The sequence below is a fragment of the Spermophilus citellus genome (genome assembly GCF_964194105.1).
Source record: "Spermophilus citellus genome assembly, chromosome: 17".
NCBI lineage: Eukaryota > Metazoa > Chordata > Mammalia > Rodentia > Sciuridae > Spermophilus > Spermophilus citellus.
Window position 1 is genome coordinate 40,251,369 of NC_138199.1, and position 71,170 is coordinate 40,322,538.

At 46.7% G+C, this 71,170-nt stretch overlaps 1 protein-coding gene across 3 annotated transcripts; it reads left to right on the plus strand.

Moving 5' to 3' along the window:
- Positions 1-22,346: 22,346 nt before the first annotated feature.
- On the plus strand, positions 22,347-52,143 carry TBX4 (T-box transcription factor 4). 3 transcript variants are annotated; one of them, XM_081271804.1, is made up of 9 exons: positions 22,347-22,516; positions 26,282-26,470; positions 27,248-27,342; positions 35,434-35,553; positions 37,376-37,523; positions 47,066-47,218; positions 48,219-48,307; positions 48,407-48,642; positions 50,916-52,138. In XM_081271804.1, exons 2-9 carry the CDS (start codon positions 26,285-26,287, stop codon positions 51,533-51,535), a joined length of 1,647 nt encoding a protein of 548 aa, XP_081127930.1. In that variant the 5' UTR covers positions 22,347-22,516; positions 26,282-26,284; the 3' UTR covers positions 51,536-52,138. The 3 variants fall into 3 exon arrangements, with proteins under 3 accessions (XP_081127930.1, XP_081127931.1, XP_081127929.1); XM_081271805.1 differs by having other exon boundaries at positions 50,919-52,138; XM_081271803.1 differs by lacking the exon at positions 22,347-22,516 and having other exon boundaries at positions 26,263-26,470; positions 27,191-27,342; positions 50,916-52,143.
- Positions 52,144-71,170: the final 19,027 nt, after the last annotated feature.

Sequence of the window (71,170 nt, forward strand, 5' to 3'; positions counted from 1 at the left end):
TAATTGGATGTAAAGTTGATCCAAAAGAGGAAAATTTCTGTAAAGCTGTGGACCCTAAATACTCCATCCTGTACTTCAAAAAAGATAAAGATATTGATGTAAGAAATGTACCGCTCTGGCAGAAGACACTGATGTTGGAGGAGGCTGTGGGTATGTGGTGTAGAGGGGGAAATGGGAAATTCTAGATCTTTCTCTCAATTTTGCTGCCAAACTAAAACTACTCTAAAAAAGTATTTTTTAATGATATGCATTTTTCATACTGAAAAGTCTATTTGACGACGTATTTGGTGAACACTTATGTATTGACTGTCAAATAGTTCAGGCATCTGGTTACTACTGGGGTAGCAGGGGACAAATTAGGTATGCCCTCAGGTGACCAGAGCTGTAGTAGAGATTGCCAAGTTCTCAAAGAAAGAGAGGAGCTGGGATTTAAAAAAAAAAAAAAAAGGATATGCCAAGGGCAAAGAATATGAATCTGCTCCCTCAGTGTTTCCAGACTTGCCTGAGGATTGCTTGTTAAAAGGATTTGAAACATGTGGGCTCCCTCTCCGACCTACTGAGTCAGAAAGTGCTTGGCTGGCTCTCCATCTCAGAGCTAGGTGAGAATCTCTGTCCAAAGCCAAACCGAGGACTTGGAACTAGATGGAGGTATGCAAGGTCATCCATCCACCCACCTGCCTCTGGCCAATAAGAATCTACCATCTTCTCCTTTCTCTCCATGACTCCAGCTTCATTCCCTGGCTTCCAGAGGAAGTTGCCCAGTCTAGTTAAATCTCTCCTCCTTCAGGAGAAGCTCCTGACCTTGAGTCCATCCTGGGAGAAACAGAAAACAGCTCTCCCTCTCCCCCACCCCCATCATCCCTCCTGAGGGTAAAGGTTTAGTAAGCAGTTTTGTGAGCTGGATGCACAAGAATCCTCTGAGTAGACCATGTTCTGCTCCTCTGGTCTAGGAAACCTAGTGAACACACACTCATGTTGAGGATGGTAGGCAGGAGGGTGGGTGGGGGAAATTCTGTCTTTTGCTCACTGGAGACCCTGAGAGAGGTGGTCACAGTGGCATGGCCACTCTGCCACAGCCAGTTTATTTTCATGGGCAAAGTCCCAATACCTGGAAGTTGTGCATTGGCAATGGGGTGACAACCTTGAGAGGACCGTGCCTCAGCCAGAGATCACCTGGCACCTCAGGGTCAGAATGGATCTCTTCCTAAGGCTGGCTGGGACATTCCCAGGATGCCAGACTTTGGTAGAGGGCAAGAATTCAGGTCTTTGCTGCTCTCCTTCTACCTGGAAGTGGACATGGGTCCTCTCTGTATGATTCATGGGATCCTCTCTTAAAATCCCTGATCAAAATATTGAGTCCAATAAAGAACTTTTGAATTGATAAATGTGAAAAGTCTTTTAAAGGTACAATCGACCCTTGACCCTTGTATCCATGATTCCTAGTCTTTGGGTTCAACGAATGGGGAATTGAAAATATTTGGGAAAAAAAATTTTTGCATCTGTAATGAATATGTGCAGACTTTCCCATCATCATTATTCCCTAAACAATACAAAATAGTAATTCACATCACCCTCACAATGTAATAGGTAGTATAAGTAATTTAGAGTGAGTTAAATTATATGAGAAGATGTTTATAGGTTATATGCAAACACTATGCTACTTTATTTAAGGGACTTAAGCATCTGTAGATTCTGGTATTGCGAGTCTTGGAATCAATCTCTGGTAAATGCCAAGGGATAAAGGAATACAAGTCAAATTACAGTTCATATTGAATACATTGTATTTCTGGAAAAGAATATAATTAAGGCAGAAAATGTCCAGGAAAATCTAAGTCAATGGTTCTAAACAGGTGATTTTGGTCCCTAAAGGATGTTTGGCGACATTTGGAGACATTTTTGGTTTTCAAATCCTGGGGATGCTGGTGAACATCCTACAATACACAGTATGGCCCCTCAACCACAGTATTGTCACGCACAAAACACAATAGTGTTGTTATGGTTTAGATGGTGTCCCCTTGCCCCCCAAAGCTCACGTGTGAGACAATGCAAGAGGGTTCAGAGGAGGAATGATTGGGTTGGTTGTGAGTGTCTTAACCCAATCAGTGATTAATCCATTGATAGGGATTAACTGAGGAGTTACTGAAGCCGTAAGGTGTGGCTGGGGGAGGTGGGAATTGGGGGCATGGTGATGGGGAATATATTTTTATCTGGCAAGAGGAGACCTCTCTTTCTTCCTGCTATTGATCATCATGTGAGCTGCTTCCCTCTGCCACACTCTTCCACCATGATGTTCAGCCTCACCTGGATCCCCTGCGGAATGGAGCTGGCTGTATGTGGACTGAGACCTCTGAAACCATGAGCTCTCAAACTTTTTCTCCTCTAGAATTGATTTGGATGGTTCTTTAAGTTACAGCAGTGAAAAAGCTGACTTAAACAAGAACTGAGTTTGAGAAACCCTACTCTTGGCTCTCTGGTACCATGCCTGTGGGCACCAGGTGTCAGTCGGGGCCTGGGTTTTTCCTCAGACCTGCTTTGGTCCTGGCCTTGACATTGTTGTCAGAGGGGAAAGGCTTGGATCCCCTCTAAGGCTCCCTTCTTTGTTGGCAGCTGCAAGGACACAATCACCTTCGGAGAGGTACCCCAGGTACCAACCCAAGCTCAGCAAGAGGCAGGTAAGGTCTTGAGTGAGCATCTCCCCAGAAGAGTTCTGAGCTAAGATCGGAGGCAGCCAGGGAAGGTGAAGGAAAGAGCGTTGGATTTAGAGGGCGAGTCTGACAGGACTTTCAACTTGGTCCTTTAACTTCTGTGCCTCAGTTTCCCCCTCACATTGTGCACAGGTTCCTTGCACCTGTCACAGGGTTGCTGTGAGGGTTGGGCAAGATGAAGGTTGTGATGGGCATGGGGGGCAGGAAGCACAAAGAACAGGCCACAGCAGCCCCTGGAGCACTCATGGTATGTGCCAACAGGAGTTTCCCAGGTTGGCCAGAGGGCAAAGGAAGGTAATTATGGACAGAGAGAATAGAATGTAACCCTTGGTTATGGGGACCAGCCAAAGCCTGGTGTGATTAAAGCATCAAGGAGTGGCAGGCAGCATGGCACTGGCAGTAGGTAGAGCCTTACACTAAAGGATGCAGCTTTCTTTTCTTTTCTTTTCTTCTCTCCCTCCCTCCCTTCATTCTTCCCTCCCTTCCTTCCTTCATTCTTTCTTTCTTATCTCTCTCTCTCTCTCTCTCTTTTTTTTCAGGATGCAGCTTTCTTTTGTGACTCCCAGACAGAGGGACCAGGATGCATCTGTGAGTCAGGACACAGGAACTGCAGAAGCAAGAGCTGGAAGAGGGGCTGGGGCAGGTGGACCCCATGTGTCTGGCCACAAGCAGGTTGGTCAACAGCATGGCCTTGTGAAATGATGAAGACTGAAATTTGCAGCTGCTGTTTTGAAAGTATTAGTCTTTTTAGTTCCCTGTGAAGTGCTTTAGCAACTTTCAGATGGCTTCAAGTATTTCTGTTCATATTTCCAAGGTATTTTAAATCTGCTTTTTAACTTTCAGTTCCTTTGTAGCTGATTATTTCTTCTCTGTATTGTATAAATTGGCAAAAAGTTGTAATAACCAAAATGTCCAACAATAAAGCATTTACTGGAACAAATAAAACATCTAACAACAAAGATTTGTGGGAACAAACTCAAACACACACATGCACTCACTCACATTTTTAGGACTTCAGGAATTTGGAACTTTTCTAATCTATTTTTTTTTAATATTTATTTTTTTTTACTTGCAGTTGGACACAATACCTTTGTTTTATTTATTTATTTTTATGTGGTGCTGAGGATTGAACCCAGGGCCTCGCACATGCAAGGTAAGTGCTCTACCACTGAGTCACAACCCCAGCCCTCTAATCTATTTTAATCCATAATTTTTGGCTATGGTTTCCATGCCTCTGTGTGTGTGTGTGTGTGATTTTTTTAAAGAGGTATTAGAGTACTGTGGTCACAGTTCCTCAAAAATTAGAAAGAAACCCCCATTTATTAGCAGTGTTACTTTTGGGTTGTTATTGGACTTCTTTCAACTTCAGTTTTTCACCCATAAAAGGAGAATAATAATATTGTTATATCAAAGGGACACAGGAACCAACTGAAAGAGCTCTTAATGGCCAAAGATGGAACAATCCAAACAACAAATAAATATCATAGTGTTGGATTATAACTCAACATATGTGATAAATACCCACGATGGTATGTTTTGTTAGAACAATGGTATTGACCTAAATGATCGAGCATGAGCATCGCTTAGTGCGGAGGATATACAAATCTGTGAGAATCCCAACTATTTATGCAGACACCATACTCAGGAGGTAGAGTATGACTCCCAGCTCCTGAAGAGAGGGCTGTACATGGTGATTTCCTTCCAACTCCTATGGTATTGAGTGGCTGGGAGGAGTAGCCTTAGTGGACATCTGGCAAACACTACCTCAGATAAGGAAGGTAACATGTGATGTGATGAGAATAGACCAGAAGGAGGGACTGGGCCACAGTCCTCAGGAGAGTCCAGGGCCAGCTGGTTGAAGATGAGGGTCTTGCCTGGTCTTGAGGATGTGGCTGAGGATCCAGCTGCTGGTGAGTCGTCATGCATGATGCCTCCTGCTCAGTCAGGTCTGCAGAGAGTAAAGGTTTATTCTAATAGTGGATAATAGTTGTGGCATTCAGTAAGGAAATCTGTATCAGGCTTTCCACATGCTGGCATATGGTAAGTGATTAATGTTAGTTAATATCTGTCATTATTGTTCCCATTCCATTTTCTTATTAAAACAGCAACATGTACTCATTATAAAAATATTTACAAGTAGGCCAAAGAAAAAAGAAGCAAAGAAGGACAAAATACAACACCCAAAAGCCTACCCTCTAAGAGACAGCCACTAGTCACAACTTGCTATGGATCCCCACAGAGGTAAAATTGATTTTTTAAAAATAAAATGTAGGGGCTGGGGATGTGGCTCAGGCGGTAGCGCGCTTGCCTGGCTTGCGTGCGGCCCGGGTTCGACCCTCAGCACCACATACCAACAAAGATGTTGTGTCCGCCGAGACTAAGAAATAAATATTAAAAATTCTCTCTCTCTCTCTCTCTCTCTCTCCTCTCTCACTCTCTCTTAAAAAAAATAAATAAAAATAAAATTTAGATCACATCCACACATATAGTTTGGTAAGTGGTCATAACTTATTTAAGTAAATCATAAATTATTTGACATTCAGGTTATTCCAACTCTTTGCTCTTATAAAGGACAAGAGCACAAGTCAAGAATTCAACATTAAAGAAAAAAAAAAACTGAAAAATTATAGAACCTGGATACAAATGCTTAAACATATATAAGGTATGCTCCGCAGTTTATCAAAATGACTGTCATCTAAAAATTCAGTGACTGACTTTTTTTTTCTGGGTCATTTTGTTTCATAATTTGGTTTGGTTCGGTACTGGGGATTGAACCTAGGGGTATTCTACCACTGAGATATATCCTCAGACTTTTTTTTTCAATTATTATTTTATATTTGAGACAGTATCTTACTAAGTTGCTGAGGCTGGCCTTGTGATCACAAGTTTCTGCTTTGGCCTCCCTAGTCACTGCGATTATAGGCGTGTGCCACCACACTCAGTTTTGTTTCGTAATTTTAAAAAAATGTTTTTTAAAAATAATGAAAAAAGGAGAATCTGTAATTTTTAAAAAATTTTATTTGTTGATGGACCTTTATTTTATTCATTTATTTATATGTGGTGCTGAGAATCAAACCCAGTGCCTCACACATGCTACTCAAGTGCTCTACCATTGAGCCACAACCTCAAGAGAATCTGTAATTTTTTAGAGCATAAAAACTTCTTTATTTATTACTTATATATTATGAAGATAATGATAGAAATTCTATTTGCTCAATGGAATGAGCATAAGATCTCTTTTTTCTCTACCAGTACATTCTTTTAAAATTAATTAACAGGGCTGGGGTTGTGGCTCAGAGGTATAGCGCTTGCCAAGCATGTGTGAGGCACTGGGTTCAATCCTCAGCACCACATGAAAATAAAATAAAGATATTAAGAAAAAAAATAAAATTAATTAACTAATTAATTTACTTTTGTGGTGTCGAGCAAGTGCTCTACCACTGAGCTACAGCTCAGCCATATTTATTTATTTTTAGAATGTCATTCTATCCTTTTTTATTCCTAGGTATTTTGCCATTCTACCATTTAAAATTGTATATATTGGATATATATGTATACATATATACACACACGTGTGGAATTATTTCACACATTGTGAAACAATTCCAATAAAATTAATAAACTTATCCATCACCTTACATGGTTACTGTGTGTGTGTATGTGTGTGTGTGTGTGTTCACACACATGCATGTGTGTTGAAAACACTTAGGATCTACCTTAGCATATTTCAAGTACATATAGTAGTGTTCCCAAAGTCACCACATAATACACTAGATCTCCAGAACTTACTCATCTTGCATAAGAGAAATTTTGTACCCCTTGACAAACATCTCCCCTTTTCTCCTTCCTTCCAGGTCCTAGTAACCACCTCCTCTCTGCTTTATGAGTTTGGCTATTTTAGATTTCCCTTATAAGATACCATGTAGGGCTGGGGATGTGGCTCAAGCGGTAGCGCGCTTGTCTGGCATGCGTGCGGCCCGGGTTCGATCCTCAGCACCACATACAAACGAAGATGTTGTGTCCGCCGAAAACTAAAAAATAAATATTAAAAAAATTCTCTCTCTCTCTCTCTATCTCTCTCTCTCTTTAAAAAAAAAAAAAAAGATACCATGTAGTGTTCGTCTTTCTGAGCCTTGCTTATGTCACTTAGCATAATGTCCTCCAGGTCTGTCTACATCATTGTAAATGACAATATGATATTTCATCATATGGCTACATACATATATACACACACATACAAACACCTTCCTTATCCACTTGTTTGTTGATGGATATTTAAGTTGTTTCCATATTTGTTTTTGTGAATGATGCTGCAGTAAACATAGGAATAGAGAGAGGTGTTTTAGCCTGTGCTCCTATACAAATTCCTGAAACTGAGTAGTTTATGGAGAAATGAAATTTATTTTTCTCATAATTTTTGAGGCTGAGAAGTCCAAGATCAGAGTGTCTGCAGGTTTGATGTCTGGTGAAGGCCATACCTTATAGATGGTACCACCTGGGTACCTTCACATGGTAGAAGGGACAGAAGGAACTAACCCATTCTGCAGAGGACTGATCCGTACATGAGAGCAGAACTCTCATAGGGTTCCCCAAGGCCCTGCCATCTAATACCACCACAATGGGGATTACGTTTCAACATATGAATTTGGAGAGGCAGTCAGACCATAACAGCATAGTGTCTCTTTAAAATCCTGACTTTGGGCTGGTAGCGTAGTTCAGTAGTAGAGCATAGAGCATTTGCCCAGCATGCATGAAGTCCTGGGTTCAATCTCTAGGAGGAAAAAAAAAAGAAAGAAATCCTTGGGCTGGGGTTGTGGCTCAGTGGTAGAGTGCTTGTGTAGCATGCGCGGGGCACAGGGTTCGAGTCTCAGATCCACATATAAACAAATAAAGGTCCATCAATAACTAATTAAAAAAAAAAAGAAATCCTGATTTCGATTCCTTTGAATAAATGCCTTCAAGTAGGAGTGACAGATTATACAGTAGTTATATTTTTATTTTTTATTTTTGAAGAAACTCCATATTATTTTTTGTTATGGCTATGTCAATTTTTATTGCCATCGTGTACCAAGTTTCCTTTTTCTCCATATCCTCACCAACATCTACCTTAAAAAAATAATAATAACAACCATCCTAACAGCTGTGAGTTGAAACTCTATTAGGGTTCAGATTAGCATTTCTTTGATGATTATTAATGTTGAGCACCTTTCCATGTATCTGTTGGCCATTTTTATACTTTTTTTGGAAAAATGTCTATTCAGGTCCTTTGCCAGTTTGAAAAATCAGGTTGTTTGAAAAATCATGTTTTTTGCTATTGAGTAAGGTTTGCAAATCTTTTCTCTCCTTTCATAGGTTGCTTTTTCATTTTGTTGATTATTTCCTTTGCTGTGTAGAAGCTAATTAGTTTGCTGCAGTCCCATTTGCTTATTTTTGCTTTTGTTGCCTGTGATTTTGGTGTCAGATATAAAAAAAATATATATGTTGCCAATACCAATGGTAACAATTTTTTTTCTCTGCTTTCTTATAGGATTTTTATGGTTTCAAGTCTTTATTCCACTTGAGTTAATTTTTATATATGGTATAAGATTAGGGTCCAGTTTCATTCTTTTGCATATGGATATCCAGTTTCTCCAGCAGGTTTTCTTAAGCCTCTCTGTTGAGGTTCCCAGTTTCTGAATGAACCTAAGACAAAGCTCCCTAGGCAGCCCCTCTGAGCAGGTGAGAACTCCAGAGGTCTGCAGGGATTTGCTGGTGTGTTATAGTCAATGCCCATGAGACCTAAGGATGTTACCAGAGGCGAGCATCATAATGAAAGATCCAGAGCTCTTTCCAGAAGCCCAGCGAAATCATGAGTATGAGCCTCTATGATTTGTGGTTCCTTCTAATTTTTGGTATCAAGCTCATTCTATTCTCCAACAGTCTGGAAAGAAGATTAATAACTCTTTATTTACCCACTCAGTCTGTTCTTCCTTATATTCCTAGTGACTGCTAACTGTCCCCTGCTCCTCCATCCTTACCAATATTTTACCCTGTTGTCCTCTTGCTTGCTCCTGAAAGGTTATCTTTTGTCTGCTGGAACCACATTCTCTCTTGGTCAATCTTTTCTTTTTTGCATGTGTGAGGTACTGTGGTTTGAATCCAGGGTTGCTTTACCACTGAAATACATCCCCAGCCCTTTTTTATGTTTTATTTTGAGACAGGGTCTCGCTTAGCTGCCATCCTCTTCCTTTAGCCTCTTGAATCGCTAGGATTACAGGCGTGTGCCACCACACTCAGCTCTTGGTCAGGCTTTTAACTGATTCTTCTTGGTTCACTTTGCTGGTTTCCTTTCTTTCTTCCAAGATCTGTTCTCGGTGTCCTTTTTCTCTTTCTATGAATTCTCCCTTAATGACCTCATTAACTATCAGTATAAACCCTACCAAGTACTATGTGTCCTCAATTGGGATTTCCAGTCCCTGTGTTTCCAATTTTAGTCTCATTATGTCTAAAACTTATCTCTGCTCACACTCACTGCCTCTTCTCTCAATGTCATCATGACCAGATAGGGCTCTAGTATCAAATCTGTGGAAATGTCCTTGGTTGGCTTCACAAGAGCAACTTGTGGAAGGACAGGGCAACTCACTGACTTGAAGGAAAGGACAAAAATCCAGGTTCAGATTTAATGGTGTCCAGAGCAGCTCCGAGGAGCTGAGCAGCAGATGCAGGTGAATGACTTCTCGAGGGCAAGAACAATGAAGAATGTAGTAGAACATCACCTACCATGTAGTGCTTATTGAATTAAAACCAAACTGTACAGTAAGGTAATTTCATTCTTTCCACCATTGTGCTCAAAATTAGAATTCTAGGAAAAGAGTGTTTGAATGGGTTAATTAGGGTCACATAGTCTTGGTTGGGGGTTGGCTGAACCCCTTCACTTATTGTCCCAACAAACTAAACCAAACGCAATGATTCTTTCCCCTACAATTCCTAGCTCATCTCAAATCTCATCCTTCTCTTTGTCAGAATATGGGACCTACAGAGAGAAAGTTCAGTACCCTTTGCTGGTGTATGGCACATGCCTGTAATCCCAGAGACTCAGGAGGCTGAGACAGGAGGATGGCAAGTTTGAGACCTCCTCAGCAACTTAGTATGGCACTGACTCAAAATAATAAATAAATAGGGGCTGGGGATGTGGGTCAAGCGGTAGCGCGCTTGCCTGGCATGCATGCGGCCTGGGTTCGATCCTCAGCACTACATACAAACAAAGATGTTGTGTCCACTGAAAAATAAAAAATAAATATTAAAAAATTATCTCTCTCTCTTAAAAATAATAATAAATAAATCAGTCTAGGGATGTAGCTTAGTGGTAAATTGCCCCTGGGCTATATCCCCAGTACCCCTCCAAATGGACTCAGGTCTTACCTCTCATAGAGCCTTCTTCAATAAGCCAGGTTGAGTTTGACAATTCCTCTTTTCTACTTTCATCACACTTAATATGGACTTAGTTTGCAGACCTGAATCTGAGTCGTTACTGCATTTGTTCACAAGTCTGTCTCCTTCACAACATTTGAAACTCCCCTAAGTAGGGCCTAATTTTCTTCAGCTTCACTCCCCTAGGGCTTAGTACTATGCCTAGCATGTAGTGCTTGGTGATTATTAAAATAATTGTACAGATAAGGAAACCAAAGCATAAAGAAGTTAAGCCACACGACTTAAGAACAAGTAACTTACAGTAAGGAGATGGATTTGGAAAGACTTGTAATAAATCAGATTGTGCTTGTAATAATCAACGTAGTTGCTTAAAGACCATTTGGGGGTAAAGGGAAGTATAGTAACCAGCTCTTTTCCTTTGCTCTTTGGGAAAATAAGGCTCAGTCAGCTCAAACTCAAATGGGCAGGAGGGATTTAAGTTAAATAAAAGGAAGATTTGGGCACACCTATAATCCCAGCTACTTGGGAGGCAGTGGCAAGAGGAATGCAAGTTCAAGGCCAGAGGGTGCAATTTGGTGAGAATTTGTCTCAAAAAAGGAGGAGGGGGTGGTGGCTAGAGATGTGGCTCAGTGGTAGAGGGCTTGCCTAGCGGGAAGATCTTTTTGTTTCTGGGTTTGGTAGACAAAAATGTGAGCTGATACATGCTTGTGGATTTGGACTGTGGAGGCTTTAATAAGATGGACTTGACTGGCATAGGGGGGCCACGCCTGTAATCCCAGCTATAGGAAAGGCCTAGGCAGGATGCTTGCCCAGTTCAAGGCCAGTCTCAACAACTTAGCAAGAATCTGTCTCAAAATAAAAAATAAAAAGGGCTGGGGGTGTAGCTCAGTGGCGAAGTACTTGTGGATTCAATCTAGAAAAACAAACAAAAAGAGGGACTTTATCAGGACCAAGTTACAAGTACTGCAAGAAGTAGGCAAGTGGCTGAGCTGCGGTCTGAAAAGGTTACCTATTGAGGAAGCCCATGAGAAGCAAGGAACCAGCCACTAGACTCCAGTGTCTCTAACCAGGTTCCCATGGAACTCAAGGATGCTTGGGGGAGGGGGAGAGGAATAAGGGAGCCCTCGCTAATTAAGTCTCTACCCATGAGCGAATGTGAGGCTAATAAGGCGGCCCCATTCCAGGGCACCTCCACACCAAGCCAGCCGGTCTGCCTGTTTATTGCCCGTATGGAGATCATTAATGCCTCCTGACACTGGGGTCACTCCTGGGGTCAATCCCAAAGCCCGTTCTGGAAAACAAGGGGAAATGAACTTCCCAGCACATGTGGCTCAGGCTTGGCAAGGAGGGGGACTCCGGTCACCCCACACCTCAGCTCTGGGGGAGACCAGCACCCCCAGGCATTCAGACCCCCCAAAACAATCCTCCTGTCCATGCTGATGGGGAGGGCAGATGGGGGTCCTGGGGAAGGGCAAAGTGGAGGCCCTTGTCTGGACCGGGACAACCCCCACTGAGGCTGTCCCAACCGACAGACGGACACTAATCCCCTGGCGACGGGCTGGGGTGGTGTCTGGGAGCTGCAGCTGCAACTCGACAGGGGCCAGGCTACCAGCCGCAGGTGGCTGCACAGGCCGGCAACCACGTGGTCCTGAGCCTAGACCTCAGTCCCACCCTCATCGGTTTTCCACTCAGTGATTGGGCCCCTTGCCCCTCCGTAATCCAAAATGGCGGAAAGGGGCGGAGTTGCAGGCCGATCAGAGCTGCGATTGGTGAAGTGTAGGCCCTTTGAATTGAAGGACAGCCTCAGTAGCCACTCAGGGAGCTCCTGGTGGTGCTGAGCGCTTAGCCACCCTACCTCACACTTAAGCAACTGAGCCCGCCTCGTAAGTCTGTCTCCGGTTGACTGGGAAGGGCAAAAGTGGGACCGAGGAGCGCCTAGACCACCCTCTGGGCAGATCCTTTACCAGTATGGGGTGTCATCTTCGGTCATGATCAGAGCTAGGAATCAGTCTTTACCCGCCCAGGAAGAAGGCAGAAAACCTCCAACTAGCTTGGAGGAAATCAATAGGATTATGAGGTTAATGCCCAAGCAGTCTAAGTGACAGTTACCAAATAAATGATCCCAGGAGGACATGGCGGGGGTTAAATGAAGCCCAATAAATACAGAAATGTGTTCAAAGAAGAAACTTAAGGCAATGCAAGAAGGTAGGGTTGGGGCTAGGGACCCTTCCTGCCCCCCCTCCCCCCCGCTTCTAGGGTCTGTTGAATCTCCTGGAGAAGCCACAGATCTGGGCCTGCTTCCCAGGAAGGCACAGACTTGGGTCTGCACCCTGTGCAGTGCCAAGAGTTGGCTTAGCTCCATAGCAAAGTGCTACTTGGACATCTTCATCCATCCAGCTTTGGGGACTGAATGAGGAAATGGAAATTCTTACTGTGTAGGTCTGAGCAGTTAACAGAGCCCTAGCACTTTCTTTAAAGAAAGGACCAACTGCAGCAAGAGGGGTTGAAGCTAGATGTTAGGAGGTACTTCCCAAATATTAGCCAAATGGAGAAAGCTTATGGATCTTGGAGGCAAGGAACAGCTTCCCATTTTGAAATCTGCAAGAGTTAAGTTTTGAGTTATTAGCGAACAAGATCCTTTCTCTAGTGTCTTCCAATTCTTCCCACTTTTTGCCACATCAAGCTTCCTTCCATTTCTTTTTCTATTGTGCCTGCGCCCTTAGAGTTGGGGATGGAAAAATCCATGACTGAAGCACAGAGAGTCACTCTAGGTGAGTGAGGCCCATGGCTGCTGGAGGATGTTTGAAGGAGACAGTGTTGGTAGTGGAGGGGTACCCAGAAGACTCCAGCACAGTTTTTTGGACCTGAAAAAGGAAAAGAGCTTGGTACACAGAGAGAGAAAGGCTCTGTGATGTGCAAAGGGCGTGGAAGTCCCAACTGTGCTTTTCGTTGGAGGTCCCTTTGGCAAACATGCAGCATTGTTAGGTGGGTTATTTGGTTTTTAGTTTGTATGGCATCTTCATAATGACAATCATAAACCAAGGAGGAAGAGAGAAATTGGTGTTCTGAGCACACTCTGCAAAGCTTACAATGGATTACCTCTGGGGCAGCGGGTTTGTGCCCAAGTATATGGGGTGTGAAGCAGGGGAGAACAGAAGGTTCCTTGCTCAGTGGTTTGTTAGAGAGAATTTAATTCTAGATGAAAGCACACTTTTCCTCATCCTCATGTGTGTTTGGTATAGTCAGGAATGTGCCATTTTTGGCCATGGCTGTGTTCCCAGCTAGAAAGGGCCATCAGCGGTGTCTCAGCACATGAAACACTTGCAGTGGAGTGTGTGTGTGTAATGTGCTGTCCCATCAACAATACTCCTGGTGAGTGAGCAGCCCATACTCATGGGTAGCTGGCTTGGGGGTGGTCAGTAGGGGATAGAGCCTGGTGTTGTCAGGACCATGAAGGAGGCCGGAAGTGGCTCTCTGTGGGGGAGTCTGAAGACGGGGATGATTAGTCTTTGTTCTCTGGGTGGATATTTTATTTTTTAGAAAATTTAGCCTGCGTAAGGCCCTAGATTTGACAACTATAATAATAGCTAATAGATCTTGGGTTCTATGTCAGATAACGTGAAAGAAGCCAAACTCAAAAAGTGAAGGGTTGTGTGTTTTCTCTCATATGTGAAAGCTAGAGACAAAAAAGGGAAACAGGGCTGGGGATGTGGCTCAAGCGGTAGCGCGCTCGCCTGGCATGCGTGCGGCCCGGGTTCGATCCTCAGCACCACATACCAACAAAGATATTGTGTCAGCCGAGAACTAAAAAATAAATATTAAAAAATTCTCTCTCTCTCTCCTCTCTCACTCTCTCTTTAAAAAAAAAAAAAAAAAAGGGAAACAAATGTTGTGTGTTGGGGGGAGTCTCATGAAAATGGAAGGGAGAAATCAGATGAGTAGAGAAAAGGGAGAGGGGAAGGGAGGAGGGGAGGGTAAGAGGAAATATTGAGGAATTATATTGGTCAAATTATATTCATACATCGTGTGCATATGTGAATATGTAAATACAAATCCCACCATTATGTATAACTCTAATGTACCAATAAAAAATATGGGAGGGGCTGGGGCTGGGGCTCATTGGTTGAGCGCTTGCCTAGCATGTGCGAGGCACTGAGTTCAAATCTCAGCACCACATATAAATAAGTAAGTAAATAAATAAAATTGAGGTCCATCAGCAATTAAAAATTTTGAAAAAAAAAATGGGGAAAAAATACCTTGGGTTCCAGAATTCTATGGGTCCAATGACCTTTTAATTGTGAAACTTGGACAAGTCCTGTTTTTTAAAATATATTTTTTAGTTGTAATTGGACACATATCTTTATTTTATTTATTTTTATGTGGTGCTGAGGATGGAACCCAGGGCCTCACACATGCAGGGCAAGCTTTGGGGACTGAATGAGGAAATGGAAATTCCCTGAGCCACAACCCAAACCCCAACAAGTCCTATTATTGATAATGATACTAGGATTTGAGTGTGACTATGTGTCAAGCACTATGTTACTTCTTTTTTCTTTTCCTTTTTAAGAGATGGGGTCTTTTTGTGCTTCCCAGTGGGTCCCCAAATCCTAGGCTCAAGCCATCCTCCTACTTCAGCCTCTCAAGTAGCTGAGACTACATGTCCAGCTAGACACTATGTTACTTGCAGCAACACTATGAGGGAAGTACTATTATCTCTGCTTAATATGTAAAACCCACTTAGGTGAAGTGATCATAGAGCATTGTATTTAAAAGTATGGGTGCTCAAGGTCCAGACTAATTGGCTTCAAATCCTGAATTGATTTCCTGGTTATATGTCCCTGGGCAATTATCTGACCTCAATTTCTCTATCTGTAAAATTGGGTTTATGATAGTACATAAGATAGGATAGAGAGATTGAACTGCAATAATGCATATAAGGTTCTTAGAATCCTGCCAGGCACATTGTAGGTGTGCAATAAATGTGAACTATTTGTGAGCCCTCAAATGTGGTGCTGAGGATCAAACCCAGTGCCTCATGAATGCTATGCCAGCCCTCTTCCTCTGAGCCACAACCCAGCCCTCAAATTACTTTTATCTATGAGCTATCACTTCTTTCTTCCTGCTATTCTATGAAGTGGCTCTTTTGATTAAATTAATTTGATGGATGAGGAAACAGTCTTAAAATTGATAGTGCTTCCAGGGAAGGAGATGCACACCTGTAATCCCAGAGGCTCTGGAGGCTGAGACAGGAGGATCAAAAGTTCAAAGCCAGCCTCAGCAATTTAGCAAGGCCCTGAGCAACTCAGTGAGACCTTGTCTCTAATTAAAATACAAAAAGGGGATGGGGATGTGGGTTAGTGGTTAAATGCCCCTGGGTTTAATCCCTGGCACCAAAAATAAAACCAATCAAACAAAAAACTGATAATGCTCCTATGTCTCTGCAAATAGCCTGTTGAAGACCTGAATTCAGGGTTTTTTTGTTTTTCTTAATTTTGTTAGACCAGGTCTTGCTATGTTGCCCGGGCTGACCTCCAACTCCAGAGCTCACGTGATCTTTCTGCCCTCCCACCTTGGGCTTCCTAGGCTGGGACTATAGCCACACATCACCATGCCTGGCTCTAAATTCAGGTTTTTAAATTTGAATCCCAAAGTTTTCTGATAGCCCACATACTTTCTCTCCCTCCCTCCCTCTCTCTCTCTTTGTCTTTTTCCCACATACTTTCTCATTCTTGAATTCTAATTTGTTTCAGCTCCTCATTCAGAAATATTCCCGAGGAGCCAAATTAAAAGCCAATTTTGGATTATCCACGCTTAGGAAGAATAAAAGCAGAAGAAAAAAGAGTCAGTTAATCAAATAATTTCTCTGATTTAGGAAATTCTTTCACCTAGCAGGTGTACCTTCTCTTCAGGCAGAGACTAAAATAAATGTGTTTTTCAGAGAAGTCTTCCTGGAGGAAATGGAAGAAAGTGGCAGTTCAGGAGAGTATAGTGTAATTGTTGGGGGGCAGGAGCAGGCTGATCCATTTACAGAGGAGAACTCTGGAACAGGAGGTCTAGATTGCTAGCCCAGGCTATGTACAACCCAGGTTTGAGAATCCATTTCTTACCTCTGCAGGGTCTCAATGAGAGTTGCAGGAGGGACCTACCTGTACTGGTGGAGAATCACTGTCCTCAGTTCTATAGTCAGCTCAGCCCAGACTGCCTCATCCAGTTCAAGTATCAGGGAAACCCCATCCTCAGTTCCTTTTTTTGGTATAGGGGATTGAACCCAGGAGAGCTTTCTCATTGAGCTGTATCTCCAGCCCTTTATTTATTTATTTAAATTCTTTATGGACACAATATCTTTATTTATTTATTTTTATGTGGTGCTGAGGATTGAACCCAGTGCCTCACATGTGCAAGACAAGCTCTCTATCACTGAGCTATAGCCCCAGCCCTTTTAATTAAAATATATATATATATATATATATATATATACATATATATATATGTATATATATATATATATATATATATATATTTTAGTTGTAGATGGACACAATAACTTTATTTATTTCTTTGTTTTTTATGTGGTGCTGAGGATCGAACCCAGTGCCTTGCAAGGGCTAGGAAAGGGCTCTTCCATTGAGCCCCAACCCCAGCCCACTTTTTATTTTTTGAGACAGGGTCTTGCTAAATTTATGAGACTGGCCTAGAACTTGCAATTCTTCTGCCACAGCCTCCTAAATCCTGGGATTACAGGCATGTGTCACTATGCCTGGCCCTCAGTTCCTTCTAACTGGAAGTTTCCTAATTCTCTTTGGTGGAAGAAGGCCCAGGAGGCTATGGTGAGAGGTCAGGTGAGCAACCTCCATCTGTGGAATGAGGGGAAGCACCTGTGGCAGCAGCTGCTGCCATCTACCTCCCAATCCACCTTGCTCCAGCCTCCAGCCTCCAGCCTCCAGAGTGGGCTCAAATTCCTATTCCCACCCTGGCCTCCTGAGCTTGCTAGTCCCAGAGGGATGTAGGCTGGGGGATCTGGAACCAAGATTTGGAGCTACTGGATTATAGTAAATCCACAGGGGACAGATAAATTCCCTGTGGCTTCATTCATCCTTTCCCTTTTAGAGGATTCATAAGGATCCCAGGCCTTAAACCTTAGCACACACAGAATTAAATAGCTGGGAAGGAAGTGGAGGGTTTTGTTTCCTGGATTTGGGTGGGAAGGCATGCACATGCCAGGAGCACACAGACTCTTAGATATGTTTCTTTCTGCATGGAGTACTTAGTAGATGTTTTTTTTTTTATGTGGTGCTGAGGATCGAACCCAGTGCCTTGCAAGGGCTAGGAAAGTGCTCTTCCACTGAGCCCCAGCCCCAGCCCACTTTTTATTTTTTGAGACAGGGTCTTGCTAAATTTATGAGACTTGCCTAGAACACTGGCTGGGACCTGTACATGTCTCAGGCATATATTTGGCTGTAGGAAACAGAGATCCAGACTAACAGTGATATAAAGGAAAAGAGCTTATTTTTGTCACATTACAAGAAGCAGCTGGAACTGGCTTACTTGCTCAGTGATGCCACAAGTAATCCAGGCTTCTTTGATCTTTTTGCTCTGATATCTTATTGCTCTTCATCTTTCTTGCCTTAAGGTCCCTAGACAGTGAGAACTCCAAGGATTTTACTCATGAGAGAAAGGAAAACTGTTTTCCCCTTTATCAAGAAAGCAAAACGTTTCCCATAACCTTCCTCCCCTCATCTTCTGCTTAGGTATCATTGGTCAATGCTGGATCATGTGATGATCCCTAGCTGAAGAGAGAGAAGAGAATTTCCATGCTTGGAATAGAACAGTGGTTCTCAACCTTGGTTCTACTCTCAGAGATTCTGACTCATTTGGTCTGGGTTGGGGCTTGGCATTGGTATTCATATAAATGCTCTAAAGACCTAGGTTTTAAAATTTCTTTTTAATTAATTATTTTTTTGTGGTACTGGGAATTGAACTCAGGGGCACTTTATTGCTGAGCTACATCCCCAGCCCTTTTTATTTTTTAGTTTGATACAGGGTTTCACTTAAGTTATCCAGGTTGGCTTCAACTTAGAATTCTGTTTCAGCCTCCTGAGTGAGTAGGATTACCAAGTATAGCACCATGACCAACGACTTAGGGTTTTTTGTTTGTTTTTAAATTATAAATTGCTTTTCACTCTAGTGCTCAGTCATCTTCAACCAAATCTGACTTATGTTCTGGGCAGCCACTTTACTGTACTGACTGGGCTTCTCTAGCTTATCCTGTAGCTTCTGCTCCCTCTAGGAGTTATTATTGAGGTGATTAAGTAATAAGCTTGCAGGTCATTTGTTAGTGAATTTGCAAGCAACACTGGTTAGCCAATCAGTTGGCTAACTAATAGGATTTGTTAATTGGCTTTTCCTCTTGTTTATGTGTCTGGCACATAGTAAGTACTTGATAAGTATTTTTTTGGATGAATAAATTCATAGAATAGAGACAAAATGAAGTTAATACATTGTCAAATGAGATAGAAGTTGCAAAACCATTTTGTAAATGGTAAAACCCTGTACAGATATAAAAACTAAAATTTACATGGGAAGCTACTTTCAAATTTTAGGGCCAGGAAAGTTTGTTCTTCTACCCTTCACCAAAGAATTACTGCTTCCACATTTCCAAAATGGAGAAATGCCATTTTGCCCTGATGCTGGTAGGCTAGATTTGCTCTCAATTTTAGCAACATTGTCAGCACTTAGTGATAGCATGTAGGTTTTCTTCTTTGCTTTGAACTTAATTGTTTATTTGTTTGTTTTATTTTATGGTACTGGGGATTGAACCCAGGGCATTCTACCAGTGAGCCACATCCCCAGCCATTTGTTATTTTTTATTTTGAGACAGGGTCTCACTAAGTAGCTGAGGCTGACCTCAAACTTGCAATTCTCCTGCCTTAGCCTACTGAGATATTGGGATTATAGGCATGCTCTACCTGGCAGTCTATTTGGGTTTTCGTATAGTAAATATATATAAATATAGTTGTTTATTACCAACTCTTATATACTGTACATAATCTTATGTACTATATTTTTATACACCTGGCAGCAGAGTAGGTTTGTTATATCAGCATCACCACAAACATGTATATTTGTATTTTTACTAGATTATTTTGATTATAAATCATGTTGAGCCTTTTTTTTCTGTTTTTTTCTCCTCTCTATTCTTTTCTCTTTCTTTCTTTCTTTCTTTTCTTTTTTATTTAGTGAGGGTTAGAAATAAATTTTTAAAATACTTAGGACACTTAATACCTTTGTTAACCACCTGTCACATGTTAGGGCATTTACATGCATTCATTTAGCCAATCCTTACAATAAGCTAATAAGTTGGTGTGATTATCCCCACTCGATGTGGGTATTAAAGGACTTGCTTAAGGTCACACAGCTCCTAATTGGTGATGCAGGATTCAAAGCTGGTTTCAAAAACCAAAGTCAAGCTGGGCATAAGGTCACAGGCCCATAATCTCACAATTATAACATGGGAGGCTGAGGCAGGAGGATGGCAAGTTCAAGGCCAGCCTCAGCAACTTAATAAGACTCTATCTAAAAATAAAAAGTAAAAGGGGCTGGGGATATAGCTCAGTGGTAAAGCAAACCTGGATTCAATCCCCAGTACAACAACAACAACAACAACAACAAAACCCCAAATAAAACAAAAACCAAGGTCAGCCTGACATCAGATCTGAGAATATTCCCCTAAACTAACCTAAATCAGCATGATAAATGCTTAGCATAATGTTATTTGTTTAGCTAGTTGGGGTGGTGTGTGGGTATGAATTTCTCAAAGCAATTTTGTAGGACAAAAAAGAAGTTTTCTCCTTTTTTTCCCTATAGGCTATTTATCAGAAAATACTACACTTTATTAGTCATTTGTAAGCTATTCTATTACTTTATGTACCACTAAGGAGAAAAAACACTGCTATGGTGCTATAACACACTATTGATTATAAGTTGTACCCCAATTTCAGAGATGTCAAAATATGTCTTAGAACTAACAAAATAAGCTATCCCATTCTTGCAATGGGGAGTGCACGTAGGTCACCTTACTCACTTTCTGGCTGGTTTGCTGCTTCCTTTTCACTGCCAAAACCTTGCCTGTCCCTTTCATATCTCATTTCTCCATGTCATCATGAACCAGTCAGTGTTGATTTAGACTGTGTCTTGTGAGTCTTCAGAAAGACTTGCACTCATTGAAAGCTCCAGTCTAGTTTTTCCTTTTGTTTAGAAGAGCTATGCTATATGGTCTCATTATGAACTTCCTCCCATGACTGTCAAATTCTTTTAGAGCCCGGCCTAACTCTAGTCTTTCCATATTACCTGGTGATTCACTGCTCTCCCTGTTCACCATTTCACATAGTAATTGGCTGGTTAGGTTGCCACTATTTATTTGCAAAGAACTTTCCTACAAGTTGTTGAAGAGGGCATGGGAGGGGGGGCTTGAGAGCAGAAGCTGAGGCTTGTCATCCAGTTCTCCCTGACACAGGAAACATGACTCCCTAGGCATCTTCGAAACACCAGGGCCTTCCCTTTCTCCACTCCAGAAGGAGGCAGGATTGGGAAAGGATTAAGTTTCTCCACCTCTCTTAGATCTTACTTCCCTTCTGTGGTCTGGAACTTCAAGAGAGGAGTTATGGAGGAAAGATGAGGTAGAGGAATCTGGTACCCCTCGCTGATAGGGATTCTTGAGCAGTGGGCTGACTGTTGAGCGGACACAGGCTCCTGACAGCAGCAGCTGGCTTTATGAGTTGATGTTTTGCTTCCTCCTTTGAGTGCAGGGAGGTGAAGGAAGTATTGATTCTGGCTTTCCATTTCTTAGATGCATCTAGGAGAGGAATTTCCCTGAGCTGTTCCCTTCCCATCTAATTCTGGGGTCAGAATCTGGAAAGGAACAGTGGTTGATTGAAAAGGTTGGGGACCCCAGTGGAGGGGAGGATGCAGCCCTTGCTGAGAACTGAGGAACCAATCTAGGAATCCTTATTGGTGGAGAATTCTGGGGCCTTTGAGGATGGGTGGGCAAGTTTGTCCTTGCCCAGGTATTATGGACATGTGACAGGCTGTGAGGCTGGGGCATGGGCTGAGGTCCACATGGGTCTCTCTGCCTGTGGAACCTCAGGGGCCTGTGGAAAGGTACAGAGAAGAATAGAGGTAAGTGGACCCAGAAGGGGGCAGGCTGGATAGGGAGGTCTAGGCGGCTGAGCGGGCCTCACTTTCTGAGGCACGGAGACTGGGCTGATACCCACCAGAGTGTCTGTTAATAAACTGAAGCAGCAGGCACTGGGCTTCATCTTCAACTTTGCAGCATCTAGGGGACCTGCTGGTGGAGTTCTGGCGCTCGGCGACAGTTTCCCCAAAAGGCTCTGCCAAGCCTGGCACCCTCAAGCCTGGCCTGAGCTTCAACTCAGAGACGGGCCCAGCACCTCTCCTGCGCCGCTACTCCAGACCCGGCCACCACCAGGCCTCCTCCTTGCCCGAACGCAAGGCCTGCCCTCACCGGTGACCTCCGCTGCCGACTCCAAGGCGCTCCAGACCAGGTCCTGTGCTCGCGGCCTCCAGGCTGGGAAGAGCAGGGCTTGGGGAGCAGAGACCCAGTGCCCGGAGCCTGCAGGTGTGAGGATTGGGGTGGGCATGGTGGGTAAAGGGCGCGAGGGGCTATAGAGCGCGTGTGCTCCCACGGCCCTGGGAAATGGGCTTCCAAATAAACTGCGTGTATGACGGGGAGCGGGTCGGAGAGAGGGTGGGGGGTTCGTGGAAGTGGCTGTCTGGAAGTGGGCCCGGCAAGAGCCAGGCCCAGCGGTAGAGCATCCCAGTCTGCTGGCCCCGCGGCGCCGGGCGAGCGGTCCTAGTTGACAATCCTCGGGTGGGAGCCGGGCGGCACGACAGGGCCGCTCGCCCTCTCTTCCCGCCTCTCTAATCTAAACCATGCGGGGCTCGCGGCCCCTACCCGGTCGGTCGGCGGGGCCGAGGGCCGCGGGGAGGGCACCAGGCCGCGCGGTGGAGGAGTTGGAGGCCAGCTCCGGGATTGGGGTCCGAGAGGGCGGTGGAGCCGGAGGACCCCAGAGCCCCCCTCCCCGGGGGGGCGGCGGGTGCCGACTGATTGACAGCGACGACGTCAGCGCGGGCGGAGGGGGGGGCGTGCGGCCTCGGAGGGCGGGAGGGAGGGAGGGAGGAGGGAGCTAAGGCCCCAAAGTGCAGCCTCGGAGATCAAGGGCCCGCTCCACAGCCGGGATGTGTCCGACCCCGAGGGTGCGACCGGCAGCGCTACCCTGAACCGGCGCCCAGAGTCGGAGCCCGGGTTGTCCTGCGTTCCCCAGACCCAAGCCTGCAGTGGACCTCGGGCAGCAGGCACCTCCGCATGCGGCAGTGCAGTTAGGGTGAGTGTCGTTTTCAGCGGGATGGGGGGGTGAGCCGGGCTTGCGGGGCTGAGGACACCAACAGCCCAGAATTTGGCTACGGGGCCGAGGAGGATGAGCTGGGGCAAGTAACACAACCAGGATAAGAACCTAAGGAAGGTCAAGGCTACAAGGAGGGCGACGATAGCGCTTCAGGTCTAGCAGCTGCCTCGGCCCGATACCCAGCAGTTGGGGCGCAAGCCCTCTTTTCCGAGTAACAGTACTAAATGGGTTTAGGGTATGGACAAGAGTATGGACATGATAGAGCCAGCACTCTAGGAACAATGTTAAGCTGTGACAGGAGGAATAGTGGCCTTGAAATTGGTGTTTACAGAGAAAAAAGCCAAGGAAGATATCCCGGATACTGGCGGCAAAAATCGTTGCAAAAAATATAAGTGATCAGAATACTGGACTTAAGAGTCTTTCATACAACAGACCCTTCAAAATTAAACCAAGGGACACTGAATATAAGTAACAATCGATGATCAAAAATTATCAAGATGTAAGCAATAACCAAAGAAACAGGGCTAAGTAGCATAACTGATAAAACACTTGAATTTTACAATAATAAAATAAGTCACTTTCAAAATCAAGTAAGAATTGTAATCACAACATTAAAAGAATTAAAGACAAAATAACACCAAATACAGGAACTACGTAGGAACTATTTTATTAAAATCAATTGCAAAAACAACAAATAGTAATGCTATAACAAATTACTAAACTATAGGCAACTGTAGGAAATAAACTAGGCAAAAGGTGAACAATGAAAAATATTATGAAAGGAAATACTATTAGTACTGATAGAATGCTATCATATACTATAATATTGTATAATGTATTGATTTATTAAATATTAACAAAAGTCTTAAGGGTAATAGTAGTATAAGATGCAGTAATGAGAACTGCTGGAGTAATATGACAATTTATGACCAAGGCATTAATAATCACAACATTATAAATAATGGTTGAGTAATAAGAAGTATTGTATAGATGTGATGAAAAATAATCAGAGTATTGAGCTACAGCAATATTGCAAATTATGACAAAGTAACAAGAAGTAATGATGTGATGAAAAATAACTAGCGAGTTAAGATCTGTAACATTACAAATAATGACAAAGTAACAAGATATTGTAATGATGTGATGAAGAATAGTACCTGGAGCATTATGAACAATCCTAACAAAACAAATTATGGTAAAATAACAAGAAATATAGAAAATTAATTTGAATATCGAAAACAATAATATTACAAGTTATAGCAGATAACCTACTATTGAGACAGAGTGACAAAATCTAAACAGAATAGAGAGATAGAAACGGAAACATTTGAGAGATATGGAGTAAAAATAAAATAAGGATAGATTATTAGTGACCTTTTGGAATATCGAGTCTTCCTAGATATTGGCAACAGTGTTACTGATCCGCCAGGGGCTCTGGAATGCTGAAGCTGAGATAGAAAATCAATAACATATTAAAAAATGATAAATCAACGAATCAAATCAGTGATTTGACCATACAGTATTAAAGATAAGAGTACAAATAATTTGTGTGGTAGGATAAATATTCTTAATGTTACTGAACTGACCACAGCATTATTCTACTGATAATGGGCACAATTAAAATATTAAAAATAGTACAAAATATCAATTTACTCAGTGCAAGAGAAACATCTTTACTGATCTAAAAGTGAAAAGAAAAATGCTGCCCTCGAAAACGAGGCTGCCGAAAGCGAGAGCCCAAGCGCTGAGGGAGCAGAACCCGCGGACGGTCGACGTGAAGGACCCGCTCAGAGGCTGCGGCGGGCGAGCGCTGGCCGCCGACCCTGGCTGATGGCGAGAGCCGGCGGTCTAGCATCCAAGAGCATTGGGGCTCAGAGTCCGAGGGGGACAGCGGGGACTGCCCCTTCGGGTCAGCTGGGCTGGGGAAAAAAAGGGAATTGTCCGGGTGTTCGGAGAGGGCAAGCTGTCTAAAGATGAGGATGGGGCTCCGGGACCGAGAAAAGGAGGAAGCGAACCCCGAAGAGGGAAAGAACGCAGTGCAATTCGTAGCCAGTCCAAGCGACTAGACCCGCGTCAGTGGGCACGCTCAGCGGATGTGCTCTGTGTGGAGCTGGATTAAGAGTGCTAGACTCCAGTCGAACAGCGTCTCTGTAGGGCTCCGGGGTGACAGAAGCCCCTCAGAGGACCTAGTGGCTAGGTCCGCAACGCTGGAGGCAGCCCCTCCTCCTGGTCTCGCAAGCCGTGGCGCTTGGGACCCACCGTTCGCGGGCGCCTATCCTGGCTCGGGCCCAGATATAGTGGGAAACAGTGCCTTGACTCCAGCGCGCAACTACTATCGTCGTCGTGCAGCGTCCCCCTGTTTAGGGGCTCCTAGGTTTCCAAGGCTCAGCCCAGCGGAACCCGCACGTGGTTCAAAGAGCCCGGGATGGGGCCGACCACGTCCTGCGACTCTTGTTCCAGGCTGTGGCCAAGGACCCGCTAGGCTGTCAGCCTTATCTTTATGGGCTTTTCCCAGCCCTGGCCCCTTTTTATCTCCTCAGTTGCACTTGGCTTGTTTACTTTGCCAGGCCCTGGGAGCTGAAATCTCAAGTCCGGGATGGGGAGTTTACTGAACAGGGTGGGCGAGGGATCAGAGCTTGGGGATACCAAGGGAGATTCAGGAGAAAACAGAAAGAAGATAGGAGGAAAAAAGGAAGAGGCACCCAGCCACAAGATAGGCAGTCAGACATACTGAAAGCCCACCAGAACTTAACCAGAGCCGGGAGGTAAGAAGTGGAGCAGAGATAGCGTAGGATTGCACTCCTGAGGGATGTAGGACCCAACTGGTTGGTCCTTGCAAACTGGGGGCTCCTTCTGGTAGTCCAGGACCAGCTGCAGACTGGGAGAAGACACATGGGTAGGAGCGTGCATAGGCCCAGGAACTTAGGGAAATAGCACTGTGCCCTGAGGCAAGACTGGACTGTGCCTATGAACTGGACCTAACCTACTGGCCTGGGATCCTTGGCTAGGAAGGGTTTGGCTCCTTTGGACCAATGCACCAGTGAGAATGAGAGTCCTGACAAAGATCAGGGCCTGAATCAAAGGAGCCCTAACAAAGTGTAGCTGTTTGAGTGGGATGGATGCAGTGTAAGGGTCCTGTGCCCTTGTGTGAGGATGCTTGTGCCCGGTGGGAATGTGTAAGAGTGAAAGTCTTTGGTTCAGAAGTCTCTACCTGAGTGCCATCTGAATGGGTGGGTGAGGGCAGATGAATGAATAGAGGCCTAAAGGGCCACCCAGCTCTAGTTCTCTGCAGGTGTGGAGCTGCTGGAGCTTTGGTCCCTACCTTCAGGCCTGGCTGTCTTCTCTTGCCAGTCCAGGGAGTGTTCTGGTTGCCCTGGACCAAGAATGGGACCTGTACTCCACTTAGAAGACCCAGGCCTCGGGTTCCATGTTGCCCAGCAGGAAGGAGGGACAGGAGTTGCAAATGGGGCTATGCGGAGAGGGCGGGTCTTACCCCGGACCTACTCATCACACGTCTCCACACTGGCAGATCTCAACTGAACACAGACCCTACTAGGTCCAGAACCCTGAGGGTTCTGCCCTCTCCACACGCTCCCTCCCCCAGCTCAGAAGGGGGCGGGGTCCACGTGCGCCAGTGCTGCCTCCACGCCTGCATGAGGACCCCAGCTCTGCTGGAGAGGGCTGCTTGCGGGCCTGGGCCACTGTGGATCTGGTAGAGTGACTTGGTGCGTGCTGTGCCCGCAGGAGATGCTGCAGGATAAAGGCCTGTCCGAGAGCGAGGAGGCCTTCCGGGCCCCGGGTCCAGCGCTCGGGGAGGGCAGCTCGGCCAACACCGCCAACGCCCCGGAGCCCGCGCTGGCAGCGCCCAGCCTCAGCGGAGCCGCGCTCGGCAGTCCCCCAGGCCCCGGCACAGACGTTGCCGCTGCAGAGCAGGTAGGGCAGCGCCAGCCGTCGGGTAGACTTCGGGCGTCGGTTTGTCTGCCTGTGCGGGTCATTCAGTCTGATCACGGGCAGAACTCTTTCAGGGCAACCAAGCAGCCTGACTGTCTGCTTTTTGGTTCTCCCTGGGCAAGCCTCATACTCTTGGTTTTTTGGATCCTTATCCACTTTGAACCCTCAGGGCTACTGTGGGGCAGGCTGGGGAGGGAGATTCCTGCACTAGCCAAGAGAGCCCGAGCCAAATGTTTAGTCCTGAAAACTTGAGAGGGCAGGGGTGAACGCCTGGAAGCGGGTGGGACAAGCCGACCCCTTATGGTTGTGCACTGGAGTCGCTTTGCCACTTCGAGGCCCAGTGTACGTTGCTGAGGCTTCCCTGTGATAACCCGGTAATCCTCATGCACAGAATCCGAGCTGTGTGTGCCTCTCCCGGTATCCTTGTGTCTGCCCACAGCCAGCCACCTGAAGTGATTGGGTTGAAGAGTATCATCTACCTCTGAGGACCCTAAAGGGGTCTGATTAAATTGTTTAAATTCACCAATTTAAATTAAATTGTTTAAATTCACCAATTTAAATTAAATTGTTTAAATTCACCAATTAAATTGTTTAAATTCACCAATGTCTCAAAATAATTTTGTAGAAGGAAGTCTTGAGACGTGGGCTTCTGGGCTGGTGTGTTCTGCACACTTCCTTCGATCTGCGTTCTCCTTTCCACAGGCTCCTCTTGGAGCCCTGGGACAAACAGACATGAGTCCCCTTCCTTCACCTCCCCAGACCATCGAGAACATCAAGGTGGGGCTGCATGAGAAGGAGCTCTGGAAGAAGTTTCACGAGGCGGGCACTGAGATGATCATCACCAAGGCGGGCAGGTCAGCCGCGGAGATCTACTTGGAGGGTGGTTGGCAAGCCGGAGCAATGGGAATCATCTCAGAAAGTTCAGTTAGCAATCGTTCCCAGCCTGAGGTCCCATGGGAGTCCTGTCGAACACTCAGATCTCAGGGTCACACCCCACAGCAGCTTGGGACCTGCAGCCAAGGCTCAGGGAATTACTCCTTGGAGGGAGCTGCTGCAAAGTTTGAGAGGGGGGCAATACTGTGCAAATGATATGCAAATGAGGATGGCTATTCCCAGTCCTTTTGCCCTCCTGCAGGGTTGCTTTGTCCTCCTCTCTCTGGGGACTAGCAGGGTTTCTCTGATTGTTTGAATTGGGAGATGCTCCCTGGCAGATGGTAGAAGAGGATGAGGATGGGACTGTTTTTCAATTTATGTAACTTTTCAGGAGCAGAATGACCCACAAGTCTCTCATGCCTCTGTTTCCAAGCTGCTCCTGGGCTGAGGGGAAGGCACCCGTTGGGCTCTGTATGTGCTGTTTGGGGCAGCTCTCAGTGGCTGCCAGAGAGGGATGATTTATAAAGTGGAAACATCTTTAAAATGCGCTGGTGTCTGTGGGAGAGAACAGGGAGGAGAGAGTGAGAGGAGGAAGACTCAGATGGCAGATGACAGAGAGTCGTTGGGATGGGGTGTCTGGGGTGGGGCAGGAATGACTCAGGAGAATGGTTGACAGGTGAGGGGAGATTGCTGAAGACACTGGAAAGTTCAGGTTCAGGAACACTCTCCCCACCCTTTGCTCTTTCCACATGTACACACTTGATTTTGGTCCCCAGGGATAGGTTAGGTATAAAAGTGTCCCTTTGCCTGGTTGTGGGCCCCAAATTGGGATTTTAAAGAAATTTGATGGTAAACCATCAAAAGCCAGGGATCTGGAGTTAGATCGTGAGATGGGGGAGTGCGCCTGTTCAGCTATTTCTTTCTCTGCGACCTCAGATAAGAGACTTAAGGGTCTCTGCCTGCCCCTGTCCTTAAAAGAAAAGGTCCTTATAATTGTTTGTAAAGTACCTAGCACAGCGATATTCAAAAGAAACAAGAAGTATTCAAAAGAAACAAAAAGCATCTGGTTTGTTGTGTGTGGTGTAGGGGTGCTGTGGTCATTCTTTGTTTGCTGGCAGGCTCTTGCAATGCTTTATTTTGTTGAGGGAAGAGGTCTGGATACTTGGCCACACTCGTGCCTTAGTCAGGGAGGTGGCATGGCTACCGAGGGCCTCTATTAGGGAATGAGGCAGGTTGGTTTCAGGACTGAGTTTGCTGCATTTGAGGATGAGGAAGAGGATGCATGAGAGAGTTTGGTAGAGGGTGCTGTGTGGAGTAGCCATTGAGGAGAGAAGGTCCGGTTGTTGGTTGTTGCAAGTTCAGCCTCTTTCTGAGTGCACTTGGTCACTCCTGTAAGCTTTGTGGTGTCAGGTAAATGGTAGTTATAGACGTACCTGCTGCCCTTCTTTTTTTTTTTTAATTATTGATAGACTCCAACCAAGGGATCATGTGAATGTTGCTGGGGAAATTGTCAAGTGGATTACAGGTGTTGAGAGGGGGATTTATTTCTTGTGCTGATGAAGTAGAGGGAAGGAAAAAAAAAAGATCCAGAAGTTCCAATTTTTTAGGCAGCAGAAATAATCTTGTCTCTTCAAACTAAATGGCCCACATGTTCTCTGTATGTGTCTGGCCTCTGCCATTTTAAACAAAAGTCATTTGTGGTTCTCCTCAGAGGGTTTCCTGCACCTGTGTGTGTCCTCTTACCTCCTTGCTCTGAGAGAGCAGCACGCACGTGCACACACACACACACACACACACACACACACACACACATTCCAGAGGTGACCAGCTTTAGGCAGATGTTTGTGCCTGATCCTCATGATGGCTTAGAGAGGAGCCTCAGGGAATGATGATAATAGTTTCAAAATGATGGTGATGCATTGGGTGTGGTGGCGCACCCTTGTAATCCCAGTTCCTCCAGAGGCTGAGGCAGGAGGTCGCAAATTCCAAATGAGCCTGGGCAACTTTGAGAAAATAAAATGGACAGGGCTAGGGATATAGCTCAGTGGTAGTGTGTTTGCCTAGCATCTGTGAAACTCCTGGGTTCAATCCTCAGTACAGGGGGGTGGGAGGCTGGGATGATTACAGATTCATCACAGCCTTTAATTTCTGTGGCAGAAAGTTATCTTTGGATCTGGTCTAGTTCTTAAGAAAGTCACTAAGTCACTAGCCTCATTCCTCCCTACGCCCACCCCACGATTCTCATAGACCCCATGTCCTCCTGCATGGCTGCACACTTTTTTTTTTTTAATGCTGGGGATCCTACTCAGGGTTTTGCACATCCAACTCGGGGTTTTGCACATGTTGCTCTACCACTGAGCTGCACCCCAGCTCCCAGCACCCCAATGTCTTCAGAAACCACTTTTATCACTCTGATGATTGTGCAAGGGCAGGCTCTGGATGCAGCTTGCTTTGTAGGCAACATTCTTTCCTGTGCCTCTCCCTGTTCCCCTAAACTCTGTGTTTCCACCAGAACCCTTCCTGGGACAGTTTCATTTCTTAGCAGATGGCCTGAACCTCTCTCCTAAACCTTGGATCACAGATTCCTAGACTGCGAGAACTGGAAGAGAACTGGGAAGACATAAACTAAACCCAGAGCAGGGAAGTTAGGCAATCGATAGGACTACACGAGCCAAGCAGATGATGCACCCCACACCCACCCAGAACAAGACCCTAGCTTTGAGAAATCCCCTTGATTGCATTTTTTTTGCAGAGCCCTGTTTAATGTGGGGCTGTTCTGCCCTAGAGACCATGACTGGTTGGGGACATGATAACACACTGCCTGGTTGGGGAAGAGGGGTTCCTGGAAAAGGGGATGCAGAATGTTCTCAAGCCAGTTTGAGTTCTTGGCTCATAAGCCTCCTATCTGAGCCTGTCTGAGTCCTTGAAAGTGATTAGAGAATGAATTGTCAATTTTCATTTGGTGAATAAAATGCCAACCACAAGATAACATACCAATTTCTGGATGCTCAGGAACCCCTGATGTCAGGTATAAAACGGGGGCCAAACGGCTCCCCAGCCAGTTTCTGTCCATCTCAGGCCCCTGCACCCACAGGGCTCATGCTGGTCACTGCAGAAAGCAGACTCCACATTGCTGCCAAGCTTGATACATGTGAGAAACTGCATTTTCTCCCAAATACAGATAAAAGTGAGCTCCACAAAAATTTAAATATAAACTCCCCAAAATGAAAATTCCCTAACCGTCGGACTGCCCTACTCCTAGGTCATGTTTTGCCACCAGATAAATCTCCACTATCAGCCTTCATAGCCTGTTGAGTTCAATGTTGCTTGTGTTAGTGACAGTGAATTTGCGTTTGAAAAATGAACTACCGATGAGAACTCCTGTTGAACCTGTATTGTTTGTTATTCTGAGGCAAGGATTTGGCCAGGCTTAATCCGGGGCTTCAAAGCCAATTGCCCTCGCTCTGTATACAGAGCGTCAGAGCCCAGTGGCGTGGATGATAAGAGAAGTAAGGGTTGAAGACACTGGGAAAGTGGGTTGGGGAGAGAGTGCTTTGATCTCTTCTTAAAGTATTTTCTGAAAGCAAAAGTCTATCAAAAGGAAGTGCCTTTTAAAAAAAAAAAATCTAAGAGAAGCAACTGACCTTCCCAAACAGCATCCATTCCACACACCCTCACCCTGCTCCTCCCCTCAGGGAAAATATTTCTTAAAAATACTTTGGGCGAATTAGAAAACTGTGTGTGTGTGTGTGTGTGTGTGTGTGTGTGTGTGTATGTGTGTGTGTGTGTGTAGTGCAAATCAATTGAGTAGCTTGGGCATGTTCTCAGAAATCTTTTGGCTACAAAATGTTTGGCTTCAGTATAAGCAGCACCCATCCCTACCCCACCCTAACCTCAGCCTTGGTGTCTGAGCCCTGGCCTCTTCCCATCCTATCTAGTATTCTTCCTGAGGACCCTGGACATTAGGGGTAGAAGTCACTGAAGTTTCCAGTGTACCCCTGTCTTTTCCCTGCAGCTTTTTTTTTTCTTCTTTTTCCAGACTCTGGCTCTAAGGCATGTGTGTATATGTGTGTGTGAGCATATATAATTTTAATGTTGATTTTACTGCAGTATTTCTGCAGAAAAATGTACGAATTTTAGGGATACAGCTCTATAACTTTTCACAAAAGGGACAGAGCTGAAACTACAATCTAGAGAAAGGAAGAGAACACCCAGAGTCCCTCCTGAGCGCCCTCCAGTCACCACCACTCCCACCCTGGAAACCACTTTCCAGACTTCTCACCCCTTAGATTTATTTTTGTGCCGAATTTAAGAAAAGGCGCAGGTAGTTGCTTCTGGAGCCCCCCGGAGTCCCAGGGAAGTCCAGGCTGAAGTGGGTTTGAAGCCAGGCCAGGCGGAGAGAATCGGATGAGACCCTAGGTCCTCTATTCTCAGCCCCACGCTCCGTGGTTGGGGGTGGGCAGGAAGGTCAGCGCCTTGAATTTGACAACCGCTTTGACCTGGGAGCCGCGTGGCTCCCTCGGCACAGCGATCACTTGGGCGTCCCTTCTCTCTATAGTGAGTTCGCGTTTACAGATTTGTTGCCAAAATTAAAATGCCCCCAAGCCCCTGCCCGGGCCCCGCAAGCCTCCGACACCCAAAAACGTCGGAGAACGCTTATCTTAGCAGCTCATTCTAAAACCATTTCCGAGTATGAAGCAGATAAAGGCTCCAGGCCCGCACCCTTTCAGAGCCCGTCTCATGATCAGAGAAGAAACCCGGGCTTTCATCTCCTCGCGGGCGGCGAGGAGGCAGCTTGTTTATTCCCCTGGCGGAGCCATTTCCGCGCGTGCTGTGCCGGGGGAGTGCCCATGTGTCTGGTGGTACTGAGTCCAAGGGGTGCGGGGAACTGGGACAGCACCGAGAGGGCGCACGGCGCCCGGGGAGAAGGCGCGAGGGTCCTGCGTGAAGGCTGCAGGCGGGTCGCGGGGAAAGTGGGCGGGGCAAGAGGCCTGGAGGGAACTGGGAGCGTGCGGGCACAGGGACAGAGCAGGCAGCCTGGGGCCAGCAGCTGGTGGGCACTAGTGACAAGGGCCTGAGAGGGAGATGGAGATGGCGCAGTCAGTGCCTCTCTTCTTGATCCTCCCCCTCCCCGCAAGCCCACAGAGGTTTCCTTTCCCCAGAAGGTGTTGGTTTTCAGGTACATTTTATGTCATAAATCAGAGGAGTAACTTACATCTTACTCCGTGGTTTCGTATGTTTCATTAGGGAGGACCTTTACTTCACCAGTAGAGCTCAGAGGAAGTCACAGCTCCCAAATCTAGCCTGGCCTCTGCTGCCTGTGTCATGCTGATCTGATGAAAACCCTCAAGCCAGGTCTTTGGGTTCCCTTAACAACCAAGGACAGATAGATGCCACAGGTGGAGGTGTGCCTCACTTTCTCCTGCAGCCCTTCCTCCACCGGGGCTGGGCCATTCATCTTCCTGGAGCCACCTAGGTGGGAGAATGATATGGGTCGGTAGTGTGTTCTTCATGGTCCCAGAAGCTGTACCCTGTGCTGAAACTGTACCCTGCCAGAGACCTGGCCATCTGTTTCTCTGAAGGCAGTGGAGCTTCCTGAGCCTCAGCCACCTCAGCCTGCAGCCAAAGACTTTCAAACACCCCAGCTAGACCAGATATCTGCCCTCCCTGATTCTGAAGATTGCTTCCACAGGAAGAGGGGAAACTGTGGGCAGAAGAGGCAGAGGCTAGGAGGTATTCTCCTTCCTTGCACCAGTGCCCTAACACCTCCCTGAGACTACTATCTGTCTGGAGTCTGATCTCTGGTCAGCTTCCCAGAGGCGCCAGCTCACAAGATACCAGTTCCAAGCCCTGCGGGGCAGAGTACAGGCTCCTAAAAGGGCTTCTAATAAGCACTCAGTCAACCCCTGGCCTCCTGAGCTGCTGAGGTTAAGTGTACTAGGGAGGAGGAGCGGAAGGAAAGGATCCCTCATCCTGTTCTCCATCTGGGTTATGAAGACTGGTGAAGTGGCAGTCAGCCATTTCCTCCTGCCTGGCCCCCTGTGTGGACACTGGCCTGGGCAAGAAGCTGTGGCTGCCCTCTGCTGTTGCCACCTGGAGTGATTACAGGAGAAACAGTCTAAGTGCAGGCCACAGGTGCCAGGCCAGCAGAAGCACCGCCAGGGTTGCCCCATTTTGTGGCTGTTTCTATAGCAGTTACAAAATGGTGGACTGGAGGGGACAGGATTCTTGGCCTTCCTTCCTCCCTGAAGGGAAGGCCAGGCAGCTGCTGCCCTCCCCCTCCAGCTTCAGGCCCACCTCGAGAAAGGCAGAGCCAGGAAAGTGGGTAGTGCAGGCTCCAGCTGTGCCCCCAGGCCGGGCAGAGGGCTGGTGAACAGGAGGCAGGATTGGGTTCCTGAGCCTTTTCACTTCCCATAGAGGGGGTGGGGTGGACATTTGAAAATGCTTTCAATTGACATCTGAGACAAATTCTTCCACACAGTTTATAAGTCCCTAGACTAGCAGCTAGAACTACCCCCGCCCTCCAGGCACGGCACACATGCGCACTTGCACATGCGCGTGTGTGCACAGGCCCAGCACAGCCCCTCTTCCCCGCTGCAGGGCGCTCATAGGCCTCTCCCGAAGCAGGAGAGGAGGCACAGGCTGGGCCTGGACAGGGCAGGGATTGAGCCCTTCCTCTGCCTCAGGGTCCTGGAGGGGCTTGCTGTAGGGTCTGCCTGCTTGATTCTTTCTGGAAGCCCTGTCATACCCAGGTAAGCTGGTACCTCTGTGAACAAAATGGGGACTCTGATCTGTTTGAGGTGTCTAGGGCAGCATTTTGTGAAGGTACCCATACTCTCTTGGGTTATGAGAGGCAGACAGCTTGCTGATGGTTTTCTTGGAGTGGACTGTCTAGGTAGTGACACAGCTCAGGGTGGGATGGTACCCATTTCCCTAGTGTCTTTCAGTTCTTAGGTTTGGATCCTGCTTCACTCCCTGCTAGCAAGAGTACTTTTGTGGAAGATGGAGTGCGGGGCAGGGGACTACTGGGAGATAGTGTGAGGAAGATCCGTCTGCTCCTCTGGGGAAGTTCAGGGGCCTGGTGGCCAGGGGAGGGAGCTATGCCCCTGAAGATATGTGTGTATGTGCTCAGGGGTCTGGGAACCCTTTCTCTAGAATGTTCTCTGAGCCTTAGGATCCTGGACAGCCTCAGCATGGGCTGTAGGAACTGGAAAACTGTTCTTTGGTGAATCCATTTTCATGAAAATAGGTCATACCACAGACTTAGGGGTGCGGTGAAGCAGAGAGGGGGCAGTAATAATAGTCACAAGTAGACTCATTTAATCCACGTGGCAGTCTATGATCTAGCTAGTGATGTTATCCTCAATTTAGAGGTAGGGAAACCACAGCACAGGAAACTCAAGTTGCCCAACACCTTATCAGTGGTGGAATCGGGCTGTGGAGTATGGCATGGTGGTTTCAGAATCTGTGTTCCTGGATCCAGTTTTCCTGATTTCAGTTAGGTGCACTGGCCCAGGTGAGGCATTCACAGTGAGAAATACCCTTGCTGAACACAAAGGAGGAATCCAAACTTAGCAGGGTTTTCAGCAGCACTCTCCTGTTTTCCTGCAAGTTGTGTTAAAAAGCTCACAAGATTTCCACAGGATGGGACACAAAGGAGGCATCTCATTGTGCATAGAAGCAGCTGACAGGGACTTCCAGGTCATATGCTGTGGCAGTCTGTGGTGGTGCCCCAGAACTTTAGCTATGTACAGACTAGCATACCAGTTTGATGTTAAAATCCTCTCTCAGAATCCTGACCAGGATTTCTGTGCTTCAGTGGCTCACAGACACTGGGCCCCAATCTTTGGAGACCTGGGGGGAGAGGGAAATTTGGGATATCATGTAAACTGTTTTCCCGGACACAGACTGAATGCTGTGGGGTTCAAGAGCAGCTAGGGCAAACGGAGGTGCCATGTAACTGCTATAGGGCCACGATCTCTTGCTAAAAGGGCACTCTCTGCCCTCGCTCACTCTGTTCCATCTCTCCTGGTTCTCTGTCCACACTCTGTCTCACCCCTTGATTCCTCCAGGAGGATGTTCCCCAGCTACAAGGTTAAAGTCACAGGCATGAACCCCAAGACCAAGTACATCCTGCTGATTGACATCGTCCCTGCAGATGACCACCGCTACAAGTTCTGTGACAACAAATGGTAAGAGGCCTGGGGCCATCTTCCCTCAACTGCCCTTCCCACTTATGCCCACAAAATTGGTCCAGGGATCCCCCAACTATTCTTTAAGTTACTTCCCAGAACCACAGCCTCCAGTCTACTTCCTGCTGCAGAGGCTGGGGAGGGCTTCAGGTGTTTGCACACCTGCCCAGGTGGGGCTCAAGCTGAAATAGCTGCAGTGTTTGGTGTTTGTGGACTTCTGGGGTTCATGCTGTCCTGGCGGGCACAGAAAATTAGGATTTGATGACAGTGCTTTTGGGTATTGGGAAACACTAACATGGAAGATTCAAGCTCTGTCAGTGTTTCACTCAGGAGGAGAATGGGAACCGTTTTTCTTGGGGGTCTTTAATAGTTGACACCTGGCTGGCAGTGGCTCTCTCCTGTTTGTCCACTCATGTCTTCTTTGTCTGGCTATAGAATATGTCCACCTTCAGACTGAATGAGGCTGTTGCTGGGGGTCAGATGGTAGGACCCTTTAGCAAGGGCCTGGGCAGATAGGCAGGTTGAGGAGCCAGACAACACTGGGGCCAGATAGGTAAGTCAGTGCTGGTTACTTTTCATGAACTAACTATTTAATACTCTCTGCCTTTGGAGCTCAGCAGGGCCCACTGAAAGAGGGATGCTGGCCAGGGGCCTGGGCTCCATGATGGGATAGGAGAGCTGGCAGAGATTGAGTTGAGGAGGCAGGATTTGGTGGCCAAGTCCACATTTCTCTTTTTTCTCTCTTTGGCCTAGATCAGAATTCAAAGCAGGCTCTGGCTGAGAGCCAGCTGCTAATTAATTTCTTGGCATGATTTTTTGGGCAAGCAATTTAAAAGATGTCTAGGCCCTTTGAGAAGTTACCTCCAGCTAGTACAACTTATAACATTTAAAAATTATAAATATAAGGGTCTGGGGTTGTGGCTCAGTGGTAGAGTGCTCACCTAGCATGCATGAGGCACTGGGTTTGATCTTCAGCACCACATAAAAATAAAATAAAGATATTGTGTCCACCTAAAACTAAAAAATAAATATATTTTTAAAAATTACAAATATAAGCTGGGCATAGTGGTGCACCTAAAATCCCAGTGACTTGGAAGGCTGAGTGAGGCAGGGGGATTGTAAGTTTGAGATGAGCCTCAGCAACTTAGTGAGACCCTGTCTCAAAATAAGATATAAAAAGCCAGGCACAGTGACGCATGCCTATAATCCCAGTGGCTCAGGAGGCTGAGGCAGGAGGATTGTGAGTTCAAAGCCAGCCTTAGCAAAAGTGAGGGGCTAAGCAACTCAGTGACACCCTGTCTCTAAATAAAATACAAAGTAGGGCTGGGGATGTGGCTCAGTGGTTAAGTGCCCCTGAGTTCAATCCCCAGTACCAAAAATAAATAAATAAAATAAGCTATAAAAAGGGCTGTGGATGTAGCTCAGTGGTAAAGCACTTGCCTAGCATGTGTGAGGCCCTGGGTTCAATCCCTAGCATTGCATAAAGGAAAATAAACAAATATAAATTATAAATATGGCACACAAAAGTGCCTAAATTTTCCCACAGTTATCTTTGTGATTACCTGAATCCTTCATCTAAATTCTCATATTTCCTCCCCATCTCTCTCTCTACTGCAGTGAAGTAAAAGAGTTTCAGAACTGTGCTTCCTTCCTCTTCATTAGCACTCTCTCCCCTGCCCTTGCTCCTACCTGAAAATCCTTGATTGACACTGGGATGGGAGCAGTAGCTGTTTTGGGGGTTTACTCTGAGAGGGGACAGGGCATCTGGACTTCACTAGACCCCATGTAATCAGCTGCTGCCACTCGTCTGCTCTGTTGGCAGGATGGTGGCAGGAAAGGCTGAGCCGGCCATGCCAGGAAGGCTTTATGTCCACCCAGATTCTCCAGCCACTGGGGCTCACTGGATGCGGCAGTTGGTCTCTTTCCAGAAGCTGAAGTTGACAAACAACCACCTGGACCCCTTTGGCCACGTAAGGAGCAGGATTACCTGACCTTGGGAGGCCAGTTCTGGGGCAGTGTTGGGGGAGGGTCAGATGGGGACAGGGATGTGGAAAATTGACTCTCGGGACCCAGCCACAGGCCTTGTTGTTATAGGCCAGTTTGTGGATGGAGCCCAGACCTGCTGATACCTATACAGGCCCCCTTCCGCTGACTGCCTGGTGACTCTGGAAAAGATCTCAGTCCTTTTGAGCCTCTTTTTCCTTGTTTATAGAGTAGACATGGAAGCCAGGTGTGGTGGCACATGCCTGTAATTCCAGTGACTGGAGGCTAAGGCAGGAGGATTGCAAGTTCATGACCAGCCTTAGCAACTTACCCTGTCTTGAGATGTAGGTCAATCGTAGAGTGTTTCTGGGGTCAGTCCCCAGTATGGGATGGGGTTGGGGGAAGAGAGGAAGGATGGAAGGAAGGGAGAAGGAAGGAAATATGGAGATTGCCATAGGAGTGAGAATTAAATGAGAGAACACTCAGGAATCATTTTGCAGATGTGAGGCTCTAAATAAATAGCAAATATGATAATGATGATGATGATCTTGATGTGATGGGTCAAATCTCTCAGCTTCAGTATTCCCAGATCTGTTCTTGCTGGAATGTGACATAAGGCAAGTAAACGTTTTAAGAATGAATTCTGAAGCTCCTCTGTGATGTGTGATGTGCCTGGCCTGAGAGCCGCCTGGCCTTGGGAAGGAAGGCTTGCTCTGGCTCCTGGGTCTACTCCTGCCTGGCTTGCCTAGGGTCTGGCTCTTGTGAAAGGATTCTGAAGCCCCTGGGATGCTGCTTTGACGTCCCGTCCAGGCTGCCCAAGCTCATTCTTTCCCCTTCTGGCTCTGGCAGACCCACAAAAAAGAACATTTTATGTGGAATTTTTTAGCTCAAGTGTGTGGCAAACAGAAGCCTGAGAGCTGATATTTTCTGCCAGGACGCAGGCCTGCCTCTCTGGACTCCTGAGGTTACTCTGGACGGGCAGGGCAGGGGCGTAGTGGGGCACAGGGCAGGGGTGTAGTGGGGTGCAGGGCAGTGGAGGCTGCGGGGGGTGCTGTGCACTAACACTCAGGGTGAGGATGGTGGGTGGGACATGTACAGCTATGTCCCTCTTTGGTGCCTCAGTTTTGTCTCTGGGGATCTGTGTACAAATCAGAATTCTGTGATCCATAGTTCCTCTTGTAAAATGCCAGCTGTGCTTCATTTCAGATTAATAAGTAGATAACTGGTAAATGGTTCCTAGTTTTAATTTCTTGGAGTGTTCAGTTCTCTGTCATTGGTGATGTGTAAATAATCAACTAAGAGAAAGCTTACGTAACCGAACTAACTCCTGACTTGCCTGTTTCATGACTCTTTGTGGTGCTAGGGCAGATGTCCAATGAAGGGTCAGCCAAATCCCAACCTCCCAGAGTAGCAGGGCCTTTAAAATGAGAGGAGAGGGGCCTCCTGGGTTTTCTTGGGTACCATCATGGCCAAGAATTCACTCCCACTTGACTCTTGACTCGCCTCCTCTGCTTGGCCAGGTTGTGGCACCAGGCTCAAAAGGTTAGGGAGGGTCTCTGTGGTGGCAGCAGGGAACCTAGATGTGGGCACATGCAACTCAATGGGACAGACTATGGGTAAGTCCAGAGCTTGGCAGAAACTGACTTTTTGGGTGACTGGAAGTACCTAGGGATCAAGCTTCTTGATCTTTTGGAAGCACAGCTTTCTTTTAGGGTTCCTAGCTTCAGGGATGCCTTGGAGGACCTTCTACCTCCCTGGCCCCCTGCAGAAAGTTGGAGGAAAAAGAGTCCAGGGTTGAAAAACCAGACTTTTTTAGGAAAGTAGGAGAGAGATCTGGCCTTCACAGTCCAGCAGTAGGTTTTCCAAGCCTGTCTTACCTCCTTGGTGGCTCTTTCTGGTTCTCTGAGGGTTTTTTTGATAATCCTGCATGTGCTGTTAAGTCTGGGCCAATGAGGCTGCTTGACAGGCTCATAAGGCCCAGGTGCCCCCTGGCCTCAGTTGCCTTGCCTGCCCCAGGCTCACTTCTTTGGCAATAGAGGTTGTACACATTTTAACTTAGCTTTCTCTTCTGATGGACGGGATATGGAACTTCTCTCTTCTCTCTTCCTCCCGACCCAGGACTTGCAGTTTATTGGCTATAGTACCCCCTGTGCTATAGGGCTTGAGGATTGAAGAAATTGTCTCAGAAGCTGAGAGTAAGGGAGAAGCACTCTGTCCTGAGCCTTTTGCTACCTAGTCTCACACCTTTTTGGACCCAGGGCTCTGGCTGTCTTATCTTCAGCTATTTGGAGCATCATGAAGAGGGAGCCATCTGTGGCCAGCAAGACAAGGGCTATGGAGGTGATTAACTTCCTAAGGACCTTGGCTTTCTGTTCCTTGGCCTGTGCTAGTAGAAGCAGTGAGCTCACATGGAAGGGGGAAGAAGTCATCCTGGGGTTGGGGTTGTGGCTCAGCGGTAGAGCACTCGCCTCGCACGTGCGAGATCCTGGGTTCGATCCTCAGCACCACATAAAAATAAATAAGTGAAATAAAGGTATTGTGTCCAACTACAACTAAAAAATAAAGATTAAAAAAAAGAAGTAGTAGTCATCCTTCTTGGTTTCTCAGTGCAAGAGCTTGGGAGAGAGCCATCTTGTACTGTGAACTTGCCTCAAACACACCTCTCCTTTTTACAGCTCACCTCCGCATTTTTAGTTTTCCCTAAAAGCTTCTAGACATCAAGGAACTTTCTCCAGAAAAGTCTCTTTGGACTTTTCCCTGGGATCCTTGTAGTATCCCAGGAGCTTTAGCAGCTGCCATCCATTGACAGCTTACCTTGGTTCCCACAAAGGATCGGGAACTCTTCCTGAGAAGGGGGCCAGACCCTGTATGAGCTGGGACTGTCACCATTGTAGTGAAGTTGCAAACCAGTTCTGGTGGTAGTGGTGGTATCATCCCAGGGTCCACCAGGTGGACTCAGTGTCTTTCTAGCTTAGAGTTCCAACTCAGCAAATTTCCTTTACCTGGGGGTGTCTGAGAGACCATGTGTCTACCCACCCTTAATAAAAACCAGGATAAGAGAGTCTGGTTGTGGGAGGTGTGAAGCAGCCATGTTTTACTAGTTTCTGAATCTTCCAAGACTCCCTTCTGCTATTTTTCTTAATTCTCTGAGGAAGGGCCCAGGGTCCAGATGAGGGCTTGGGCTTGGAGCTGGTCCTAAGTGGCAGGTGGGGCCTAGAATAGGAATCCCTTGAACCACACAGCCAGATGCTCCTAAAAGACAAAGCAGGGTTCTGACTGGCTGACCTGCCTCCCACGGGCCTGGGATGATCTTCCCACCCTCCTCACCTAGCTACTGCCTCCTGAACCTTGGGATCCAAGTTCAAATACAACTTCTTCAGGGAGGAGACTTAGGGTTCCCATTCCACACTCTCTGAGCATTAAGCACCTTTTCATCATACTTAACAGATATGTAATTTAATATTTAGTTGCATCTTTAAAATTGCTTTTTGAAGAGGAAATACACAGTTTAAAAATAAATCACAATTTTAAAAATGTTATCCATGTGACGTCTCCCTCTACTTGTTCCTCATCCATCTGGGTTTTTTGCAGTCCCTCTCACCTGCACCCCCCATAGCTAAGCACTGTTTTTAATTTGTATTGAGCATTTTCTGTGTACCTATAGGCAGAATATATAACCTCAAATCCCCTCATTTATGCACAAAAGGTGCTGAACTATATAAATGCTTTTGCTCCTTGCTTTGTAAACATGTCTTGAAGATCATTCCATCCAAAAAGAGCTGCCTGCTTCCTTTAGTATAGCCACTTACAGCTTTATTCACGGTTGTTCCATGAAGCTTTAATTCATGGTTGTTCCAGTCCTTATGGAAGAAGTTAGGTGATTTTTTCTCCCTCTCTTTTGATTAAACTTGGACATACATCATTTCACACTCTGGAGAGTATATTTGTGCAATAAATTGTCTGTTCAAAGGGTATTTGGATTTGAAATTTTGAAAATGTCACCAAATTGCCCTCCATAACATTTTTCCTGATAGGTATTCCTACTATTGCTGTGGTCTAACCAACAGGGTGGGAGGGCTTTTTTATTTTTGCCATTTTGGTAAGGAACCATAGATATCAATTTCAGTTATATTTTCTTTGTTGTGAGAGGTCTGCCTTTGGGCAAGTCATTTACTTTGGGAGGGTTGATAGGAATGCCCTTCTCTCTGCTGAAGTTGTCTTTTTGTCCTTCAGAGTGTAGTGTATTCAGCTGTCCTTCCTGAGGCCCTTCACGTTTTTTGTTAGGTATGTCGTCTTGCAGTTTCTCTTTTACTACACTTTTTCACCATTTATTTTTGCTTGATTTTTGGATGACTGTGTGACTTTCTCCCTAGACAGTCAACCACAGGTTATTCTCACCATTGGGTCCGAGTGCCTAGCCCTGGGTCTGGCAAGCCAGTGGGTGCCATTAGACAGTGAGTAAGTGGGCTGCCTCAGGGGGTGGTGTTTAGACAGAGGAGCACTTCCTTTATCAGGGGCTGCTGTCTCCCCAAGCTATGCTGTTAACTTGTCAATGGGGACCCACAGCTATAGCTATGTATTGCTCTCCTTTCTTTCTTTCTTTCTTTTTTTTTTCCTGCATTTGCTGAGCCCTGACACTGTGCCAAACCCTTGCCTGGGCTCTGGGAGATCAGGCCCACCTTCCCCAGCCAGGTGAAGGGAAGAGTGCAGGCTTGGTAATTAGTGCTGCTTCTGGCCCTGCCTTGGATCTGCTGACTGATGTTGGGCAAATGCCTTCTCTTCCCTGGTGCTCAGTCCCTTGTCTATTAAAATGATGATGCCCAGAATCCACATGTAAGGAGGTTGTGAAGATTAATTTGTTGATGCATATAAAATCCTGAGCACCAGGCCTGGCACATGGGATATGCTCTCCAGTTAATGCTGTGGCTGCCAGAGAAGTCAGGAAGGTTGTGAGGGCTCTGGAGGACCCCAGGGTTGCTATCCTGGGAGTAAAGCCCACGGCCTATCTGACCAAGGCCTCTGAGTGGACTCAAGGGCTCCCTAAACTTGGTTCTAGTTTAGATTTTCCTTAGACCAGCCACTTACCTTTCTGGGTCTTCTCAGTTTTTTTTTTTTTTTTTTTTTTTTGGTTTGGTTTTTCTTTTTAAGCTATGGATCCTGTTTCTGTCCTGACCTCTTTGCTGCAAGGCTGGGGAGGGTAAGGAGATGATGAAAAAGGTAATCACAGAAAATAAAGTATGATGCAGAATGAATATGGTTTTTTATTTTGGGGGGGGCACGGGTACTGGGATTAAACCCGGGGTGCTTTACCACTGAACCACAAATCCTCCCTTCCCTTTTTCTTTTCTTTTTTTTTTTTTTTTTTAATTTTGAGACAGAGGCTCACTAAGTTGCTAAGGCTGACTTCAAACTTACTAGCCTCTGCCTCAGCCTCCCAAGTCGCTGGGATTACAGGTGTGCATCACTACGTGCAGCTGAATCTGGTTTTAATATGTACCAAAATGCACATTTGCCCCACTGTTATGTGGCTGGCATTTAGATACGTTGTGTTCCGTGGTGGACCATAGGGCTTGGTGGGTATGTCTTTTATAGTGTTTGATTAGCACTTATCACTAGTTACTGAGCTTGTTGAGAGCAGCATGTGCCCTCTCAAAGGCCATTTGGAAGCTGCTCAGTCTCCAACCAGCTGTGTGTCCTTGGGCAAGTCATGCTCCCACCCCAGGCCTTCTGTTCCTCATCTGTAAAAATAGGGAGCTGGACTAGAATTATCTCTATGGTCTGCCTGTCCATGCTCTAATGTTCTGTAATTCTAATGGTGATAAATATGGATCTCGGTGGCAAAGCACGCTATGCTGAGCTCTGGAGGAGACGAATGTTTGGCGCTATTGCAATTGTTAAAATAGAACAGGCTCCTGAATGAGGGCCAGCACGTAATGAATCCCATTTCTGTAAAGCAATGATGATGACGGGCCCAGCCGTGTAGTGGGTTTGTTGACGTGGCTGGCCCATTTGGCCCGATACCCTCTGCAACAAATATAAATGTGAGACTCTGGCAAAGCAGTTTAATGTGGAGCCTGAGGAACTCCCAAGCAAAGCCAGGTATGTGAGTCATCCAGTTGGTTTCACATTCTCCCAGGCTGATGGGACTAGGGTTCAAGTTTACATTTGCATTGGTTCAGTGGGTAGGACTTTCCTCTAGACACCTGTCTTGGATTCCAGACCATCAGAGTTGGGAGGGCTATTGGGGGCCACTTAGCCCAAGCCTCCACTTTATAGATGGGGACCTCAGAGGCTGGAGGGGAAGAGCCTACTCTCAGGACTTGCAGCTGCTGAATAGAGATCCATAGAAGCTTCTGGATCTTCATGACTTCTCTGGGCTGATTGTTCTCCCCTAGTTCCCAGCTGGTTGTGGGAGGATTGGCAGTTTCTTTTTTCTCAGGTTTCCCTGCCAGCCAGTGTGATTCCCTCTGAAGAGGTGTGTTTAGCAGCCTCTCTTTTCCCTCATCAAGGTCTTCGTCTCATGGGCCTGTATTCCAAGGGCAAGAGGGACCCATCAAAGCTGGCATTCCGAATATAAGGCATTTACTGAACCCTGAGTACTGGCTGTAGGGCAAGGGGAGGGAATATCCAGGGCCTGCTCTCAAGCAATGTCTGGTTTCCCTGGGATCTCCAGAAGGTTCTAAGTGGGAGGTGTAGCAGGTGAAGATGAAGAGGCAGTAGATGGTGGTGGGGAGGAGGCTGTCACAGCAGCTCAGCCAGAGATAGGCCTGGACCAGAGTGCACAGAGGGAATGGAGGCTTTGTTTCATAGGCTCCCAGGACTTTGTCACTAAGTGGACCTGGAGGAGGGTGACAGTGAGGAGAAGGGGAGTTGACGGAGATGCCTAGTACTTTGATTAGACTTGTGATTGCTCAGCTGTCACAGGAGCAAGGTGGCTTCTGCCATTGGTCCTAAGAGTCCCGCACAACTTCACCGAAGGATAGTGCCCGCTGTTTGGGATTCTGTCAGCCCACTGTCCTTATTCTCCCTTTGGCCACCCTCCTAGGAGAGTTCGAATGTCCAGGCACTGGTCCTGCACTTGGGAAGCTGTGGCCTGGGAGTGCTTACAGGATTTTCTGTGCATGTGTTCAATCTCAATTTTTGACCTGAAGGATGCTTTAGAGATTATCTTGTCTCTAGTGAGCTAAGTAAAGACCAGAAAGAGGGGCTTGCTGACATTCCCACGAGGGTTTGCAGTCATGGCCTAAATCTTCTGACTCCTGCAGCCCCACCTAGATCCTGTATTGGGGCCAAGGAACCTGGAAGTGCAAAAGGAATAAAAGATGTAGCTCTTTCTCTGGAGGACTCTATAGTTCAACTGAAGGGACAAGAAGAAATGGGGAGGGGCTCAGGCTGTGGCTCAGTGGTAGAGCACTGCCTTGCATGTGTGAGGCACTGGGTTCAATTCTCAGCACCACATAATAATAAATAAGGATACTGTGTGTTCATCTACAACTAAATGAATATTTAAAAAAGAAAAAGAAGAAATGGGGAGCAACCAGGAAGACAGTGCACTGTGAGGAAGTTTCTGAACGGGGAGTTGGGAGCAGGCCCTGGGATCTGGGAAGCCTTCCAAGTTGGGCCTTCCTGGAAGAGAGATGGGCCTAGAAGGTGATAGAATGAGAGAGGAAGTCAGCACAGCAGAGGAAGTGCATGCACAGAAGTGCAGAGGCAGGAATCTGGGTGTTCTTGGAGACTCCTAGGCCACCTCTCAGGTATTCAGCTGCTGGGTCTTAGGGAACTTAGGGTCATTGTGGGATTTTGCAGCATAGTGAATAGTGCAGGGTGACAGAGTAACCTGCAAGGGCTGGGAGGTGTTTCCCTAAACTCAGCTACTCCCCTATAGGAACATTCCAGACTCCTGGAAAAAGACAGATGTCAGGCCTCCTCCGTAGGGCTTAGGTCTTCAGCCTCTGAGTTTCTCATCTGACAGGCCCCAGCTACAGGACCTGGTTTTGGGTTTGGGAAGCTCTGTACTTGCCCCTAAGAGAATCCACAGGTTTGTCGCTGAGGAGTGGTGACTAGTGGAGAAGGCAGAAAGGCTGGCTCCTGCTGACCAAAGTTACCAAGCCAAACTGAGGAGCCCAGGGAAGGCCAGAGCCTGCAGCCAGCCCCTGGCCCACCCGTGTCTTCAGCAGAGCTTGCTCCTGGGCTGTCCCAGTCTCCAAGGCGTGATGGGTATAGAGCCATCCTGGACTCAGACTTCAGCCAAAACTTGCCCCTGAAGAGCCTGACTGGCCTTTCTTTTGGCAGTCTGGTCACCAAGGAGTTAAATCTTTCACTAGGCTGCAGCCACAAGCCTAGCCCCTGAGAACCTGGAAGGGTGGGAGCCATCAGAGGCAACCCGGGGAAGGGGCACCCCCAGGCAGAAATAAAGGAGCCCAGTGAGCTGTGGGACCTGAGAGCCAGCCTGGCCAGCACGGAAACCAAAGGGTTAACAGATGTAGTGGTGCTGATAAAATGCCCCAAATTCCTGGTCCTGCCTCCCATGAGGAGGGCGTCTGGCAAATGTCAACGATAAAAAATACATTTTAATGGCACATGATGCAGTCGCTACCGTGGGGCACCGCCAAGTGAGGCAGGTTTGGAGCAGCAACTACTGTGTGTGATTCCCTGGGCTTCAGCAGCTGAGACTCCTGGGCACTTTGCTAAGCTTTGACCAGCTGGAGTGACCTACATCCCCTGGTCCATGGCCCTTGGGTGCCTGGGGCCTCTGGCATTATTGTAGGAACTTCTCTTGGTACTGGAATCTCTGACCTATGACGAGCTGTCCTCCAGCTTGGGCAGGGCTGGGGGCAGGATGGGTTGGTGTCCCTGCAACTCCCTCAGCAGGCCTCTGTGAATGCTGAGAAATGCTTGCCCAAATGAGCAATGTGATGAAAACAAAGTGGGACATCTTTCTCAGCCTCTCCCCTCTCCTCCATCCTGCAAACCCTTGGGCTCTGAAGCTGTCTTTGTTGCCAACAAAGTTAGAGGAGGCAGCCAAGCATTCACAGTGGCCTTTCCAGGAAGGCAGGTCACATGCAAGCAGGGTGGGAAGTCAGTCTGGAGGGAGACACTGGAGGGAGGTAAGTTATGTACGATGATCCCATTTTACAGATGTAAAAACAAGGCTAAGAGTAGTTGAATGACCTACCTAAGGTCACACAGTGAAGTCAGCAGCACCCTGAACTTCTGCTTACAACTCAAATTTCCCCCTACTGCACTGTGCTGAACTCATAGGCTTTTAAGCTGTGGAGGACACCAGGGAGGTCCTGGGAGCAGGTGTTAGTGCTGGGACAGAGAGGCTAAGTGGGACTGTGGTGTGGACTTGGGGCCTGGGGGCCTGATTTATTACTGGGAGCTTTAGGGCCTTTCCAGACTCAGTGCCTGTGGTTAGGCCCTGGGTCCTGGGCTTTTAGGAGGAGGAAAGCCAGCTCTGGGCCAGCTGAACAAGGTCAAGAACCGCAAGGTGGGGACCAAAGCTCACAGTGAAACCCTTTTCTTTCAGATCATCCTCAATTCCATGCACAAGTACCAGCCACGGCTACACATCGTTAAGGCTGATGAGAACAATGCTTTTGGTTCCCAAAACACGGCCTTCTGCACCCATGTGTTCCCAGAAACCTCCTTCATCTCTGTGACTTCCTACCAGAATCACAAGGTACAGCCACAACAACCCTGCAGGCCCCACCCAGCATTAGCCACTGCCACAGAGAGACCCAGCGAAGCTGAGGCAGACCCAGGCAGAGGCCTCAGAAACTTACCACGTCCCTCAGAGCAGTGAGCAAATCAAGTGACAAACAGAAAAGACTAGACACAAATCTCTAGCACAAAGTGATCCTGATCTTTGTACTTGGGGGATGAACAAAGTGCAGAAGGCAGGATGGCTGTTTCCTGCTGGCTGGAGCTGCGTAGCCAAAGTGAGGAGCCAGGGAAGGCCAGAGCCCACAGCCAGGAACTGTGAAAACCAGGAGCAGGGAGCCTGTGCGTGGTTTGAGTCTTAGGCCTTACTTTATCCTGTGATCTTCTTCCTCCAGGTACATCCAAAGGTAGGATTCTAGGCCTGCAGAGGGAGGGTAGTGGATGAGGAGAGGTGCCTGGCATGGCCTAGCCCACCTCCCACCCTGCCCCGGCTCCAGCCATCACCCTGCAGATCCTGAGTGGGCCACTCTCCTGCCTCTCTGCTCTGTCCACCTCGCCCTTCTCAGAGGGCTTCTCACATGCACACACTGGGACTGGCCAGGCACAGAGAGGCCATCGGAAGAGGGCCATAGGTTGTAGAGGCAGAAGAATGGCAAGTCAGATTTGCATTTAGAACAATCACTCGGAACCTGTTGTGGCAGTTGCACTGGAGATGGGTGACATTTGTAGGAAGCCTACTGGGAAGCTGTTACAGAGACCCAAGAATGACAGCTGAGGGACTGTAGCCAGGTGATGCTGGAGAAAGACTAGGAGGGACCAGAAGAAGCAGAGTGGAGGAGAGCCAGGGACAAGCTACATGTGACTGGCACGGCCAATGACTCCCAGCTGGCTTAGGACTAGCTGTGACTTCCCCAGAGCCTGCCTGAGTTATCAGTGTGCCTGGGCTGGGGGAGGAGGGCCACAGGCCAGCCCAGTCCTCTCTCCTCCCAGCGATTCTACTGTGTGTCCTCTTCTGACAGATCACACAGCTGAAAATTGAGAACAACCCTTTTGCCAAGGGATTCCGGGGCAGTGACGACAGTGACCTGCGTGTGGCCCGGCTTCAGAGGTGGGGCTGCCCCAGCCCTGGGATGGGGCGGGCAGACTGGGTAACCCTCAAAGCATCTTCACTCTCTTCCTGTCTCTCCACCTGTGCTCCCCCCTCCAGCAAAGAGTATCCTGTGATCTCCAAAAGCATCATGAGGCAGAGGCTTGTGTCCAGCCAGCTCTCGGCCAAGCCCGACGTCAGCCCCCTGCACGGTGCCCACCAGGCGCTGCAGCACTACCAGTACGAAAACGGGGCCCACATGCAGTTCACTGCGTCTGAACCACAGGACCTGCCTCTCAACACCTTCCCCCCCCAGAGGGACTCAAGCCTCTTCTACCACTGCCTCAAGAGACGAGGTAGTGCTCCTGATCTAGAGGCCCTCCAGGGCGGGAGTAGGGGTGTCCCCCACTGTACGTGGGAGCCAGCCTGAGGGCTAGAGACCATGGCCAGCCTCAGAGCCACCTTCCCCTGCACAAGAACTCTGGTTCTCATTTTTATGTGGCCTTCAGAATCCACACAGACAGCTTGTGGCCTTGGTGTCCCCAGATGCTGGCCCCTTGCCCAGTTCCAGGTGCTTTGCAGTCACTACTGTGGGAGCCTTCCCTGGAGGAGGTAGGAGATACAGCCAGCAGGGCTTGGCCTAGAAGCCAGGAGGAAGCTGGAGCTTCCCAGGCCATGGGTTCTTGGACCCAGGCTGTCATTTGTGAAAGCAGACCGAACCCTGGAGCAGGGAGGGTCTCAGCCCTGTGGCGGGGGGCTCTCCACCTCACCTTGCCAGGCTCCTGCACAGGCTGCCTAGGAGCTGCAGGGAGCTATTGTGAGGCAGATTGGGGGCCAGGAAGACAGGCAGTGGCACTCTGGGTGCCAGGCTCCTTCCCAAAGAAGAGCCCTGAACTGGGAACCATAATGTTCACGCTTTGCTACCAGGACTCACCCTCCCCATGGACAGAGTAGAGATAATTAGTGGTGCCTTTCCAGAACACCTCACCACGCCACTCACTTTCTCTTGGGAATGAGTCATGGGGAATTTTGCTTGCAATCCAGAATGTGACTACCCGGCAGAACTCGTAGTATCCCCTGCACCAGTCCCATTGACCTCAGTGACCTAGAGTAAGGGTCAGCAGACTGTGGACCTTGGACACAGTCCTGCACACCATGGTCTTTACAGTTTTAAGTAGTTGAAAGAAGTCAAAAGAGTACTTCATGGTAAGTGAACGTGATTTGAAATTCACACTTGAGTATCCACCGAATTTTCACTGGAACACAGCCGGACTCATATATTTACATGTGGCCTCAACTCTGCAGCTTTCCTGGGACAACAGCAGAGTTGAGTTATTGTGACACATACTGTATGGCCCACAAAGCCTAAAATATTTACTGTCTGGCCCATTGCTCATTCCTGACCTAGAGTGACTAGGTCACCTCCCAAGTCCAAGAGCTCAGTCCAAGCAGAAAGGAGGAGTTTGGCAAAAAGAGGGAGAGGAGGGATGGATGAGGGTGAGAGAGAGTCGGGTGAGAGAAGGAGCAGGTTTCCCCCCGGGTAGGTGAGGCACCTTCAGAAAGGCCAGAGGGCCAGCTGAGTGCAGGCTTTGAAATCACCCCCCACCGCCCCGTCCCGGGCCCCCCTGCCCTATGTACACACACACAGCTCCCAGAATGAATCCCTGGAGAAAACAGGAGGAGGGAGGCCAAGATAAGCTGCAGAGAAGTGTTCTTAAATTTGTTGAGTGGGCCACTACTCCAGCCCTTAGGCCTGGGTCATCCCAGGATCTCAGGGGAGAACATGTCATTCCAGAGAATTCAGCCCTCCCTAGACATGATTTGTGGCATCTTATGTCATCTTTCTCTAGAGTATCAGCTCAGCCTGAAAATTATGTCATCCTTTTCAGTTATTATCAGCTGTGTTTCTTTTAATTTTTTTATTCTGGGAATTGAACAGAGGGGCGCTGTACTGCTGAGCCACATCCCTAGCCCTTTTCAAAACAAGAGAGGGTCTCACTAAGTCACCAAGGCTGGCCTCAAACTTGCGATCCTCCTGCCTCAGCCTCCCAAATCGCTGTGATGGCAGGTGTGCGCCACTGTGCTCGGCTTGTTCCTTGATTACATAGACACTGTTACGATGGGATCTGTGTATGGGTGTTCTGTGAATGCAGCAGGGTTAACTTCCTCTTCTAAAAACAACAGAATGTGGCCTGCCACTAGCCTTGGCTTAATGAGGCCCTCCTTAGGAGTTGAGGGTTGAGGCAGAAACATTGTGGCCTTAATTTTCTGGCTGGTTCAGACAGATGTGGTCTCTGGGCCTGGTTTGGCCTGGCAATTGCCTGCACTTTCCTTGGCCAGGGCCAGCCTCATCGAAGAATGCCGGTGCACACTGGGGCCTCTTCCCATCCCCAGAGTCAGGCTGGCAGAGGATCAAAGCTGTGTGCTGCCTGGCTTAGCACATCACTCAGTGTCCAGTGATGTGGTGTCCCCCACGGCCTTTGAATAGGCTCCATAATCTGACCACGTCTTGGCTGCCACCACCTTATAAAAGATGGAGCTGATTAAGATGATTCTGGGAGTGCCACTTGGGGCAAGGGCAGGCACTGAGTGACAAGCCACTCTTCCTGATTGTTTCTTTGTCTTCCAGCAGACAGTGCCCGCCACCTGGACTTGCCCTGCAAACGGTCCTATCTAGAAGCTCCCTCTTCGGTGGGGGAGGATCACTATTTCCGTTCCCCCCCTCCCTACGACCAGCAGATGCTGAGCCCCTCCTATTGCAGTGAGGTGACCCCCAGAGAAGCCTGTATGTACTCAGGTTCAGGGCCTGAGATTGCCGGGGTGTCGGGGGTGGAGGACTTGCCCCCGCCTCCGCTGAGCTGCAACATGTGGACGTCCGTGCCCCCATACACCAGCTATAGCGTGCAGACCATGGAGACTGTGCCCTACCAGCCCTTCCCCACGCACTTCACCGCCACCACCATGATGCCTCGGCTGCCCACCATCTCTGCCCAGAGCTCCCAGCCGCCGGGAAACGCCCACTTCAGTGTCTACAACCAGCTGTCACAGTCTCAGGTCCGGGAGCGGGGACCCGCTGCCTCGTTCCCTCGAGAGCGCGGCCTCCCCGCCGTGTGTGAGCGGAAGCCGCCCTCGCCACACCTGAACGCCGCCAACGAGTTCCTCTACTCCCAGAGCTTCTCCCTGAGCCGGGAGTCCTCCTTACAGTACCATTCAGGCGTGGGGACTGTAGAGAACTGGACTGACGGATGACTCCCCGGGACCTTGTCAATCCACCATTAACCTCTGTGGGTGGCCCGCGCCACCAAGGAACGCGGGGAGGTATTTCAGAGGGTGCGTCGGCCTATGTGCTTGTGCCTGCATGGATGTATCTAGGGAGCATCAATCTTCTGACACATCTGAGGCCATGGCAAAAAAAAATTTGAGTTATTTAGAGGTTTTAATAATATAATCTGATTCACTCAGGGGCCCGGTGGTGTCTCTGCCCCAGGGAGAGAGTCTCTGCTGGGGCAGGAGGCCTCTGTGCACACCTTAGAGTTCCTGGCCTGCAGCTTGCAAGGGGAGCTGCAGATCTTGTGGGGTTGGGAGGCCCCTTCCTCTGGCTTCTGGAGGTTCTGTGAGACTTATTGAACCTCAGAGTGTGCTTTGGAAGTAGAGCTGGCAGCTCAGTTAGTGGCCTGGGCATTGACTTCCAGAGCTGCATTGACATCCAGGGTCTGCAGGATGACTTTCAGGAAGGGCCATGGGTATTTTTAAAGTGGGTTTTTTCTTCTTTTTTTCCTACAACAGGAAGAGAAATATAACTAATAGCATCTTTGTCATCTTTCAGGTTTTGTTGTCAAGTACAAAGCCCTTCCCCCTCCTTCCCCAACATGCAGTCTGGTATATAAGTCTGGTATATAAGACTTGGCCTGGGGCTGGGGATGTGGCTCAAGCGGTAGCGCGCTCGCCTGGCATGCGTGCAGCCCGGGTTCGATCCTCAGCACCACATACCACCAAAGATGTTGTGTCCGCCAAGAACTAAAAAATAAATATTAAAAAAAAAAATTAAAAAAAAAAAAAAGACTTGGCCTGTCAGGCACCTTGTGCACCCTACAGTCAGCAGTTGTGAAGCACACCTCACCTGGCAGCATCCCCCAGAGACCACATCAGAGCTGATGTCAGGCAACTCCTGGGCCCGTTCTGCTCCCAGAGAATTCATGCCTCTGGAGCAAGAGCCCAATAGGAAAAAAAAAAAAAAAAAAAGCAAACTGCAAACTGACAAAAATTCATTTCTTTTGGTCAGTCTAGCCAATGAGCTTAGAGGAGCAAAGATAATTTTTCTGCAGTGGGGTGATCTCATAGTCTTTGGCCCTGTTCTTTAGCATTGAACGTCACCAGACCATTGGGGTGGCTGGTGTGAACTCGAAATCAGATTTGGGAAATCACTAAATTTTTTGCATGTTGAATAGCTATTTATATATTATATAAATAAATAAATAAATATATATTATATATCTCACAAACGCAGGCCACATGTCAAATTCAGCTTTGCTTTTTTGCAAATGAATAAACTTAATAAAAATTAATGCTGGAGGGGGTATTTTGGAAAGACATCTATTTAAATTTTTATTACATGTTTGATGTTAAAAACTAAGAATGGTTTAGATAAAACATATATTATATAAACACACACTATGGATAAAGCTTTATTAGAAAACACATTAGCTAACAGGTGATATGGAACTTCAAGTGTTTTGTTATATAGCATGGACATTTTATTTTACATATCAGAACATAAAGCCATCTTACAACTGTGAAATGTGTGGTTACTCTTTATTACTGACTTGCCATTTCTTGACCCAGCAATGACTGTCTGCCTCCCCCTCTGCTGGTATTTTTCTTGAGTGCCAGGTGGGGCCCTGAGCACCTCTGAGCTCAGGGTAAAGGAATATAGGACCCATGGACAGCTGTACCTTTGATCTCGTGCTATTCCCTGGGTTATGGGGCTGGATTCCAGGGCCCACAAAGCCCCAGAAGTGTAGCACAGGCAGTAAGAATCTGTTACCTTTTAGCAGTTGACACAACCTGGCAATTTGGGGAAGTGTTCTCATAAATAGAGACTTCTTGGTGGGATTCATGCAGGTGTTTTGGAAAAGGAACTGAAGAGCAGGTTAGAGTCAGCCTGGGGCTTCCTGGAGCCGCCAGATGTGTGAGTTCATCAGCCACTTTCACTCCTGGCAGAGCGCTCCTCCTGCCTACTCCTTTGCCAGATCTCTTGACCATAAGATGGAGACAGGATGAAATCCAGCCCAGGTTCACCCACTAGATTAGAGGAGAAGTAGGTGTAGGAAGGTGCTGTGGGGTCGCCCTCCTCACCACCCTTGGCCTTTGCCCTCATGGCCCCTTCACCAAAGCTGCTCAACTTTGTCCGCCATCTTCACTGAAGGTGGGTCTGGAAACCCAGCAGAACGGAGGGAAGGGTAGGGTACCCTTTAATCATCCTCCTCTTGCTGCTGGGTAAGAAGTCAGCCTTGACTGCTGTCTCCCCAGAGTCCTTCCTTTGTGGGTCTGAGATGCTCTCTGGCTGGGCTGCTTCTTGCAGAGCAGAAGGCCAAGCTCCCTCCTCCCTTAGTTGTTGGCTCCCACCTTGGGCTCTCTGGTCACAAAGAAAAACTTAACCAAACTTGCTCAGGGGAAGGGAAGGGATGTCTTCCTAACTCACACCTGTCCTGCTCCTTCTGCAAACAGTATCCCATTGGGGAGGGACACACCACAGCTTTTAGGACCCAGGTAGAGGGCTAGATGCAGGTCCATACATCTAGGACCAGGTTTCCACTCTCCAAACACTCAGTTGGCTGAGTCTGAGGTAAAGAAAGCCACTCCTTAAGGGGTATCTTGCTTTGAGGCAGCCTGCAGCTTCCTACCAGCTTTCTGGGAAGCATGAGCTCCCCTGCCTGCCCCACCTGGGCATGGCAAGAGCTGGGCCTGCAGCGGGATTTGTAGAATGTTCCTGCCCCTCTGAATCAACAACTCAATAAAAAGGGGGCACTTGGGATCTCCTGGAACAAAGGGCACCATTCAGTAGCACCAGCAGGTCATACATCATCGGCCAGAAGCCTACCATATGACAAGTGTCTGCTGTGCCCAGCCTGGGAAGGGAAAAGAAGCCCATTACCGTTCAGCTGTGTGGCCACAGGCCGGCGGCCTCCAGTGCTCTGCTGCTAGCTCAGGGACAGGCCTCTCAGGGCAGCTCAGCCACCTAACGGTCCTCAGCAACAGAAGAGCCCGGAAAAACGAAAGGGAGAAGAAAAGAGAAGCTGGGTCAGACTGACAAATTGTTAAAAAACCAAACCAACTTCCAGCCTCAGCTGGGCCCCAGAGGGTCAAGAGGCCTCGGCTCACCCCACTAATGGAGCCTGCAGGAGGAGTAGCAGCCTGGCCTTGCAGTGTCTTATCTTACAACATAAAATTAAAACCCACTTAAAAGGCCGGAGGGCATGTTAACATTCCCCCTGCTGTCTAATTGAAGTAGTTCCCAGCGCCAAAGATTTCACTTGAAAGATGTCTCCCTCCAAGCCCAGGTTCTCCTGCTCACTGGGCCTGGGAATGGGGGCAGGGCAGGGGAAGAGAGATTGTCATTTCAAAGACCTGCACAAGCTCAGGCTAGAAAAGCCCCGCTTCTGCTCGCAGCCCCCCACCCAGGCGGCAGGTGGCGACAGCAAAGGTTAGAGCAGTCTGGGTTGTTTTGTATTTTTAAAAAATTTACAAATTCATTAGCAGGGATGTCAGCAGAGGCCAGACTCCTGACAAGAAGTCCTGGTAATGATTCAAACATGGCGAACCCTGCAGTGAAACCTGGCAGCTCCTGCAGCCAAGAGATTTCCAATCCATCCCCCAACCGCCCCTATGCAAATATATTACAGGTCTCCAAGGCATACGGAATCAATCAGGGACATCCTGTAAAGGTGATGAACTTGCACTGGCCATCCTGAGTAATGGGAACCAGTCAACCTGAGGCTGGCTGGGACTGAAAGCCAAGGTACAGCTATTAAGCAATTGTGCACAGAACAAAATGGCAGAGGGGCCAGGTAATCAGTTCAATTTCGATGGGCAGCCCAAGAAACTGCAGCGTCTGTCGCAGCTGATTAGAGGGGGCTGCATTGGAGCTTTCAATGTGAGCCCATCACAGATCAGAAACAGGCCTGGATGAAAAGGGAAAGAACCGTCTCCTGAGAAGCAGGCGATGAAGGACTCTGTTTTATGTGACTTGTATTCTTCCTTCTCTCCTTGAAGAGAGAGTAGGAGGAAAAAAAAAGCCAGCAGTTTGGAGATTAGATAGTTTTCTTTTCAGCCATTTATCATTATGAAGGAAAGTAGACAGGGCAGGGGCAGAAAAATCTCCAGTGGGATTTCTGCAAAGTCTCACTAAGAAGGACCAGGTTTACACTCCACAGCTCAAACCGCCCCTGCCTGTTACCACAGCCTGACGGGGTCTGCGGATCATCCAGGGTTCCTCTTCTCCAACGAGGGCAAACAGGCCCCAGGGCTTGGAGGATCACAGAAATTCTCCTGCAGAAATTCCAAACCACCAAATTGTATCATTTGTGAAAATTAAAGGCCGAGTCAGAATAATGGGGAGAGGAGGAAAAATGAGAAAGGAAAAGATGAGAGGGTCATGCAGGTTAGGCCCCCGCTCTGCGCTGGGCCCAGGTCAGAGTAGCAAGGGCCCCTGCTGTCAGCACTGACCCCAGACAGATGACAGCCCCTGCAGCCTGCTGAACAATTCTAGGTGTGGACTTGGTTGTTCCATTCTCTGGTTCAGGGACCTCAGGCAGGTAGAGCAAAGAGCCTCCACAGGTATGGCGGCCATGAAAGGTCATTCTGTGGCCCTGTGGAGGGATGGGAGAGGCTGCCAGCAATGGAGGCAGAACCAGGGGGGAAGGGGGCATTCTGGAGCCTGAGATGGGGCATAAATTCCTGGGGCAAGGGGGTTCAGGGCTGGGATGTTTGGAGGTGAAGGAAGAGAGGCCAACTTAACTAGAGCATGTGATCAGTTTTTAGAAGATGAATCATTAACCTAGACAAAACCAAGTTCACTAATAATCTAAAAAAAATGCAAATTAAAGTGACAATAGCCCACTTTTATCCAGCAGATTAGCAAACATTAAAAGGAAAGATGTGGGAGTCTCTCTATTATTGCTGGTTGGAGCAGATTTCAGTTTTTCTGGAAATTTTTTTTTTTTGTTCGTGTGGACAAAAGCTCTAAAAGTGTTCATAGCCTAAATAAAATAACCAGCAAATGTGGACATAACTCAATGCTCTACAGAGTTAATTGTGTCATGTTTTTAGTAGTCCCAAATTGGCAGAAAATAAATCGGTAAATTACAATGCACTCATTCTGGAACTGCAGTTATTGACATTGTGTTTGCAAATGTTTTAATGACATGGGAATTGATTTAAAATTAAATGAAAAAAGAGGATCATAATGTAGAGTATGATTTCAAGAACATTTGAAATAAAAAAAAAAGATTGATGTAGCCAAACCATACATCATTAAATAGCAATTTACAAGAGAATGAAATACATATATCCATGGTGCATTATGTGGAAAAAAATAGTCTGAATAATGTGTGTGGATCAAAAAAAAAAAGTGTGTCCACACTTCTGTGTGGGGGATGTATATGTGTGGTGTGTATTTGTGTGTGTGTGAGATGGAATTGAGGTGAGACCCTGTCTCTAAATAAAATACAAAAACAGGCTGGGGATGTGGCTCAGTGATTAAGTGCTCCTGGATTCAATCCCTGGTACCAAAAAAAAAAAAAAATGCTAACAGCAGTAACTATAGAAAGTGGTTGGTGGGCCGCAGGGGGCTCCAATGGACAGGTGGCTTCAGGGTTGCCCTTCCTGTTTGTTTTCCTCTTGACTCCCTGGCTCTTCTTTCCAGAAGCTTCCTATTCTGCCAGGCTTTCAGTACTGCAGCTAGTGGAGGTCTAAGGCTTTAGCCTCCTCTCACTGAGAACTCTCCCTGCGTGATGCTATCTGTTCCCACAGGTACCCATGACCCTCAAGTCTGGTCTCATTTCCCTCTCCTGAGGCTATCTCCTGGTCATTTCTGCTTAAGACCCGCATTGTGGACTTAGCTCAATGCTCTAGAGTGCTCATTGTGGTATTATTTTTAATAGCCCCAAATCGGCAGAAAGTAAATTGGTACATGATGATACCCTCGTTCTGGAAGAGCAGTCATTGAAATCACGTTTACAAAGAGCCTTTAATGACATGGGAACCGGCTGAAAAGGAGGGACCTCCATCTCACCCTATTCAAACCTGAACCCAGAATCTCCCTCCCCGCCTCCCTCATGCTCTGTTTTGATAAAGGGCACCTTGGACCAAATGTCCAGCGGCTGAAGTCGGAAACCTGATCTTGGTGCTGGCTCTTTCCACTCCCTACCAGCTCATCCCCAAACACTCGCCAAATGACAGATTCTACCTCCTAAAGCTGCGCTTCTGTCGTCCATCAGGTTTGGCAGTGTCCGCCATGGTGGCAAATCCTTGGGTCTGGGTGGTTCAGACATGTGGAGCCAGACAACTGCCCTGGCAGATGACACAGAGCTGCTCAAGAATAGGAGTGTCTCTGTTTTCAGCCTGGTGTGGCTGTCTCCTTGGGTGCGGTGAGGAAGCAGGGCACTTGGCAGCTCATCTTCAGGCTCACAGGCGACCCCCAGGGTCACAGGCTGTTCAAGCATCTTCTGTCCTGATGGGCCTGACCCAGGGTGTGATGCTCACTCACACTGACAACTGACTTATTCAGTTTGGGCCAGACATTCTTTAAGCCTGCTTTCCTTCTTACCAGTTGAGGACTTGAGTGTTTTGGATGGTTGGTTGTTTTTGCAGTACTGAGGATCAAACCCAGGGCCTTGTGCATGCTGGTCAAGTGCTCTACCACTGAGCTCTATCTTGCCAGTACATTTCTTTGTACCCCTTTACCAAGAACTGGATCCGGCCTTCACACACCTAGCTGGTCTCCCACTCCTCTAGGCCAGCGCTGGCTCACTGAAGACGCACAAAGCATCTGTGGTTGGTGGGACAAACTGCACCTTGAATCGGAAATCTTGGGTTCAAGACTTGGCCCTGTCACCTTTTGGTTTGTGCCTTTGAGCGATGCTATCATTATCTGTGTCTGGTCAAGAAATTGGAGATGGTAATGTCTGATAACATCCTTTCTTGGAAGCGGAGATTTCATCTACGTGAAAGGATCTGGCACAGTCTCTGCCCCCGATCTTCTAACACTAAATAGATGCTCAACAAATGCTGTTCCCCTCTTTACTGCCTCCTTTAATGACAGGCCAATGCTCCAGATTTCAGACTCAGAAAATGAGGGTTGACTCTGAGCTCTTCGAACTTTATTTTTCTCATCCATCAAAGGGGAAAAGAAAAATAGAATTTCCACTTAATTTGGCAATAATCAGCCATCAGGCACTGGGTGGCACTCTAATAATGATCTCTAGCCTTCCAGACAAATCAAGAAGACAGAGATCATCACTACTACCTCACAGAAGAGGAGATTGAGGTCAAAGAGGTGAAGAAACTTGCTCCAGGTTGTGGGCTAAGGGTCGGAAGTGGCCTCAGGCCCAGAAGCCTCTGACCCAAGCTATTGCTCTATGTCACTATGGCCATCTTTATTACCATCATCATCACTGTGCAGTCACCTGTCCTGTCATGCCTTGCCCCCTTTCCTCTGAGGCTGCTGGACCCAATAGGTGTGGGCAGACATTATCCTTTTAGAGAGTAATAATCCACAGTCACCTGCATAACTGTTCCACACTGCTCCCACTCCATAGAGAGGAGGCTGATCCCAGGAGAGGGCTGTCCATGATTAGTTCTCACCCTCTGCACTGGATGAGTGGGCTTGATCCAAGCTAGCAGAGTCAAAAAATAATTCAGGTACCTCTAAAACAATTGGTTGAGGTGTTTTAGGGAAGGCCCTAAGCCCCTCTTGGCTCTGTTAGGATTGATGCAAACTATCTGAGCTGCTTTAGTAGCATTCAAATGCAGCACGGCACGAGTCTTTTTCAGTCTGGTGGCCTGGCCTGGACTGAGAAGCCACAGATACCACCTCAAGGCAGTTGATAGACCTGAATGTACCATGGCATGCTTGGACATTAAGCTTTGGCCTGTCACACCAGACACATGAAGGTAATTTTCTGGCCCAAGAAAATGGACTTTGCCTTTTTTTTTTTTTAATCGATGTAGAGCAGTGAAAAAGTTTGGGACTGCATGCAAGGTGACATGCGCCCAGTCCCAGGACTGTCGCATGCTGGCTCATTTTCCCTCCTCCACACAGCTCCTTGCATCCCTTGTAGTGCTACAGGACTTCAAGAATAATGTCTGCAATTGTGAATTCCTTGGTTATAACGGGGCTCTGTCTGAATCTATGGCAGGACTTTCCAAAGTAAAGGGAGGGAAATACTAGACCTTCTTTTATTTATTTATTTAATCATATCCTTTTCAAATAGCTAATATGTCATGCAGTTTTATATATGAATAATTCGTAAGTAGGTTTATAAATAATATATTGACAGTATGTGTTTGAAAGTGTTTTGCTAGAGGAGGGAAGATCAACAAGTGTGGAGATTCCAGGGGGATGGAGAGATCACCACGGGGCTCTGATGGCAGGCCGCAGCCTCTGCTGTTCCTCTGATGCTCTAGGATCTACGCCATGCTCCTGGAGATGGCTTACAGGAGCTTTGGGCGAAGAAAGACCTGGTCAGGTAGTGGACAGAGAACAGGCCTGGAACTTATCACTCATTCAACATGTGCCTAACCCAGTGAGCCTCTATCTCCCCCCATGTTAATTAGGGATAATAGAACACCGCCCATCTCCTCAGGCCATAGGTGAAGTAATACAGATACCTGTGAGCTCCATTCAAGTTGCTTCCCTTTCCCCGGTATGGGATGCCCGTCTGCACCGGTTTCATTTGAGATGCTTAAAAGATGGGAGACACTTTTTTTTCCCCTGGGAAATTCTATTTATTGCTTTTCAGGGCTTTATGGCTTCTCCTGTCTCCCAGTTAAGCCTCCTTCACTAGATGCCAAAGCCTAGGTCTAGTGCAGCTGGGTGCCCCAAGCCAACTGCAGGCAGCAGGAGGGCCATGCTGGGAAAAATCCTGCCTGGCCTTTCTGGCCCTCTTGGCACCTCATACTTCCAGGGGATTGGGGCTTGTCCAGGGTGCAGGACAACCAGAGTTCAAGGACACTGAGGGAAGCCTTCGCCTCCAATGGAGCACCAGCCACCTTCACCAGTGCCCTCCAGGATGGGACAGATTAGGGTTCACTCCCTCATTCAAAGTCCACTGCCAAACTCGGGGACACCACGAGTAAACCTATTGCTGAAACAAAGCCCCAGCTTTGCCACTATCTTGTCGGACGCCTTGAGCAAGTTCCTAAGTCCTTCTTGGCCTCAATTTCCTCAGTTATAAAAGGGGATGAGTAATACCTGGGCTGCCAACCTCCTAGGCGGGGTCCCTGGGCCCAGTGGGTTGCTTCTGAGTGAAAACAGTAAGAAACGAACAGGATTGCAATTATTAAGCTTCCTGGCCCAATTAGTACCCGTTCTGCCTTTCTGTATTTTAATGAAAAACAAAAACAAAACAAGTCCCACCACTTTTTATAAACAAGGAAGGGGACCGGTCACCATGACACTGACCAGTGTCCTCAGCTCCAAGAGGCGGGTGATTTAGCATCGTCACCTGCCTTATCCCCATCCTTGTGCTGCCTGCATCCTCCTCGGCTTTTGAGAAGGTCAATTTCCGGCGCACACAGAAAAGCCTGTGGCTGAGGTTGGGAACAATCGGCCACAGTGCTCCTCTTGCGCTGTTGATCCTTTCATTTCCTCCACAGACTCCTGCCGGGGACTCAGTTCTGAGTTCTGTCCTGCTCTTTTGGACTAATCATTTACAACAGCCCTAAGCGCCCAGGCCCCCTCTCTCACTTTTGCTGTCCAGCTACTGCTCCGTATGGTAAGATGGCTAATTGGGACGTGATCTCAGCCAAATGGCAAGACAGATTCAAGGAGCCTGTTCACTGGACCTTAAATATCCTGCCCACAACTTTACAGCCCAGGCAGCTATGGAGGAAGCATGAGTCATAGCCAAGAGGTGAGGCTGCTGCTTAGGAAGGCCTCTGCAATGACATTTTTCACGCTTTTAATAAACCACTGTATTATTAGAATCCACCAAAGCTGAATTTAATGGAAGTCTCAGGCCCTAAGGCCTGCATTTTTCTTTTGTATTGCAAAATGAAACCAACTGGTCCAATTCAAATTAACCCCAGAAAATGCACAGATTTTTAATTATGTTTCTTTCACTCTTTTTTTTCTTCCTTTTTCTTTCTCTCTCCCTTTCTCCACACTCTCATTTTCAGATTTTGCTGGTGATAACCATCTCTTGGAAGCAGAGGACATGTGTACAAGAGGAAAAAGAAATAAAATAGAAGAAATATATCTAGATAGCTATGGATTTTTCTACAGGATTCCTTCAGGACAGTTACTGATCACCAACACACAAACTTACATTGAAATCAAGAATGAGAAGACAAAAAAAAAAAAAAAAAATACCAGTCCTCGCAAATTGCACCTGAGACCCAACTGATTTAAAATCCAATTTTATGAAAGTTCCTTCAATCAGATCTGCTAAAACATGGGCCCTGTACCATACAGGCCCTCCCAAACAAATGATCATTCCAGAAATAATAAGAGGTCAGGTTCTTTATTTTTCAAACTTCTGGGGCTGAACCCTTGGAAACTACCCTGGGGGGGGGTGGCAGCAGGGTGTGGGGGGGTGTAGCGAAATGTATTGCACCTGGCCCTCAAATATTCAGAAGTTGCAGCAGCAGGAAATCACTTTGCAGCAGCTTCTGTATTTGCAGGAGCAGTGAAAAGACATCTTTCCCCCCTCGCAGTGATGTTCATAAACAAATGTTCACTTTCCAACCTTCACTCCAATCTGGCACCTATTTACCATACAGGGTCAGTTTTCCAACAATTCCTTGTCCTTAATGGAACAGAAAGGTACAGGCGCCCACCCTGGTAAGTGTGCTCAGGGCCTTCCAGAAGGTAGGGCAATCCGCCTCTGGGGCCCAGAACCCCGCCTTGAGCTACTGGAACTGCACAGTGACCCAAGATGTCGGGAGAGAAATGATTTCAAGTGCCTTCAGCTTGGAGAGGCAGGGGGAGAGGGGGCTGGGGGCGGCCCTGGGGCCCAGAGCTGCCTTTGTCTTCTCAGGGATCAGGCTCAGCTCTGATTCCTGCAGGGAAGTCCCATCAAGGCTGGCCTCAGGCATAAGATCCTAATTATTTGAATGGTATTTGTTTTCATAGCTTTTTTTTTTTTTTTTAAATGTGTCCAAGTCGAGGGCATTTTAATGCCTTATTAAACAGGGGTTTTTACAGCAGTCTGTCTGTTCAGTCTCTGGGCCCATGCCTGTACTTTGTGTGCAGGGATTTTTATCTTTCCTGCTGGCTGAAAATATTTTCCGAATTCCCTATAAAAGTTTTTGAGATTTCCTAAGACAAATAGAGCTCCACCAGCTCTAAAGCGATCTCGATGCGGTCGGGAGCTACACCTAGAGACACGCAGAACTGCACTGCACTTGTGCTCATTAACTGTCCTTCAGAGTGCACGGCTTTGCTGCACAAATATGCATAAAAAACACAACTCTACCTGGGATGGCTCCCCAAAATCCCATCTTTTACTGGATTCTTCCATCCTCTCAGATGGCTGTGCTGGCTTTGAAGACGGCATCAATAAAGCCTGTCCTGGCCAGGGGTTTACACAGAGCTGGCAGCAACCAGCTGCAGGGAGGGAGCCCAGGGACCTGCAGTACAACATACAGGGCTGTCAGGAAGACCACTGGCCCGGGTCCTTGACTTCAATGTCCAGTGTTGAAAATTGTATGAAAATGAATCATCTTTTCAGATGCAAGTTGGATTTAGAAAGTATATAATAAGCCACAGGTAAGGTAATTTAGTGTGAAAGAAAGAACCAGAAACTTTGAACACGGGTTCAAATCTTATCTCTGGCACAGGGTGGTATGCCATCTTGGGCAAAAGGGTCTTAGTTACGTCATACGTCTACATCTCAGGGTTGTTATTGACTGTCCCGGATGTGTCTGATTTCTAGGGAAATGACTGGAGCTGGCGTTTGTAAACAGTAGCCAATTGACTATTTCACAAGGGTCCTTAGGACTCAGCTGAGCAGAAGGGCAGCCTCTGTCCTGACCCTCTGCAAAGGGTTCTGGAGGCGGGAGGATAAGGGAGGCCTCAGGCCTGAAGGCTGACCCTGGGCCAGATACAGCAGGAAGCTATGGAACCAGAACATAGACCTAGATCTGACTCCAAAACCTGTGCTGGTTCCACCGTCCAGATCCCAGAAAGTGTTGAAATTAAATATGGAGAATTATGTCAGCTGCCTACAACGTAACCCAATCCTGAACCGGGCCAGATGGGGCTCATTTTCCTTAGGTGGCTTAAAAAAAAAAAGTCTCCAATGCTGTTTGGCCACTCAAAAGCTCCCTGTGAATTTATATTTTGCTGGGTCATTTTTTGAGCATCACCCTCCCTCTCAATGGTGTTTATTTAAAATGCCACCTTTAATATTTAAGACAGGGGCTGGGATTGTGGCTCAGCGGTAGAGCACTTGCCTAGCACGGGCGGGACCCGGGTTCGATCCTCAGCACCACATTAAAAAAAATAAAGGCATTGTGTTGTGTCCATCTACACCTAAAAATAAATATTAAAAAAATATTTAAGACAGATAGAGATGCCCAGGCCGTTGGAATATTCCTGCTTATTCCACGTCTACTGGCACTTAGCAACCAAAGACGGAGGGTTACTTGATGCCTGCAGTGGGAAAGGACCATTCATTAGGGACATGTTTGTGGTGAAAGCCAGTCATTTATTTAACTAAGACTTTCCACTTTCATGGAATCAATGACTACTTTCAATTTCAAGGAATATTGTTCCTTGAAATTCTATTTGATTCCTTTTCAAGACTGCTGAATCTTTTAAAAAAGAATTTTACTCTTTCTGATGTTCATGATCTCTCTTTTTATGTATTCAATCATCTTCTACATACTTTAAAATGAGCTCTGGAAGATAATCCTATTATCCAAGGTTCTTGGGAAGGGGGGGACTGATTTAAGTCTGCCATTGGTTGCCTCTACCTGTAGTTCAGAACACATTTTTTTTTCTTCTATTATTTTATAATTTTGTAAGAACTCATGCTAAGCCAGGCTTTATCACCAGTTAGACCCCTTCAGAACGGTATTGTCTGCTTTAGAAGATGAACCCTTTGTGTTGAAATTTCAGCTTGGAGATGATGAAACTATTCAGGAAGTATAAATTCAGATCCCATTCCCAGTGGAGGAATGGGTAGGGGTTTTCCCCCCCATACTTTTTAGTGGTGCATTATAGTTACACATAATGATGGGATCTGTTGGCCCATATTCTCACATGCACATGATAGAACAATATAATTTGGCCAATGTTGTTTATATTTTGAGTCATTTGTGAGTCTCAGGATTGATTTCTCTACTTGCCCATCCTCCTGTCAGTCAACACTGAAGTCCCTGGCAACCTTGAGGAAGATAATGCTGCATAGCTTCCTACAGGGTGAGAAGACCTACCACCATCTATAGCACAGCCATGGGGTGATACTGGGCCATTGAACAGAACAGAGAGTCTAGAAACGGACTCACACATATACGATGCCTGAATTTAGGAAGAGCAGGCACTGCTTGCAGTGGAAAAGGATGCTGAGGGGTCACTTGGATAACCCGAGGGAACGAAATATGTGATCCCTGACTCACACCATACACACACACACACACACACACACACACAAATAAATTCCTGATGGATTGTGATCTAAATAGGAAATACAAAACAATAAAATGCTTAAAGGAAAACTCAGAAGAATATCTCTATGAACTTGGGATCAGCAGAGAGACACAAAAAGCACTAACCCTAATGAAAGAAATTGGTCTAGATGGAACTAAAAACTTACATGTATCCAAAGATACCACGAAGATGATGAAAAGCCAACTACAAAATAGAAGACATTTTTAATATTTTGTGGGCTCAAATCCAGAAGAATAACTCAGTGAGAAAAAGGAAGGCAATCCAATAGAAATATGGACAAAAGACTTGTACGGATGTTTGCAACAGAGGACACCTAACTTATCAAAAACATACAAAAAGGAGCTCAACTTCAACAGTCCTCAGGAAAATGCAAATTGGGACTGCAGTGCAATAGGACCTCGCCCCACCAGACCAGCAAAGATGAAAAAAGACAACACCGAGTGTTGAACTTTCATCCACAGCTGGTGGGAATGGGAATTGGCACAACCACTTTGGAAATTATCTGGCAGCCTCCTGAGCTGCTGGGATTACAGGTGTGTGCCACCATACGCATGCAGCTTAAACTATCAGTATCCTACAACTCTTTTTTTTTTCCAGTTGTTGATGGACCTTTATTTCATTTATTTATTTATATGTGCTGCTGAGAATCAAACCCAGTGCTTCACCCCATGTTAGGCAAGCGCTCTACCACTGAGCCACACCCCAGTCTCTAACAACTCTATTTTGTAGGAGCGTAGGAACAAGACTTATAGTCAAGCAATTCCCCTCTAAGGTTCGTACCCAAAAGAAAGGCACAGACAGGCTAACCAAAACATATGCAGAGAATGCTGGCATTACTTAATTCAACTCCAAGGTGGAAACACTCCAAATGTCCATCAGCAGTATTTTCATATACTACATTATCATACAGCAATGAGAGTGAATGAATCAAACTAAATGCAAAAGCTGAATCTTACAAATTTAACATTAAGCAAAGGAAGCCAGACTTAAATGAGTGCATACCTAGTGTTTTGTTTTGTTTTTTTCTTAAATACAAAGTCCAAACATGCAAGAACTAATTTGAAGTTGGGATAGAGATTTCCCATAGAGGGATGGGCAGGGACTGGGTACACCCCAGGGAGACCTTGGGACTACTAATGAGTCTTTTTCCTGGTCCCACTGATGTATCCATTTTGTAAACATTTATCAAGCTGTATACGCCTATGATCTGAGGATATTTTTGTTTGCATTTACACTTTAAAAACTTTCACTAAAAGTAGTTAATTTTTTTGAAATTTAAATTAAATTAATTGTTTTTTGGTTTCTTTTTGTTTGTTTGTTTTGCAGTGCTGTGGGTTGAACCCAGAGCCTTGCACATGCTAGCCATGTGCTCTGTCACAGAGCTGCACCCTCAGCCCCCCAAAAGTGGTATTTAAAAAAGAATTCTTAATCAATTAAAAAAAGAAAAATAAAATTTAAACCTCTTCTCTCATGCCAGACAGTCCCTTCTGTCTCTGAAGATTTCTCTTACTTTTTTGCAAGCTCAGCTTTTATTTAAATGAAAGTTGCTATATTTTTATCCACTTTTTTTTTTTTTAAATACTGAGGGTTAAACTCAGGGTCACTTAATCACTGAGTCCATCCCCAGCCCCACCCCCTTTTTTTTGTATGTTATTTAGAGACAGGTCTCTCTGAGTTGCTTAGGTCCTCAATAAGTTGCTGAGGGCTGGCTTTGAACTTGTGATCCTCCTGCCTCAGCCTCCTGAGCCTCTGGGATTACAGGTGTGTGCCACTTCGTGCATGCAGCTTATTTTTATCCATTTTTCAAGGGTTTTAGAGCAGGAACATTCTCAAGTTCCTTAAGTCAGAATATTGCAAAAATGAGAAGTCTTCTATGAGGAGGTACTCGATATCAAGTGTCCTCAGGGAAATGCAAATTATAACCACAATGCATACTACCAACCTCCCCCCCCATTTGTTTTTTAATTTCTTAAACATTTTTACTTCTCAAATGACCCTGTTCTGAATGATGAGCCAACCATGAGGCAAAAGACACTGGTGATTAAGAAGTCTTAAGTGACTGTACATCTCCCCAATTCACGGATGTACTGTCTTCCTTGTGTGTTGTGACAGGTGATCTGTCCACCAGCAAGAAGATGAGAGACTTGGGAGAGAGGAAACTTGGTTCTTGGTTAGCAAAAGTTTGCTTTGTCTTTCTCTTGACCCTAAGAATGTTAACTCTTACCGTTTTTCCAGTAGATTCCTCTTTTTTAAATTATTTATTTATTTATTTCTTATTTTGCAGTACTGGGGATTGAACCTAGGGGTGCTCTATCTCTGACCTACATCCCCAGCTCTTTTTACTTTTTGAGATGGTCTCACTAAATTGTTGAGGCTGGCCTTGAACTTGAGATCCTCCTGCCTCAGACTCCTAAGTAGCTGGGATAGCTGGGATTACAGGCATGTACCACCGTGCCCAGCCAGCAGATTTTTAAAAAGTCTTTTTAATAAAAGATACTTAGTTGAAGCAAAGAAACCGAACAGGAAGTTAGACACTAAATCTTTTCTTGTGGAAGTGTTAGGTCTCAGGTTGGGGGGAAAGAGTTAGATGAAAATTTTTGATACAAAAATATTTTCATATTAGTTTGCAAAATGTTTCCTTCTGTTAACTTTCTGAAGTTTTGGTCAAATTGAGAAAAATGCACAAAACAGGATGAATTAGATAGTTTCCACCCTTTTTCTCAGTGCTTAGCTTTCTGGTAGATTTGCATGAGAAACAGAGGAAAGCCAGTCCTAGAGCCTAGGAGCTTGCTACTTAACTGGGGGATTCAGAAGTACATTCACAGTAACAGCAAAATATGGGGAATGTCAGGCGTGGTGGTGAACCCCTGTAATCCCAGCAGCTCAGGAGGCTGAGGCAGGAGGATCATAAATTCAAATCCAGCCTCAGCAACTTGGTGAGGCCCTAGACAACTTAGTGAGACCCTGTCTCAGAATAAAAAAATAAAAAAGGCTGGGGATGTGGCACAGTGGTTAAGCCCCTCTGGGTTCAATCCCTGGTACCAAAGAAAACCTGAGGAATAACCACCAGTCAGAACAGGGCCAGGAGGAAAGAGTCTCCTTCCTGTGTATCTCCAGAGTTAGCTCTTTCTCTATTTGAGTTTTTATTGTGCGTGGTATTTATTTTAGTAGTTTCCCATTACGTTTTCTAAGTAGTTTTTTCTGAGCTGTAGTAGGAAAACAGTTTTCATTTATTTTTAAGTGGCTACTATTATTCTCTTGGGTCCAGTAGTCTGTACTGGGTTTCTTTGAATTTTCTAGTTAGACAACATTATCATTTCAAATATGGATAATATTTCAACCTCTCTTTCTTCCTTTTCTCCCTCCCTTTCTTACTTTCTGAACTTTTGTTGGATAAAACAAAAAGAGAGAAACCACTAATTTTGACCACAATGATAAATAAGTGTAATGATTCAAACCTTCTTGTCCTGACTCGTTTACTGAAATCCTTCTAGTGTTTTATTCTTATATTTTCTTTTCCTATGTATTTGATTATTGCATCTGTTCGCATTCGTTCTATTATTTCAGAAGCATCATTTATTTGCTGCTTTTTATATCTATCATCTCTTATCCTTACCCTTTCTTTTCCTTGGTACTCTAAGCGACTTCTGTTACAGCTGAACCAAAAGCCTAAAGTCCAGAGAGGCCACCACTTTGAGTACCCACAACATCATGTCTACTGGATTTCTGGGTGCTGTTCTCTGACGTCCTGTAGATCCCTCAAACTTGACACCTTCAGATGTTCAAAACTGAACTCTTTCCCTCCAGGAAAGCGCTTCCTCTGTGTTCTGAGCAGAGTCTGATGATTCCCCAGCCGCTGGACCATCTCAGCTAGAAACCTCGGGGTCGACCCGGCCTCCTTACTGAAATGTAAGGGCTTTTATCAAACAAGACCAGAAGACTGGAACAGAAAAGTAAGAGCCTCTCACAGGCATGTCACTATGAGGGATGTGAAATAAGGTATGGTCCCCACATGTGTGGTGGGAAGAGCAAAATGCTCTGTAAAACAAAACCCAGGCAGGCTCTCCACACTAAGGAAGTTGCAGAATTGGTTTCCAGGGTAGACAGGACTGCTGTTTAGAGGGGGCTTTGCTGGAACGTCTCTGGCTGTGAAAGGCCTCGATGTGGTTGAGGGTGGTGCTGGGTTTCTCCGTGGAATAAAGTGAGAGCCCTTGATTTTCTGCAGAAGATCAGTGTGAGAGAGATGGGGCGACCCCACAAGATGAGAGGTCAGGCCTTCAGAGGAGGGTCTAGGGAGCAGGAGGACCTAGAAGGATGGCCAGAACCAAAGGAGAGAAAGTTCTTTCTTTCTGGGAGAAATTCCCTGTATTGGGGATGGCCTGGGATGGCCTGGGGATGGCCTGGGGACTCCGGACAGAGATGTGTCGTGTGTACGTCCACGTTGTTTGCTGTGCTGTGCCCTTAGCCCTCCTAGGACTCCCGTAAAACTATACCGTCCATAACCGGCGGGTGTAAGTGGTGTTGGAGGAAACTAAGGGCGAAGGCAATAAAATGAGGCGCAGCCTCCTCCCCGCCACCCCTCCCCCGGGCCAGCGTGGCTGGTAGCAGCACAGAGCAAAGGGAGGACATCCCAGGCTGTGTCCTTTCCTCCAGGTTACCAGAAAAAAGGGATCTTGGAAAGGGGGCAGGTGGATGCTTGGGGAGGAATTAACACAAGTGAAATCACAACATGGAACAAACCAGCGGAGGATGGGGGCCCTGATAGCGGCCTGTGCAAAGGGCTGTTGGAGTCCATGGGAATCACCAGGTCGGGAGGGAGTCCTGATCTTCAGGAAAGTCGAGGGGATAGAAGTGTCTGCAAATACACAGATAGACAGACCAACTAGCCGGATGCAGCAGCACATGCCTGTCAACCTGTAACTTGGGAGGCTGAGGCAGGAGGATTGCAGGATTGAGGCCCAATCTCAGAACTTAGCAAGATCCTGCTCAAAAATAAGTAAATAATATTGTCAAAATGCATTCTACTGTCATGTATGACTAAAAAAAATAAATAAAAATATTAAAAAAATAAGTAAATAATAAATTTAAAAGTCCCCAGTACCAAATTTAATATATATATACACACACACACACACACACACACACACACACACACACATATACATATATATATATATACATATATGTATATGTGTGTGTGTGTGTGTGTGTATACAGAGAGAGAGAGAGAGAAATCAACTTGCACACGAACAACCCAAATGCAAGTCTGGGGAGTGGGTGGAAAGGTTTATGGCAGAGATCTCAGATGGCTGAGCAGGCTGTTGAGGAACAACCCTTCTTAAGCTGGGGGAACAAACATTTGCTGAGAGCTGTGGCCACACAGACACTTCATTAGTATCATCTTATTGATTTTTACGAGGGAGTAGGCAGGTGAGAGCTTAGGGCATCAGGACTGGGACTTGGTGCAGACCTTGGGCTTGCCCAGCACCACGTTTCTGCACCACTGTGAGCCCTGTGCAAGGCTATGGATTCCTTTTTACAATTTCTTACTGACTCTGGGGACTGGAAACTCTTTTTGAGACTCTGATGGCTATTTGACACTGAGCAGAATTCTCCTAGAACAGGTGAAAGTTATCAACAAAAGCCTGTTCTTTTTGGGGGGCCTCTAGAGACAGACTCCTGCTTTGGGAAAAAAATATGTGTAAAATAAACTGAATCAACTCCAGATTCCTCCCGACCAACGCTATCCAAGAGGGCTAGGGAAGCCGCTTACTAAGGGTGAACTAAATCCCAGCTCATTTTTTCTCCTGTGAGAAACACTTATGTAAGAAAAGAATGAAGATAGTAATAGTAAACTATATTAAAACTTCTGCTTATCAACAGCAGCATAAATAAATGAAATGGCAAGTCAGTAATGTAAGTGCAATCCATTCACTGACAAAGAAACAGCATATATAAAGAACTCTGCAAATTAATAAGACAAAAATAAT

What these genes read in the sequence shown, in the direction of transcription:
- TBX4 (XM_081271803.1), top strand. Translation starts at nt 26,285, where the DNA reads ATGCTGCAGGATAAAGGCCTGTCCGAGAGCGAGGAGGCCTTCCGGGCC. An exon ending in ACCTGGACCCCTTTGGCCAC is followed by an intron (nt 37,524 to 47,065) that starts GTAAGGAGCAGG and finishes CTTTTCTTTCAG; the next exon opens with ATCATCCTCAATTCCATGCA. An exon ending in CCACTGCCTCAAGAGACGAG is followed by an intron (nt 48,643 to 50,915) that starts GTAGTGCTCCTG and finishes TTTGTCTTCCAG; the next exon opens with CAGACAGTGCCCGCCACCTG.